This window comes from Aphelocoma coerulescens, chromosome 27 (genome assembly GCF_041296385.1).
Source record: "Aphelocoma coerulescens isolate FSJ_1873_10779 chromosome 27, UR_Acoe_1.0, whole genome shotgun sequence".
Taxonomy (NCBI): Eukaryota; Metazoa; Chordata; class Aves; order Passeriformes; family Corvidae; genus Aphelocoma; species Aphelocoma coerulescens.
The window spans coordinates 5883917-5944864 of record NC_091040.1 but is presented as its reverse complement, the minus strand read 5'-3'; the positions used below and the strand labels follow the sequence as shown (position 1 = coordinate 5944864).

Genomic DNA, 60948 nt, shown 5'->3' with positions numbered 1-60948 from the left:
CCATGGCTGGATGGGTTCTGGAGGATGTGGGGAGGACAGGGGCGAGGGGCTGAGCAGGGCAGGGGATTCCCATGGGATTCCAGGCTGGGAAGGGCAGGGCCTGCAGCTCCACTGAAGCCACCCCAGCACTGGGAAGCTCCTCCGGGGTGTTTTGGGGCTGGAAAAGCAGAAATGATTCCCAGAGACAGTGGTTTTGGGGAGGTGACAAACCCCTCTGGCCAGGCTGAGTGCCGGGGTGGCTGCTCCACCCCCAACACGGCCCCGAGCACCCCAAAAGGGGTGACCCTGCAAGCTGGGTGCCCCTCCAGCCTCTCCTCCCGACCCTGGGTGCACCCCGAGCACCCTACCAACCCCAGAAGTGCCTGGGCTTGGCAGGAGCACACAAAGGCCCTGTCAGGAAGGGCAAAAGGGGGGACAAATCCCTCCTTCTGTGTCACCCCGGTTCTGGCTCACGGGGGTCCCCGTGGGCAGGACATGTGAGGGACAGGGCCCTCGGACGCTCCGGGGATGTTCTGGTGCAGGAGGGTGGGCGGGGGGACAAAGAAGTGACAGTGACCCCTCGTTTGCCAGCGAGGGGAGGAGCGTGGCTGCTCCTGGGTGCTGAACAATGGCAATGACGCTCCCGCAGAGCCACGGGCTCGGGGACAGCGCTGGCAGCGGCCTTGGCACCGGCTGCCCCCCCGCCCTCGCAGTTGTCCCCTGCTCTTTGCAGTCGCCTGTCACCGACGGGGAGGCGCTGGCCAGGGTCGCTCCCACCTCCCCTCCACCTCCCCGCGTCCCACGGGCGCCACAGCCAGCCCAGAGCCACCTCCACACCTGGGACACTGCGCTGTGCCCGGGCGGGCGCGGGGCAGGGGGGTCCCCGCGGGCAGGAGCCGGGGCCGGGGGCGATGGGGCCGCGGGGGCTCCGGCCCCGGCAGAGCCGTGATTGGCGCGGCGGGGGACGAATGCCACGGCTGAGACGGGCCAGGCTACCTGAAGGACCCCGCATGTCCTCAGGTTTCACTCATGACCATCTGACAGCAGCAGCAGCTGCGCTGCCAACTCGCCGAGCCAAAGCCTCCAGGAGCCGAAGGAGAGGGAAATTCGGGCCCTAAAAGGTCTCTCCGTGGGAATTCGCACTCTCCACCCAACAGTAAGTACTGGGGTCAGCCCTGGGCTGCTGCCAGGGCCCCCGGGCAGGGGCTGCAGGGTCTTGGGTGTCCCCAGGTTTGTCGTTGCCACTGTGCCTGGAGTGGCACCGGCAGTGTCCGGGGCTTTGCGGTCCGAGCGCTGGAGGTGGATGGGACCAGGACAGACCCAGTTGTCTCTGGGGGTGTTTAGGGCTGGAGGCACCTGCTGGACCCCCCTGCATGGAAAACTGTCCAGGGCAGGGGAGAAAGTCCCCACAAGGCTGCAGGCAGAGTACAGGGACGAGGGTGGCAGCAGCCAGTGGGCCCGTGGTGGCCACAGAGCTGTGTCAGGGTGAGAGGGGACAGTCGGGGACGTGACGGGCAGTGGGTTCCCGAGCCACCTTCCCCGCTGCAGTAAAGGAGCCACAGGCAGGGCTCACAAGTCGCAAGGCTCCTTTCTCCTGGCTTCCCCTCCTGGAGGTCTAAATATAAACCCCGGCCTGGGCAAGCCAAGGTTGCAGGAAAGGTCTGCGGGTGCTCCCAGTGTCTCCTTTCGGGAAGGGCCCTGTCCCTGCAGAGCCCCCGTCCCCCGTGGGGCAGCGGGGAGGGACCCCGAGGGCAGAGGGGGGGGATGGGACCCCTGTGCCCTGCGGGGATGTCGGGGATGGGGTGGCAGGGAACGGGAGGCTGTTCCCACACTGGGCTGTGGGTGCACAGGCACAGCCAAAGGGTGCCAGGGTGAGCCCAGGGTGGGGTTCAGGGCTCAGATCCCCCCCATGGGAACCAGGCAGTGCCAAGGTGAGCCCAGGGTGGGGTTCAGGGCTGGATCCCCCGTGGGAATCAGGCAGTGCCAGGCTGGGGTTCAGCCCGGGATTTTGGGTGCTGTATACCCCCGGTGCCAGCCCCCATCACTCGCTGCACGGGCAGGGCCTGCTGTGCACGCCCAGAGCCGTTTTGGGGTTTATCCAGGGGCACTCAGCCCCCACTCCCCCCATTCCCCCATCCCGCACTCCCGGGCCGGTGCGGAGCTGCAGAGGGAAGTTTGCCGAGGAGCACAAGCATTTCCTGCCCTGCCCGCACGGGCACTGCTGGAGCTGTCAGGGATCCGCCTGCGGCAGGCGAGGGATGGAACTGCGGCTACGGGCGAGGAACAGCAATTCCATAAAGCCCTGGGGACAGCAGGACATCCCCGTCAGTCCCGTTATCCCGGCGAGATCCTGGGTGGGCTCATGCAGTGCTGGAGCTGCCTCCCCTGGTCCTTTCCAGGAAAAATGCCGGATTTATAATGGTTTGAGGGGGAAGGAGCCTATTTACAGGAGCTGATTAACGAGCACAAAGTCCAGCCTTGTCTCTGCTGTGCTAATATTTAAATAGCATTTTCTATTTTCTGATGCGTGCAGAAGGGTCCAGTTCAGGCAAAAGGGCTCAGTGGAGTCCCTTGGGCAGCTCCAGCTGCACTCAGGGAAGTTTGCTGGATCTGGGCTAGGAGAGCGAGCAGCAGAGCCCTGAGGAGACGCCCAGGACCGCTTCTGTTTGCAGCAGGTTGGACTCCCGAGGTTCTGTTTGCGGCAGGTTGGATTAATGAGGTGCAGGGGAGAAAGGGGGAGAAGGTGGGGGATGCTTCCGGGAGTTGTGAGGGAGAAGATCCCAATTTAGCTCCGGAGCGAGCGGAGGATGCTCAGCCACCGCGCCTGTGCCTGTCCCGCTGCCCCCCTCCTGGGATTCATAAATCCCTGGGAACATCCTGTCTTCGGGTCCCCCTTCTGCATTTCCAGGTGGAACTGAATGAGATCCCTTGGGATGTGAGGCTCAGCGTCTGGGACAGCTCCAGGTGCCCCGTGCCGGTCCTGGTGTTCAGGTGTCCGGTCCAGGGAATTGGGATCCAGAGGCTGCCGTGGGAAAAGGGGCATCCTCCGGCCCCGGGAAGCTGCAGGGCTCCCAACCTTGCAAATCCCACGGGAGCAGCAGGTCTGGGACCTGCTCCTGGTGCTGTGTTGGGGATTCCTGCGGGAGCTGCTGTCACTCCTGGCATCCCCCGGCAGTGGGGGCATCCCTGCCCCCCCCGTGCCCCCCGAGCCTGGCGGGCTTCGGGGGGCCAGCAGGTCACTCCAGCCCCACGCCATCCTCCCCTCCCCCACGCTGTCCCCTCGCTGTCCCCTCGCTGCCTTCCCGGCACGGCTCAGATCTTTTCCGAGCCTGACATGGGAGCTGCTGGCAGGGAGGAGCCGCAGCTCTGGATGACACCCGAGTGCAGGGTGGGCAGGGGGCAAGCGCAGGGTCCCCACTTTAACCCTTCCCTGGCTGCTCAAGCCTCCAGCACTGCCAACCCCCCCCCCCCCCAAAATAACCCCAAGCCGCCACCCAGGACGGTGTCCCCTTTCCAGCAACGCCCTGTCCCGCTGCCGGGACAGCAGCAGTGGGGCTGGGGTGGCATCCCCGGCTCCAGGCAGGAACGGGTCAGTGCGTGGCTGCAGGATGGTGCAACCTCCTATTTCCATCTGCGGCCGGGGAGAGTATCCCAGGATTTCACAACTCCCGGCTGTGTGTGCCACCCCCGCCCTGAGCACAGCAGGTACAGCCTCGGGACACCGAGTCCAGGGAGCTCCCGGGCAGCAGCGACCCGGGAACTGTCGGGAATTCATTCCCGCGTGGGTTTGGTGCCGGTGCAGGAGCGGAGCCGCCTCTGCAGGGCTGGATTTTTGGGGTTGGTGTCCCTGGAGGAGCTGATGTCGCCTTGGAGGTTCAGCACGGAGGATTTGGCTCTCCAAAGGATGATGGGCTGGGCCGAGTCTTTGCAAGGAGGGAGCAGCACCGGTTCTGGCAGGTGCAGAGCACCCAGAGCAGCGCAGAGCCCAGGGAAGGTGCTGCTGGAACGGGACACAGGGAGCTGTGCATCCATCCTGTGCCATGGAAATCCCCCAGAGCTGGCACAGCTGCTGGCTGTCCTCGTCCCAGAGAGCTGCCCGAGGCTGGAACGGGTTGGCTGCTGCCAGGAAAAGGCTGGAGAGCGCTGGGAGGTCTCCTCTCTGCTCGAGATGGGCAAAAAGCAGCAGAGCAGCATCGTTCCCTCAGCAGGGAATTCATTCTCTGTGTGCTTAAAACCATGGGATCAGGGAATGGCTTGGGTTGGAAGGACCTTAAAGCCCATCCCATTCCATGGGCAGGGACATCTTCCCTTTCCATCCCTTCCCGTGCCATTTAAGAGCTCAGGGTTTCCATCCCTGGAGAAATTGCGGTCCCTTAATTCCACGCTGTAACTCTGCTACAAAAACCACCTGGGAAGATACAGGAAATGTCCAGAATTTCCTTTTACACACAGATGGCTCTCAGGACACTGCTGGGGGATGCTGGAATTCCACCACCACGGTGCTTCTGGAGGCTCGCTGGGTTTTTGGGCTGCTTTAAAGGCAGAGGGAGGGTGAGCACCTGTCCCAGGCTGCTCCCAGCCCCAATGTCCAGCCTGGCCTGGGACACTGCCAGGGATCCAGGGGCAGCCCCAGCTGCTCTGGGCACCCTCTGCCAGCCCCTGCCCACCCTCCCAGGGAACAATTCCCAATATCCCATCCATCCCTGCCCTCTGGCACTGGGAAGCCATTCCCTGTGTCCTGTCCCTCCATCCCTTGTCCCCAGTCCCTCTCCAGCCCACGCAGCCACCCCAGCCCTGCTGCGCTGCTGCCCTGGGTGACCCGTGGGTGACTCGCAGTGGCCTCGGCTGGGGGCCTGTGGTGGCACCTGAGGAGCAGGAGCTGCTGCAGCACCTCAGCGTCCCCGCTCCAGCTGGGAAAAGGCTCCGAGCAGTGCTGGGCTGCCTCTGGAATAATTTCCCCAGGGCTTCCAGCAGACATCCCTTTGGCTGGGCGTGGGGTGGATTCCAGGAGCCCCGGGGTGACAGATGCGCTTGGAAACATCCCACACTCCTGCTGGCACTCTTGGCTCGGGCCACGCTGCAGGCAGAGCAACAACCCCCACCCAGAGCTGGCTGAAGAGCCACGGTGGTGGCAGGACCCAGCACTGGGGACGTGTCGCTCACGGGAGCCACGGCTGCGAGAGGGGTCTGAGCCACGCAGCCCCGAGTGCTTAAAAACCTCTGGAATTCAAAGGATGATGCTGGAAAATGAAAAATTAATTTTTTTTCTCACTTTCTCAGTCTTCTGAGCTCACCACTGTTTTAAAATAGGGTGGGAAAAGGCTTGGGGATGACTTAATTTCCTTAATGGTGTTGTTTTCTTGTGAAAATCACCTCCCTCTGCCTTTAAAGCAGCCCAAAAACCCAGCGAGCCTCCAGAAGCACCGTGGTGGTGGAATTCCAGCATCCCCCAGCAGTGTCCTGAGAGCCATCTGTGTGTAAAAGGAAATTCTGGACATTTCCTGCATCTTCCCAGGTGGTTTTTGTAGCGGAGTTACAGCGTGGAATTAAGGGACCGCAATTTCTCCAGGGATGGAAACCCTGAGCTCTTAAATGGCACGGGAAGGGATGGAAATTTGTTTGTAAAATGGTTGATTTTGTCTGGCACGACTGAGGGTGTTTATCCGAGTTCCTGAGAGAAACTCCCACAATCCTGAAAGTTCCAAAGCCCTGCCCCGCCCCTGGGAAACCGGCAGGACCCGAGGTGAATCTGCCCCACCTGCAGGATTGAAGTTCCCCACCCCCTGTGGATAAAAAAAATCCATTTCACGTCAGATTTTTTCAATCTTCTCAAGTTTTTTCCTAAAACTTGTGGGAAATAACAGTAAGAACTAAACAAATAAACACCCCATAGGGCTTTTTTGGGCTGTGGCATCCCTCGGGCCATTCCAGGAGGGTTTTCTGCAGCCCTCCGGCTTCCTGGCGCAGCTCCTGTCACCCTGCAGGCTCCTGGTGCCCTGACCACACCAAGTGGCCGGGTTTGGAGCAAATTTGTGTTTTCCTGGCAGCCTTATCCATAGAATTTGGGGGTTTAAAAAACCTATTTAATGCATGCAGGTGTGGAGAGGCGTTTTCATGGACACGCAGCAGGGTTGGGAGAGCACGACCCATGGAATGGCTCAGGGATCTTAGAACCATGGAATGGTTTGGGTCGGAAGGGACCTTAAAAACCATTTAATTCCACCCCCCTGTCATGGGCAGGGACACCTCCCACTGTCCCAGGCTGCTCCAGGCTCCATCCAGCCTGGCCTGGGACACTGCCAGGGATCCAGGGGCAGCCCCAGCTGCTCTGGGCACCCTGTGCCAGCCCCTGCCCACCCTCCCAGGGAACAATTCCCAATTCCCAATCTCCCATCCAGCCCTGCCCTCTGGCACTGGGAAGCCATTCCCTGTGTCCTGTCCCTCCAGGCCTTGTCCCCAGTCCCTCTCCAGCTCTCCTGGAGCCCCTTTAGGCCCTGCAAGGGGCTCGGAGCTCTCCCTGGAGCTTCTCTTCTCCAGGTGAGCACCCCCAGCGCTCCCAGCCTGGCTCCAGAGGGGATCCAGCCCTGGAGTAGCTCCGTGGCCTCCTCTGGACCCATCCCAGCAGCCCCACGTCCTTTGATGTCGGGGATGGATGCAGAATCCCCCCTCCCTTGCCCTGCTGCCCCGGGAACGCAGCCCAGGACCGGACTGGGAGGCGCAGCTGCTGCCGGCGGAGCGGGGATGTGCAGGGGAGGGGATGCTGTCCCTGGCAGCGCTGGGGACAACCCCGAGCTCCCAGGCTGAGCCGTGACTCAGCCCCAAACCCTGCGGGCCCAGCCGGGCCCCGCTGCCCCTCCCTGCCCCGCCCGGTGCCCGGCTGGGCACAGTCGGGGTGCCGAGGAGGGGTTTTCCTGCGGGCATCAGCCCTGGGCGCTGCTGGGGGGGCAGCGGTGCCTCGGGGAGGTTCTGGGAGCACGGGGGGGGGTGCTGCGGGGTTGAGCTGGGCCGCTTTGGGCCGGGGATGTGCCAGGCTCTGGTTCCCTGAGCGCTGAGCTCACACAGCTCCAGAGCGAGCCCAGCCCCGTGCCCGCCTGGCACCGCCTGTCCCCTTCGCCGCCCTGGTCACACGAGTGCCTTGTCCCACTAATCCCTGCCGCAGGGGCCCAGGCCGGGCTCTGCTGTTCCCGCTGAGTGAAGCTCATTTACACCTGCTCGGGGCCGTGCCGGGGTTTTCTCTCTCGGGCTCGTGTCCGGGTTGGTCTCTCCGGGGTTTTTTCCAGAGTGTCTCAAGAGGACGAACCTTGCAGGGCAGGTTTGCAGGTGAACTCACCTCCGAGCAGGGCAGGGCAGCTCCTTGAGCTGGGTTTGGACGGTCAGGGCATCCCACTGCTGTTCCGCATACCCGCGGGGCTGGGATCTCCCAGGAGCAGCCTCTGCCCTTGGGACACCCCAGATGTGCCCGTCCTCACCAACCCAGCCCTGAGTGCGCTGAGGGAAGAGCTGCATCGCTCTGGGCTGGGTCCGAGGGAAACCCCAGGGTTGCAGATGCTCCCCCAGAGCACAGGAGACTCCAGGTTTGCAGCTGATCTCCCAGGATATGCCTTAGGGAGGGAGAGGCTGGAGCCTGGGTCAGGCGGGTGGGGGCAGATCCCAACCCCCCTGTGTCCCCCAGAGCCAAGAACGTCCTTCCCCCTCTTCTCCAGCCCACAGGAGGTTATTTTCGGGGCAGGAAGGAAGAGCCTGGATGGGGTGACTCAGACAGGACCTGCCACCCTCTGTCCTGGTGATCCAGAACCCCTTACACCACACCCCGGGGAGCTCCCAAACCAACCCTGTTATTTTGGAGCCTGATTCCTTTGTGTGGCCTCAGCGCAGCAAAAGTATCAGGGGGAACTGAATTTCTCTGCAAGTACAGCCCAGGAGCTCCTGAGCCAGGAGCTGCTCCCAGTTCCCTGCTGGCAATTCCTGATGCAGGAACTGGGCGGGTGAGGTGCTCATCCAGGACGTGCCACGAGCAGTGTCCCAAGCCACAGCTCACCTGTGTCACAGCAAAAGGAGCCCTTCAGCTTAGCTGGGGGGCCAAAATTTCAAAAGCAAATAAATCAGTGCTTTGTAGAGAGATCTGAAGTGATTGATTTCCCAGCAGGAAAGCTGATGGGGCAGGGATCTTCCCTAACCAGGGACTCTTGGAGGACTCAGGTCCTGGAGAGCCTGGCCAGAGCTCCAAGGGATCTCGTGGGTGATTTGTGCCCAGGGCAGCACCTGTCACTGGGCCTGAGCTGCCTTTACCTATGGAGGCGCAAAGAGTTTGAGCTGCGTTATTTATAGGAGCTGCTAAAAATGTGCCAGGATGTGCCAGGCCAGGGGCAGGGGCTGCTCCTCCTGTCCCCGTGGCCGGGGCTGGTGCCAGGGTGGGACCCTTCCCCTGGGCTGGTGGGACCCGGCCGTGTGCCCCACACTGTGCCCGCCTGCACTGCTGTGGGACTGGGCTCACTGGGGACAGAGGGCTGCTGGGCTGCGCCCCTCACAGAGCCTGGGCTTGGCTTAGGTTCCGAATTTGGGAAGCACCCAGAAATGCTGGTGGCTTCAGGACTGTGGTGTGTGGGATCTGTACATGGTATTGGTGCTGCTCCCTGGAGCCATCCCACCCTTCCTGGGTAGCCCCAAAGGGGTCAGAGCAGGACCAGGAGCTGCAAAAGACCCCAAAAAGCAACAAAGAATTCCCATGCCAGGGACAACACTCCCTTCGAGCCTCCAAGTGTGACCTCAGGCAGTGCTGCCCCGCCGCAGCATCTCCCTTGGCGATGCCAGCCCCGCTCCTGGCGCTGCCAGGCGCTGCTCCATCGGCCTGGGAGCGGCTTGGCGGCTCCAGCCCAGCGACAGGGAGAGGGGACACGGGCAGCAGCAGCGCTGGGGCTGCTCCTCCGGCTCCCGCCGGGACAGGAATGAGCAGAGTCACGGGGCTGCGGAAACCCGAGCCCGGCGCTGATCGCTGGTGGCAGCTGAGGCAGAGCCACCTCCGCCGGCGGGGACAGCGCTGGGGGACCGGAGCGGCAGCACCGGGCGGGAGGGTCCAGGAAAACACGGACCCTGCACCGAGGGTGGGACAGCAGCGCTGTGGCACGGCCCAGGGCACGGGCTGGTCCTGCAGCTCTGCAAATCCCCATCTCCAGCGAAACTGAGGCTGCCCAGAGCAGCGAGCTCCTGTGAGTCCTCGGAGCTGCCAGAGATGAGGCAGGAAGGGCCCCCATGGGCTCCGTGGGTGCTGCTGGAGCTGCTCCCTCTGGACTCGGTGATCCCGATGGATCCATTCCAGCTGGAGGTGCTCTGTGATCCCACGCACCAGCACATTCCCGGTGGGATTTGGGGTGATACAGCCAGACACAGCCCTGTGCTTTCGGGCTTTTTTGAGCTCCCTGTCATCGAGGGGAAGGTCCCAGAGCTGCTCAAGTGGAGCAGGAACTGGGTGTGAGTCCAGAGTAACTCCATGAGAAGCAGCACTGGCGACACCTCTGTCCCCCTGCCCGGGCATTGTCCTCGCCCAGAGACACCTGGGGGCCAAAATTCCCTTTTTCTTTGCTTTGATGAGGTCCCACCTCTGGGGTTCATCCCCCCCCTCTGTGGGGGACCTGCTCCGGGCTCTGTTTTGCAGCAGTTGGGGTCACAGGTTGGGCTGGAGCCAGACTCTGCTTTGAGGTCACCTCTGCAGTGAGGTGACTCAGTTTGTGCCATTAAATAACCCCGTTCAGCAGGGACAAAACTGTCCCTAAAACAGACGGAATCAGAGAATCCTTCAGGTTGGAAAAGCCCTCTGGGATCATCAAGCCCAACCGTTCCTCCAGCACTGCCAAGGCCACCGCTGACCCCTGTCCCCAGGTGCCACATCCACATGGCTCTTAAACCCCTCCAGGGATGGGGACTCCACCCCTGCCCTGGGCAGCCTGTTCCAAAATCTGGCCAACTTTTGCATGAAGAAATTTTCCCAATCTCCAACCTAAACCTCCCCTGGCCCAGCCTGAGGCCGTTCCCTCTCCTCCTGTCCCTGTTCCCTGCGAGCAGAGCCCGACCCCCCCCGGCTGCCCCCTCCTGTCAGGGACTTGTGCAGAGCCACAAGGTCCCCCTGAGCCCCCTTTGCTCCAGCCTGAGCCCCTTTCCCAGCTCCAAATGGGAATGGGGGTCTGGGAGGAGCAGGAACACACGGGGTGCCCCGTGATCCATGTGCAATAACCTTCCCTGCGAGCTCAGTACTTCAGTCATAAACCCATTTGCTAAAACCCCCCTGAGATCCTGCCACCAAATGCCACCAAATGCCACCAAGATGTCCCCAGCTGGTATTTCAGCCCCTTGTCCCCGCAGGCTGGGCGCGGCTGGCCCAGAAGCAGAATGAGAGGATGGCCGGCCTGCCGCACATCCCGGGCCCCGAAAACCTGCGCCCCTTCACCCCGGCCTCACTGGCCGCCATCGAGCAGCGCATGGCCGAGGCCGAGGCGCTCCGGATAAAGCGGCAGCAGGTGGAGATGCCTGAGGAAGAGGAGGTCAAACCCAGCAGTGACCTGGAAGCCGGCAAGAACCTGCCCCTCATCTATGGTGACCCACCCCTGGAGCTCATCGGGACCCCCCTGGAGGACCTGGACCCTTTCTACAAGGACAAGAAGGTAAAGGGGCAGAGCTTTGCCTGTGGTAGGCCTGGCCTTAGGTGTAAGTCCCAAGCAAAAGACCCAAGCAGGACCTCCTGTGCTTTCCACTGTGCTCACCTGAGCCCATCCTGGTGATCCACCACCCCGGAGTGCTGCGGTTGCTTCTCTTCCAAAGCAGAGAGCACCTCCAAGCCTTTGGAGCTCCAAACATGCAGAAGGATCTCCCCTCTGAAGGCAGCCCTTGGTCCGTGGTGTTTTGGGGGGTGCAGAAGGACTAACCCAGCCCCTCCTCTCTTTTCTCCACAGACATTCATAGTCCTCAACAAGGGCAAGTCCATCTTCCGCTTCTCGGCCACCCCTGCCCTCTACATGCTGGGGCCCTTCCACCCCATCCGCAGAGGAGCCATCAAAGTCCTCATCCATTCATATCCTTGATCTCCGGGATGCTGCTCCACGGCCAGGTCAAACCCTGGTGCTCAGAGTCCAAACAGCCCCAGGAGAGGGACGAGAGAAGGGGTTCATGGTGGTGTGGTGAGGAAACCTCCTGGGCCCCCACCACAGCCAGGACCTGCTGTCCAGTGCTCTATTCCGAGGAGTAGGTGCTTGATGGGCACCTTGGTGGCACCAAGAGCTCGCTCTTGGTTGGAGAAGGGAGGAATCAGTTTGGATGGAGAAGGGAAGAAGCCCAAGCGGTGAAGCTTCCCAGGGAGAGGTTGAAGAGTTTTGAGGTCTGGGGAGACTTGGGAAGGAAAGGAAATGTTTATGGGTCAGGGGATCTGGTCCCACTGGGAAGTGGGTGAGCAGGGCAGCTCCAAGGAGGCTTCGGGAGAGGGAAGCAGAAGAACCAGGACAGAGAGGGAAAGGCAGGAAAGGAGCCCAAGAGCACGAGGGGCACTGCAGAGTGGGTGGGAAGTGATCCCAGCAGAGCTCTGGTGGCACTGGGGGTTCGTGGCCAGGAGGGAGGAGGAAAAGAGGGAGGTTTTGTGGCAGAGGAGTCTCAGCCTAAGAGGTAGAGCTTTCTAGAAAGAGGTTGAAGGTTTTCGAGGTCTGGAGAGACTTGGAAAGGAAGGGAAAGCTGTATCTCAAGGTGATGGAGAGGAAGGAGCACGGGGGGCAAAAAGGGAGGCAGAGCCAGCACCACGGAGCTGGGAAGGGAAGCGGAAAGGAAGGGAAGGGGCTGGGACCATGCACGGGAGCAGAGAGGAAAAGAGGGAAGTGTGAGCACAGGACTGAGGCGGGAGAGTGGCAGGAGGGGCAGGGCAGGGAGAGGGACCACAGTGGCAGCCAGGACAAGAGGAGCAGGGACATTTGGCTTCCTGACCGTGGGAAGGGGGAATCCAGGCACCATGCAGAGCATTTGTCCTTGACCAGGTTTTAAATTATTCAGCATGTTCATCATGATCACCATTTTAACCAACTGCGTGTTTATGACGCTGAGCAACCCCCCGGCGTGGTCCAAGAACGTGGAGTGAGTCCTGAGACCTCCCCCGGCCATGAGGACAGCCCAGCCTGGCAATGTCCCCCACGAGGGACAAGACCAAGGCTGAGAGAGGGGGGTGGGGATGCAGGCATCCTTCAGAGCAGGAGAGGTGTCACTGGGCGGTGCTGGTGGCCCTCAGAAGGGATGTCCACGCTCTGCACTGGGCATTGCAGAGTGAGAATGTTTCAGAGCTGCCCAAAATCTTGTGGGGTGCCCATGTCAGGGGAGCCCTGAAGAGCAGGTTGGGCTGGGCTGGGCCAGCACTGACAGTGTGGAGAGGCTGAGCTGATCCACCTGTCCAGGGACCATGGACGACCCACGGGACCGGGGAAATCCATCATTTTCTGCCGTGGTTCTGCACATTCAGATCTCAGCAGGGCTTTACAGAGAGCGTGGGGGTGGTGGGACATCAGCAGGGACAGAGGTGTTGCAGCATGGTCACCAGAGGGATTGGTACCTCGAGATGTCCCAACCCACCTTACGAGGTGAGGTGAAAACCTCTCCCAGTGCTGAAGCACCCCAAAAACCCACCAGCCCCCAAACTCAGCTCCTCAAGATATTCCCCCTGGGAGGGGTGGACAAAACCTTGGACCCGGGCGAGCGTCCCCCGAGTGACCAGTCCCGTTTCAGATACGCCTTCACTGGGATCTACACCTTCGAGTCTCTCATCAAGATCCTGTCGAGAGGCTTCTGCATCGACGACTTCACATTCCTGCGTGACCCGTGGAACTGGCTGGACTTCATGGTCATCTCCATGGCGTGAGTCCGGTGGGATGGGGAGGACAGGAGGGAAATTTGGAGGAACGAGGAGTGTTCCTGGCAGAGGCCCTGGAGCCCTTCCCTCTCCTGTCCCACAGCTACATTACCGAGTTCGTGGACCTGGGGAACATCTCCGCTCTCAGGACCTTCCGTGTCCTCCGTGCCTTGAAAACCATCACAGTGATACCAGGTGGGACTTAGAGAAGGGGCCTCCCCTCCGTGCCTTCCCCTGAGCTCAGGTATTCCCACCGTTCCCAGCAATTCCTGGTTCTTTTGGCAGCGCCAAGAGAAAACAGAGGAAATGAGGTGTTCGATAAATTTTCCACATAATTCGGCTTTTGGGTCAGGTCCTGCTGATTTTACATCTTGAAACCAGCTGCACTCACCAGGCAGCCCCTGAAGAGGCAGATGTGATGTTTTTAAGGCTCCTTGGAGATGAATTGAGGGAATTTGTGCTCCCGGTGGGTTTATGGGTTTGATAAACCAAATCACTCCATTTTTGAAGCCACAGGCTCAGTTTTGTTGGCTGTTCTGGTGCTGAGGCTGAGATATTTAATGGGTATTGGTTTAACATCACCCAAAACATCCAGACTCGTGTGAGGAGCACCTTATCAAATCCTTCTGATTTCTGATTTCCACATTTGATACCATTTCAACACCCTGCTTTCAACACCTGGTGCAAGCACACGGAAATCTGAGATTGAACTGAAAATGAAAATTCCTCGTGGTGAATAAATCCTTGTGCTGTCCCTGCAGGCTCCAGATCGTGAGGGTTCACATTTGAATGTTTTTTTCCTTCATCAAACAGGCTAAAAATTGCACTGAGCAAAACATAAACTGCTGCTTCTTTCTGGAACGACATCCCCAAGGGCTCTGCAGAAATAGCAGTGGCAAAAATAAGCTGGTTTAGAATATCTGACCTCGGTCAGGCCCTTGGTGAACAGGATTTTACCTAAATAGTTTGGGGAACGAGGAGCTGGCAGGAGGACAGGGCTAAAAATCATTTCCTTGGAGAATATCTCCATGTGAGAAAGCTCTGGGCTCAGAGAAGCTCTAAAGATCAACATTGGGATGTCCCAGCACTGCCCATCATCCATGCAGACCTTGGCTGATAGGATCCATCCTCCATGGAAAAATCCCACTGAGGATCTGTGGATGAGCCCCCTCTGGGGAGGGAACAGCGGTGTTGGGGGGAGAGATGAGTTAATGGAGATGCAGATGTCACTTTGTCACCTTCACTTGGGATTTTCCAGCTTGAAGGGATCAGGATGAAGGGTCTGGCTGGGCTCCCAACCACCCAGGGACAGCAGTTGGACCACAGAGGCTTTTCTGGAGCTGGGAGAAGTGCTCAGCATCATCCAACTGGGCCAGCAAAGAGCTTCTCCATGGTCCACTCTAAAGTGGTTCACTCCAGTGGTTTGGGACAAAAAATGCCAGATCATGGCATTTAGGGAAAAAAGAAACTCCGAAGGAATTGATGGCTGCCCAGCTGGGGTGGCTTTGGCTTGGATATCCCAAGGCTGGGATGGGGAAGTCACCGGCACCAAGGGTGACAGTTTTGGGGGGCCCAGCCACGTGTGGGGACACACCTGGGATGTGATGTGAGCACAGAGCTGGGGGCCTGAACTCGGTGATGACACCCGTCCCCACCAGAGCCAGCACCTTCTGGGGACACCACAGCCTGCTCCCCACAAGTGACAAACGAGCGCTCAGCTCAGTGGTGACGCCTCTCCCCAGGGCTGAAGACGATCGTGGGGGCTCTGATCCAGTCGGTGAAGAAGCTCTCGGATGTGATGATCCTCACGGTTTTCTGCCTGAGCGTCTTCGCCCTCATCGGCCTCCAGCTCTTCATGGGCAACCTCCGGCAGAAGTGTGTGAGGTGGCCACCCCCCAACATCACCTTCCTGGAGGATTTGGGGCTGGACAACAACACCTTGGTCAACTCAACCTTCTACGACTTCATGGATGACTTCACCAAGAACTTCACCGGGGAATTCACCGGGAACTTCACCGGGAACTTCACCAGCAACAGCACCTTTGACTTCGAGGCCTACATCAACGACGAAGGTAAAGCTCCTGCAGCCCCTTCTCCTCCAACCCCTCACCCTGGTTTGCTCCTCAGGTTCCTGCTCTTCCTGGCCACTCCATGGCTTGCTCACACGGATCTTCCTGCTAAGGCTGGTGGGTGGAACAGCCTGTGCGCCCTCACAGAAGGGACAGATGAGATCAAATCCCCCTGGGCAGGGAAAACAGGGTCCAACTGGGCAAGCTAAGCTCTTCCAGGAAGGTTTCACAACAGGAAGGTTTGGATGGACCAGTGTCTCCATCTCTCTCACTTGCTGGTGAGGGTTGATGTCCCATCAGGGTGGTCGCAGCAGGGAGACCAAACCCTTGAGTAGCAGGCGGAACTTTGGGTGGAAAACCAGAGAAAATGATGCAGGAATGACATTTTTAACCCACTTTTCACTATCTGGATCCTTCCCCAGGTACCACAGTGCCCAGTGAACCCTTTATGCAACACCACAAAAGCCACAAGCGGGGGAGGGAGGGAGAGGTGGGACCAGCACCCATGAAGTCCTCATGAAGGTCTCCAAGGTGCTCCTTTCCTACCCCTTCTTTGAAAATCTTGCCTGAAGTGTGGTGGGTTTTATGGCTGTTCTTCAGTTTTGAGTTTTTGAACTCCATGAAAATGTAAAAATCTCAGCAAATCTGCCTGGTAAAGCTGCAGGGTGTCAGGGTGCTCCACAAGGATGTTCCACATCTCGCTCAGGGCACTCAGCAGAGCTCAGAAGGCCGGGTTGGGTCTCAGTGGAGCTGCTTGGCCCATCAATCAGCTCTGCCCTTCATTACAGGAAGGTTTTGGTAGGGGGCAAGTTCAGTCCATAGGATCTGATGAGCTCTGTGCAAAGAGCAGCAGCCCAAGGCCACGAATGCAGCAGAGCAGCTGCTGGGGCCAGGCCAAAAACCTGGAATTGCACAAACAGGATATTTCCTCCCTGAGCCCCCATAGGATAAAGAAAAGCCTCATGGCCAGAAGCCAGGCAGGGCCAGGGAGGGTCCAGGAAGCTCCAGAAGCCCCCACGTGGCTCCTGGGAGGGCTGTGCTGGGTGATGTTCAGGACTGGATCCAGCTGCCCTCTGCCACATCCAGGTGTGGGTGTCTCCAGGTCCCTGGGGCAGCTGACCTGTGGTGGCACTGCTTGGCAGCTCCTGTGGCTCTGGATCTGTGCTGGAGCCGTGAGGAGGAGCTTTAAGGACCCCTGGTTCTTAAAGGACCAGGGATGGGAGCAGGAGCAGTTTCCCCATGTTCTTCTGGGACTCCTGCAGTGCCCCATGCTTGGTGCTTCCTGGGAATGCCCCGATTTCCCAGGAAAACAGGCCAGCCCTGATCCTTTGACCTCATGTTAACCCATTTTCCAGGTGGCCTGGCCCTGGCCAGATCCAAAGCTGTTTCCAGGCTTAGGAAGGACCTGGTTGGATTGATGAAACAACCCCAGGAGCTCCCTGAGACAGAACCAAGACAAACAGCAAAGTCAACAGAGTAGATACCCATGTGCCCGACATTGGGAGTCAGCAGGGTTGGGATTCAAGGGATTTCCCTGACAGGAAGTTGCACCCAGGAATTTGAAATCAATGTTTGTGCTTATTTGTTTGTTTGTTTGTTTGTTTGTTTTTATTCCTTGCTCTTTCCCCACCTGCAAAGGGAATTACTACTTCCTGGAGGGAGCCCTCGACGCGCTGCTCTGCGGGAACAGCAGCGACGCTGGGTGAGTGAGACCCCCTCCCTCTGGATCCCTGGGACGGGACAGGGAGCTGGCACAGCTCGTGGGACCCCTGGTGCTTGGGATGGGGCAGGGTTGGGGCTGGGAATATGGCTCTGCAGTCTGGGAATCCCAATGGATCAGCTCGGGGAGCATCTTGAGGGTATCACCCCAATGATTGGATCATCCCAATGGTATCAGCTTGAGGGGGTATTGATCCAGGCATCCCAACTGTATCAGCTTTGGGGCTATCAGCTGGAGCATCCTGAGGGTATCAGCTTGAGGGGGCATCAGTCAGAGCATCCCAATGGTGTCGGCTTGAGGGTATCAGTCTGGGCATCACAACTGCACCAACTTCGGGTGGAATCAGTTCAGGCATCCCAAATTCATCAGCTTCAGGGGTCTCAGTCTGAGCATCCTGCCTGTATCAGCTGTGGGGGGTAGCAGGGATCAGGTGGGGGCAGACGATATCAATCCAGGCATCCCTCCTGTCTCATCCTGGAGGGGGGGTCCCCCCGCTGCCCCCCACTCTCCAGGGACGGGTTTGGCTGTGGGGCCATGCCAGGGTCTCATCCCTGCTGCCCCACCCCCGGCAGGAAGTGCCCCGAGGGCTACGAGTGCATGAAGGCCGGGAGGAACCCCAACTACGGCTACACCAGCTACGACACCTTCAGCTGGGCCTTCCTGGCCCTCTTCCGCCTCATGACCCAGGACTACTGGGAGAACCTCTTCCAGCTGGTAGGCACCATCTTTCCATCCCTGGGCAGGCATTCCTCTTGTTTCCATGCTGCCCCTGAGGGGAAAAGTCACTGACTGGAAGCTTGTGGGACCTTGTCCTGTGGTTTGTGGATCCAGCCAGGGTCAGTGGAGATGGGGAAGGTCCCATCCACTTCCCTAACATGGGGGTGCAGTGCATTTCCCAGGGTGCTGTCAGCTCTATCATGGAAATCAGGGATTTAAAAGATTATCCAGAGCATCTCTGGCTCGAGCCGAGGGACAGGATAAGGAGGGGAAGCCAGGTCACTTGTCCAGTGACCAGGACAAGGCCATTGAGTCGTCCACCACAAAACCCCAGCTGACCCCGGCTCCAGAGGCTGTCCGGGTAAAAGGGATCCTGCACTTAAGGCTACCCCTGTCCTCTGGCAAGGTGTGCCCAGATGATCAGAGTCAGAAAAGGACCACGTTGGCCTGAAGGTGAGACCTGAGAAGGTGGGGGCTGAGGGACATCAGCCCCTCCCAGCAAAGCGAGTCAGTGATGGAATATTGGTCCCACCTCCATCGCTCCCAACCCTCAGGAACCTTGGGAACCAAGGCTGCTCTCTGCCTCCCACCCAGTGCCAGGGCCTGCAGGAAGGTCCATTGGGCAATGACCAACCCTTGGAGAAGACAGGAGCAAAATATTTCCCTCCTGCCACAACGGGGAGGGTGTCCCAGGGTGGCACCTTCTCTTGGGAGCGTCACCAAAGTGACATCGTGACATCCCTGCCACCTCTCCCCACAGACACTGCGGGCAGCAGGGAAAACCTACATGATCTTCTTCGTGGTGGTCATCTTCCTGGGCTCCTTCTACCTCATCAACCTCATCCTGGCCGTGGTGGCCATGGCTTACGCCGAGCAGAATGATGCCACCATGCTGGAGGAGCAGCAGAAGGAGGAGGAATTCCAGCAGCTCCTGGAGCAGCTGAAAAAGCAGCAAGAGGAGCAGGAAAAGCTGGTGGGTGGGAAGGGTGAGGGCCAAAATGAGGGAGGGGTCTTGGGAATAGGAGAGGCAATGGAGGCAGCAACAAGCATGGTGTAAAACCCAAAGAAAAACTCCATTTGGTCCATAGCAAGTAAAGAAAAAAAGGAGAAACTATTTTGGGCATCACATCTGAATCAAAAAACTGAGATTCTCTCATGGGTAGGGACAAAAAAAGGCTGAAAAGTCAAATTTCCACATCCAAATCTGAGCCCAGGGAGCACTGGGAGGCAGCAGAGAGGAGCAGCACAAGGATGAGGTGTTGTTTGAGAGGAGGAAGAGGCGAGGGACATAAAAGGCCTCAGAACTCCCAATGGATCTCCTGCAGCACTGCAGGAGGCCTGGCAGGAGCCCAGCTCGGTGTCACCAGGGCACGAGGGAGGCATCCAGGGAAGGTGGGGCAGCTGCAGCACAGCTCAACGTGTCAGCAAACCCTGGGCTTTGAGACACAACCAAGGGCTCGAGACACCCTGAGCCTCACCAGGGAGGCCCTGGTGTCCTTACGGGAGCCAAGGAAACCTGGAATGGTGGAAGTGTCCATGCTCATTGCAGGAGGGTTGGAAATTAATGGTCTTCCAGGTCCCTTCCAACCCAAAGCACTCTAAGATTCCAAAAACACCAGGTGGGAAGGGACCTCCAGGATCATCTGTTCCAACCCTGCTTGGCCAAAGCACGACCTGGACGAGAGATGTCCCACTGTGGTCCCAGGATGTTACCTTCGTCCCTTTCCCGTCCTTGGGAATGTTTTTCAGTACAACATTCCCATAAAAACATGGCCAAGAGCCTCTGGTGCTGCAGCCCAGCCGTTTTCCATCTCTCATCACCATTTTGGTCCATAGCAACATCCGCAGGAGACACCCCTGGAAATCTCTCTGTCTTGGGCAGGACAGCACCTCCCTCACGTGTAGAGACACAAATCAGTGTTTGACTCTCTCCAGAGACTCTTATCTCTCAGTTCTTATCTGTCCAGAGCCACAACACCCCCTGGGAAGTGGCTGCTTCTTCTCTGGCTGCTGCTGTTTGCAGGAAGGGTCTGAGCCAGCCCTGCCCGAGGGTTGGGGATTCTGGGGCTGGGGTCAGGCTGGTGCTGAGGCCCCTTCCCCGAGCCCTGGTTGGCGGTGCCCAAAGGCTTTATTAAGGGATGTTCTCCTTTGGAGTCACACAGAGAAATGGAAAACACCGAGGGAATGAGGCTGAGAGTGAGGGCAAAGCACCCATAAGAAATGGGTGCTTGGATCTATTTAATATCCCACGGTGAAAGGTGGAAAATGTCCTGGATTTCGGCAATGTGCTGTGAGACAGAGAATTTCCCACTCCTCTGTGGCGTCCTCAGTGCTACCAGAGGGTGTAATAAACTCCAAATTTTAATAGCACTGTTGGAAAGAAAAAGACCAAAAAAAAAAAAGATAAATAATTGTACATGCAATGGAAATGTGATAATACAACATTTTGGGGGAAAAATTAGATTTTGATCCAAACATTCTCAAATTCAGTGCAAGCCCAAAACTCCTGGAGGCCACATTTCAGCAAGAGCCTTGAGGATTTTGCTTGTTGGCCATTTTGGATGAGAGTTCATTGCAAAGGGCAGAGTTTCCTGCTTGAAGAACCAAGGTTTGCTCAGTTTTGGCCTTAGGAATTCCCATCCCTGAGCAAATCCCAACAGATCTAACTCAGCTGTGGAGCGCTCAGTGCAGGGGGGAAAGGGAGAGGGAGAGGGAGAGGGAGAGGGAGAGGGAGAGGGAAAGGGAGAGGGAAAGGGAAAGGGAAAGGGAAAGGGAAAGGGAAAGGGAAAGGGAGAGGGAAAGGGAAAGGGAAAGGGAAAGGGAAAGGGAAAGGGAAAGGGAAAGGGAAAGGGAAAGGGAAAGGGAAAGGGAAAGGGAAAGAGAGGAAAAGGGAGAGGAAAAGGGAGAGGAAAAGGCTTGGAAATCCCAGGATGGTTTGGGTTGGAAGGGACCTGAAAGCCCATCCAGTCCCACCCCTGCCATGGGACACCTCCCACTTCCCCAGGTTGCTCCAAGCCTCATCCATCCAACACATCCAGGGATGGAAGGAACTCTCCCACCCCCTGGAGCCCTCAGCCACTGTGGGATGCCCCCGTGGCTGTGGGCACAGGGGTGACAGGGCCGGGGTTGTGCAGTTGCAGGAGCGCACGTCCAGCAGCGATTCCCTGCCCAGCAGCGTGGCCGGGAAGGGGCACGACTCGGACCTCAACAGTGACCAGGACAAGGCCAAGGACTGCAACGGGCAGGTGGTGCCCAAGATCACCCTGCAGAGATCCGACACCGTGATCGATGTAGGTGCCAGCTCTGTCCCTGCCATCCCCGAGGGTGCCCTCCCTCACTGACCACCTGACGGGACAGTCTTGTGCCCACCTCGCTGTGGGTTGGGTCCTACAAGCCTTTTTGGGGTCCCCACCTTGCACCCGGAGGTGTCTCCAGACCATTCCCTGTTTTCTGCCTGCTCTGTCTTTCAGAGCATGGAATAAAACTCTGCATCCCTCCCTCTTCTCCTTCCAGTTCAACCCCACCTATGAGCCGGAGAAGTCGGACCTCAATCACCTCGCTGTGGGCAACCAAGAAGGGCCAGGGCTGGAGAAGAGGGTGGGAAGTGCCATCAGTGTCATCTCCAACGCTGTGGAAGGTACGTCCCCCTGGCTGAGGGTCCTGGTCAGTGCTGGAGGGCCTGGGCTGGGGACAGTGGCCATCCCAAATTCCCAGCCCCACACAAGGGATGACTCCAGCCCCGGCGTCTCCATACAGGGTCAGTGATGCTCATGCAAGGCTTTTCATCCCAGCTCACTGGGATGATGCCTGGCGGCAACAATCCAATACCTCACACAGATTAATGGGATGGCAGCTGATTAGAGGAGTCTCCAGAGCCAACTGGGAACTCTTGAGCAGCTTCCCAAGAGCTGCTGGGTCAGCTTCAGCAGAAAGCACCATGAACTCAGCAGTTCATGCCCCCTGTCCCCCCTGAGAATGGGCATGAAACCCTCTGGTCACCCCAGAGCAGTTCCCTTGGGTGTCCTGGCAATCTCAGGGTGGCAGGGACACCTCAAATCCTGCCCAGGGGCTGAGAGCAGGATTGGATCCACAGTTCTTTGCCTGATCTGCCTTTCCATCCCCCTCCAGTTTGGAGGGCAATGTCTGCATCCTCTCTGTGCCTGGGCACGGGAAGGCTCCTCCTTTTAGCCCCCATATTTTTTGGGTGCCACAATACAAGAAAGACCTAAAACTTCTAAAAAGTGTCCAAAGGAGGGCTGAGAAGATGATTAAGGATCTGGAGGAGCCACATGAGGATCAGCTGAGGTCACTTGGTTTGTTCAGCTGGAGAAGAGGAGCCTGAGGTCAGACCTCAGCTCCTCCCAAGGAGCAGCTCCAATCTCTGCTCCCTGGGACAGGGACAGCACCCAGGGAGCGGCTGGAGCTGTTCCAGGGGGGTTTGGGATGGAGATCAGGGAAAGGTTCTTCCCCCAGAGGGTGCTGGGCACTGCCCAGGCTCCCCAGGGAATGGTCCCGGCCCCGAGGCTGCCAGAGCTGCAGGAGCGCTGGGACAGCGCTGCCAGGGATGCCCAGGGTGGGGTTGTTGGGGTGTCTGTGCAGGGCCAAGAACTGGATCAATGATCCCTGTGGATCTCTTCCAGCTCAGGATATTCCACGATATTAAAATCATAGATCGTCCAGAGCTGGTCCAGGACCTCAGGAGAACTTCTGAGGGTCAGCACTTGCCCACCCAGGTGAGGACAAGATAATCCCACACTTTTCCTTTCCCACCCTCAGAGCTGGAAGAAGCTCACCAGAAATGCCCACCCTGGTGGTACAAATTCGCCCACACATTCCTGGTCTGGAATTGCTGCCTTCCGTGGGTGAAGCTGAAGGAGTTTGTCAAGCTGGTGGTGATGGACCCCTTCGTGGACCTGGGCATCACCATCTGCATCGTGCTCAACACCCTCTTCATGGCCATGGAGCACTATCCCATGACGGAGGAGTTCGAGAACGTGCTGACCGTGGGGAACCTGGTAGGGAGCTCCATCCTTCCCCTTTCGAGCCTGGCAGCCCCACCACCCGTCCTGGAGGGCAGAACCCTGCACAGGGCTGGGCTGTGCGACGGCCCCGACCAAGGGCATTGATGTGGGATTGGGATCCATCCTTCTCTGCTCCCCTCCTGCTGCAGTCCCTGCCCGGCTTGGCACATCCTGAGCCACCCTCTGCTTCACACCCCTGCTGCCAGCCCTGGGTGACACCACGGTGTCCCTGAAATGTTGGGAGGCCACGGGGCAGAGCGGAGGGTGCTCCGGATTGTGGGAACAAACAGGTGCCCACTGAGCAGGAAGCAACAACGCAGCATCAAAATTAACAATAACCAGGGATTTTCCCAGTGGAATGGCTGCAAACTCGGCTGTCCTGATTTTATAGGTGCATTTAGTGGCTGCTCCTGCTCGGAGAGCTGGTGACAAACGGCTCTGAGCTGGATGGACCTGCTGAATGGATCCTGGCAGCGGTGGGAAATGCCCCAAGGAATGGGAGAGCTCCCCTCTCCTCTGCTGCCGCTTTGCTCTGCCCCAGCACCTGCCGGGCACTGGCAGCGCAGCCCTGGAGTGACAGACGCCGCTGCCCGGGCGGGCGGGACCGGCTCTGGTTTCATTCAGGAAATACAAGGGGATTAATGGGCCGGTGCTCAAGGCACGGCCGGGCTGAGGCGGCTCCAGCCCTTCCTTGGAGCCAGGAGCGGATTCCGGCTGCGTGTGCGCCCCGGGGAATGATCTGCTGGGGAAGGGCCAGGTGGGGATGGGAGCAGGAGGAGGAGATCCCACCGAGCCAGGATTCCCGCACATCGCCCGCCTGTGCCACCGCAGGGTGTACAGGACAAGGGTAGGGGTCAGCCAGGAGCAGCAGGACAGGGACACTGTGGGCTGGCATGCTGGGGACACGAGGGGACAATCCCCGGGGATACTGGAGCAGGACAGGGGACACTTGTGGGCTGGCATGCTGGGGACACGTGGGCACCGTACCCTGGGATGCAGGAGCAGCAGCCTCCCTGCTCAGCAAGGGACAGCCCTGTGTGTCCCCACACCATCCCCAGCCAGGGCAAATCTGCCCCCAGGCTCTCTGCATGTGCTGTGCCGTGGAATTGCAGCGGAGATGGCGATTGTCACCTGGCTGGGCCCTCTCTGCAGTGACACGACACTGCAGGCGCTGTTGCGGTCCTGGAAAGCAGCAGTGTGCAAAATCCAGCTCAGCTGTCACAGGGTTCAGGGGGGGACAGGGGCGTCCCAGTAGCAGCCCAGTTCCCAGTGCTGGGCATCTGTGACTTCCCAGTCATTCCAAAGGCGTCTCTTTACCAAGGAAATTTTATTTTTAATTTCCAGCTGCCAACACTCGCCTTTGTGTCCCTCCAGAGAAATCAGCCACCAGTACTCCCAGTCTGGCTTCAGACTCCTTCACACTGGGTAGCATCTGGGGAGCTCGCTCCCAACTGGGACTGGCCCTAATGGGGTGAAATGCTTTGGGAATACACCAAAAAAGAGGGAGGCTGCCCACCCCACCCCCCAGCTCAGCCCTGGTTTACAAACAAGTGACCAAGGGTGCTGCTTCCCACAGGTCTTCACAGGGATCTTCACGGCAGAGATGGTCCTGAAGCTCATTGCTCTGGATCCCTACGAGTATTTCCAGCAGGGCTGGAACATCTTCGACAGCTTCATCGTCACTCTGAGCCTGGTGGAGCTGGGCTTGGCCAACGTGCAGGGGCTCTCCGTGCTCCGCTCCTTCCGCCTGGTGCGTGCCAGGGGACACCTGGGGGGTGACAGGGTGGGGGTGGCTTCTTCAGCCTCCTTCATGGTGGAGGCCCAGCTTGGGAGGGACCATCTCGGCCCCTGTTAAAGAAAACAAACACTGAGTCAAGTTAAATATTTAGGGCAGTCGGAGTCAGAGCAGTTGGGGGTTTAACCCCTCCTGCCTCGATCAAACAGCCCCGGGAGGGTCAAATGGCAGTGTCACAGCCTTGCTGGCACCTGGTGGCAAAGACACTGCCAGCCACCTCCCTTCTCTCCTTGCCCCCTGCAGCTGAGGGTTTTCAAGCTGGCCAAGTCCTGGCCCACCCTCAACATGCTCATCAAGATCATCGGCAACTCCGTGGGTGCCCTGGGCAACCTCACGCTGGTCCTGGCCATCATCGTCTTCATCTTCGCTGTGGTGGGGATGCAGCTCTTCGGCAAGAGCTACATCGAGTGCGTGTGCAAGATCTCGGTGGATTGCACCCTGCCCCGCTGGCACATGAACGACTTCTTCCACTCCTTCCTCATCGTCTTCCGCATCCTCTGCGGGGAGTGGATCGAGACCATGTGGGACTGCATGGAGGTGGCCGGCCAGACCATGTGCCTCATCGTCTTCATGATGGTCATGGTCATCGGGAACCTTGTGGTGAGCCTGGGGGCTGGGGGACCCTCGCTGGGGGAGGGACAGAGGGGCTGTGTGGTGGTGACTGCTCTGTCCAGCTCAGCTTTTCCACAGGGCTGTGCCCGTGGGCAGGGTATGGTTGGAGCTGGATGGGAGCACAGGGATTCTCCTCACTCCACAGGCCCTTGGGATGGGCTGTGCCAGCCCTGTGTGAAACAGAGGGGGAAATGATTCCTGAGGGACCTTCAGCTGAAACCAGACCAGGAACTGGGGGGAAACTGAGGCACGGAAAACAACGGGCTTTAGGCAGAGGCGGGAGCAACTCTGGGATAAAACAGAGCTCAGCTTCAAGCTGCCCTGTGTCCTCCACTTGGCTTTTCCAGCTTTCCTGCTCCACTTCCCACTTTCCTGATGAGGGATGGAGGCAGAGCTCCATCTATCCCTTCATCCATCCCTCCATCCATCCCTCCATCCATCCATCCATCCCTCCATCCCTCCATCCCTCCATCCCTCCCTCATCCATCCCTTCATCCCTCCCTCCCTCCATCCATCCCTCCATCCCCCCATCCATCCCTCCATCCCTCCATCCCCCCATCCATCCATCCATCCATCCATCCATCCATCCATCCATCCATCCATCCCTCCATCCATCCATCCATCCATCCATCCATCCATCCATCCATCCATCCATCCATCCCTCCCTCCATCCATCCATCCATCCATCCATCCCTCCATCCATCCATCCCTCCATCCATCCATCCATCCCTCCATCCCTCCATCCCTCCATCCCTCCCTCATCCATCCCTTCATCCCTCCCTCCCTCCATCCATCCCTCCATCCCCCCATCCATCCCTCCATCCCTCCATCCCCCCATCCATCCATCCATCCATCCATCCATCCATCCATCCATCCATCCATCCATCCATCCATCCCTCCCTCCATCCATCCATCCATCCCTCCCACCCTTTGCTCCAGCTGCTTTTGGGAGCAGCCCCCCCGCAGGCTCCTGCAGGTCCCCAACCCCCCCAGTCCTCACCGTGCTCCGGGTGGCCTCTGGTGATGCCCAACCTCCTTCCCTGTGACTGTGGGACCCCCTGCTCCCCTCACCCTCGTCCTGCCCCCGCCCTCCCCGCTCCCCTGGCTGCCTGTGCTGCCTGAGCCGCAGGTTCGCGGGTTCCAGGCGAGCGTGAAATCCTTTCTAAACTTGGTAACCCCTTCGCTGGCAGCTCTGGAGCTTGTTTTGCAGCCTGCGTGGGCCCTGCTCTCCCTTCTTGAGGAGCAGGACAGGGGAGGGAAGCGCCGGCTCGCTCCTATTACTTGCCGGGGTTGTGTAATCCCTTTGGAATTTGCTTTGAAAACCTATCTGCCCCCGAGAGCTGCTGACCCCTGTCCCCAGGGAGGCTGTGAAAGGAGCCCGGGGAGAAACCCAGAGCAGCCCCCGTCTCGGGTCAGCTTGGAGTGTCCCACTTTGAGGGCAGAAAGTTGGGATTTGGGTGCTGCTTGGCGCCCCTGGCTCGTGCCGGGGATTTGGGGCTCTGAAGGGGAGCCCCTGGCTGCAGACCTTGCCCCAGGTCTGTGCTGGCTGGTGCTGGGCAGGTGAGAGGAGCAGCCCCGTGTCCCCCCGGGCTGCCCATCTCCCACCGGTCAGCAGCAGTTTGTGATCCACCTTTCCAGGCTGGGTCAGGCTGAAAATCACCCGTGAGGAGTGTAAGGAGCAGGAGCCTCTCCAGAACCATCTGCAGGGAGTGCAGGAGTTTGGACTGGGAACCCCAGCTGGGGGTCCCTGCAGAGCCCTCCCTAAAGGGGCTCTGGGAACTTTCCCTCTTCTGGAGCTCATTTTGGGAGTGGCCCAGTCCATCCACCTCTCCAGGAGACTGCTCTGGAGAAGACACGGGGGCAGCAATTTCAGCTGGTGGGGTCAGAAACAGCCCTCCCAGAGGTGCTGGTGTCACCCAGAGGTGCTGGTGTCCCCCTCCCAGAGGTGCCGGTGCCCCAGAGGTGCCAGTGTCACCCTCCCAGAGGTGCAGGTGTCCCAGAGGTGCAGGTGTCCCCATCCCTGAGGTGCCAGTGTCCCAGAGGTGCCGGTGTCACCCAGAGGTGCAGGTGTCCCCCTCCCAGAGGTGCCAACATCCCCCCCCAGAGGTGCAGGTGTCCCCATTCCAGAGGTGCAGGTGTCCCAGAGGTGCTGGTGTCACCCAGAGGTGCAGGTTTTCCCTCCCAGAGGTGCCAATGTCACCCAGAGGTGCAGGTGTCCCTGTCCCAGAGGTGCCAACATCCCCTCCCAGAGGTGTGGGTGTCCCCATCCCTGAGCTGCACCCCAGTCCTCAGGGCAGCTCTGCAGCTCCTGCACGGGCTCCATTTACAGCCCAGCAGAGAAACACCGAGCGCAAACACGGCCAGAGCCCTCTCTGCCCTCCTCCTCCTCCTCTCTGCCAGGCTCTCCTGGCCGCGCCTCAGGTATTTCCGAGTCCTGGAGCCGGTCCCAGAGGCTCCCGAGTGTCCCCGTGCAGGGAGGTGTGCGTTTCTCCGCGCTTCCCCTGCGCAGGAAGGTGACCCATCCTTTGCTGTTGATGACACTTTGAGCATTTCCTTTGAGGTTATTCAGGGAAAAGGGAGGAAGTCAGTCGGGTGACAAGGTAACAGAGTCCTGTCCAACAAAGCCAGAGCCAGCGGCACCCATGCACTGTAAGTGGTGCTTAACTGGGGCATTCAACTGCTGGGCCCGCAGGGATTTATTTAAAGACGCGGTTTAAGGCACATGGCATGAGCCATGTGAAAACAGCGGTGTCCTTGGATAGCAGCTAATTCCCGTCTCAGATGCGCTGCTGGCACCGCACAGCTCAGCACAAACACCGACAGCTGTGGGCTGGCTCTGTCCCTGCTCCGCTCCGCGGGGGTGCCTGTCCCACTCCTCGGCTCCCGAGCTGCTCCAGGTTTCTGGCAGGCAGCAACCCCAGCTGTGCCTGGCGAGGCTGTGGAGGGGTCCAGTCACGTTTCGGGATGGTGAAGTAGAAGGGGAAGCACAAGAGCCCATGCTTGGGGTTACACAGAGCATTTACTGGCTCGTGCTGAGGTGAAACATCACTCTGATGGAGCAGAGCAGTTTCTGGGAGACAGGGATCAGGTCACAGCGGGGGCTGAGGCTCCTCCGTGGCTCCAGGGTGTTGGAGACCCTCAGGAGCTTGCTGAGCACCGGAGCTACCAAAGGCAGGGAAGAGGAGAGGACGAGCTGCAGCTGAGAGGACAAGCAGGAGATTTCATCCTGGGGGGAGAAGGGACAGAAACACAGAATCATGAAATCCCAGACTGCTTCAGGGTGGAAGGGACTTAAAGCCCACCCAGATCCACCCCCTGCCATGGGCAGGGACACCTTCCACTATCCCAGTTTTCTCCAAGCCCTGTCCAGCCTGGCCTTGGACACTGCCAGGGATCCAGGGGCAGCCACAAGAGCTGAGCTGCGGCCCTGGGGGTGGTGGACCCAGCACCAGAGGCTTGGGGAATCCCCCACGGGATTCCTGGAGCTCCAAGAGACCAAAGGAAGGGACACACTCGTGGATCCACAGCAGAGCTTGGAAGGAGCTGAAACCATGACTGGCATCACTTGCAGAGGGATCTGCAGGACCATGGGAGCCCAGGGTGAGGTTGAGGGTGTCAGAGCCCAGGGGGTTTGAGGAGGAGCATGGCCATGTCCTCCAAGAACTGGGACTGGCACCTCTGCAGTGCCCAGAGCTGCTGAGGGCAGGGCAGAGCCCGTGAGACACTCAGTGAAGGGGTTTCTCCACAGCCACGAGTGATCCCTGCAGCTCCAGAGGGAGATCCTGAGGCTCAGGACCTGCTGGACCTCAGGGCTGGCGTTCTCTTCGTCCCCCCAGGTACTAAACCTGTTCCTGGCTCTGCTGCTGAGCTCCTTCAGCGCCGACAGCCTGGCGGCGTCAGACGACGACGGGGAGATGAACAACCTGCAGATCGCCATCGGCCGCATCACCCGCGGCATCGCCTTCGCCAAGGCCACGCTGCTCGCGCTGCTCCGCCGGCTCTGGAAGGGCAAGAAGGTGGCACCAGAGGAAGAGCAGGACCCCAGTAAAAGGGACAACTCCGTGCTCAACCACGTGGACACGGCCCCGGAGCCCAAGTCGGGGTACCTGGATGGCATCACAGGGAAGGAGCACATCTTCATGGATGAGCTGGACCACATGAACTTCATCAACAACCCCAACCTGACGGTGCAGGTCCCCATCGCCTCTGAGGAGTCCGACCTCTACGAGGAGACCAGCACCCAGTCCGACACCGAGGACACCACCAAGGTAAGGAAGGTGGAGGGAAGGGAAGGGTTTCACCCTAAAACTGGGACTGCCCCACTCTTGCTGCGCTGCCCAAGGAATGATGTTGGTTTGGGTCACTTTTCACTTCCTCACAGGGCCAAACTTGGGGCTTTCCAAGCTGGCATTTCCCAGTGTAAGCTGGAGTGGGAGGGGAGGGTCCGAGCAGGGCTTCAGCTGTTTTGGGTCAGACTGTGGGGTTATTGCCAGTGCCAGAGGGCCCCACAGCACCACAGGGGCGGTGCAAGGGTCAGAGTGCTCAGTTTGGGGTTAAAGATGTTGCAGAGGAATCCGATGCCAGGAAATCTGCTGATGGCACTATCATCGGATCCACTGCTAAGCCTCGGAAAGCATCGTCCTGGGGGGCCTGAACCAGATGGAGGAGCTTAGCAGGGGTGAACACGAAGCGAGGGACGTGGGATCCAAAGCTGAGACAGCTGAGCCCAGTCTCCAGGGGACTGCTGGGGTCCACTGGGAGGGTGGCAGGGGCACAAGAAACTTGGGAAGACCCAAGTGGACACAGAAGGGTGATGGTGTGGTGGGAAATTACTGCTCACTCCAAGGTCCTGGGGACACAGGGGGCAGCTGGAGGTGCTGAGGGGGACAGGATCAGCCTGGGAAGGGGGTTTGTACGGACAATAGGACAGCTCTGAGCAGGGATTTGTCATGACCGCATGGCAAACGTGTGCCCAGGAGCTGAGGGAACTCTGGGAAGCTCTGTCCCAACCAGCCCTGCCAGCTCCAGGGGACATCTGGTGCTGCTGAACACCTGGATGGGGCTGCACAGGGAGCCTTTTCCAGGCTGGAAAAGGAAGCAGAGCTCCCAGAACTGCAGAGCCTCTCCCCTCCCTCCCATCTGCGGGCTCCTCACAGCTCAGCACAGCGACAGGGACCCAGCTTGGAACAGCGTGGGGCAAGCAGAGGAGACAACCCCGACTATTTTGTGTTATCTGGGAAAGGAGGGGGTTTTCAGTGTTTGGGGCGCACGAGGGGCACAGGAGGAAAGGTGGGGCTGGCCGTCGTCACTGCGAATTCACTGCCAAGCCCTACAGGGGGGACAAACGTGCGTGGAGCACCTTGCTCAAGGGAACGGGCCGGGGGGATTGCTGCTCTCAGCTCCCTCAGTGTTGCCACCAGGAGGGCTGAGTGTTGGCATTTTCCCCCAAATTTTTCCTACCACAACCCCAGTCCCACAGCAGCAGTGCCCAGCACAGAGGGTACGCTGCAGAGGTGATGCCGATGCCAACCTGGCCACAATGGCAGGGGGGACCACACACCCTGCCTGCTCCATGGGGTCCCCAGGGACCTCAGCTCCCTGCCACCACAAAGTGCTTCCCAGCAGGTGGGAAAACCTTGGTGTGCAGCCATTGGCCCTGTCCTGGCACAGCTCTGGGCTGGGTTTAGCTGATGGCACCGGCTCCGAAACACTGCATGGAAAAACTCTGAGAGCCATCCCCGGCACATGCAGGGGGCAAAGAGCACCCCTCAACCAGTAAATACCAGTTCAGCCCATTGGGGCTGTCAGGTTTGGTGCCTAAATTCAGTCAAAGATGACTCAGGTGGGAGCCAAGGGCGTGCATTAAAAACAGGGGCACTGCCCAGGCAGGGGAAACGATGGGCTGCGATTTGTCATGGAATAACAAATTGGTCTCAAAGACCATCCAATTCCAATCCCCTGCCCTGGCAGGGACACCTCCCACTGTCCCAGGCTGCTCCCAGCCCCAATGTCCAGCCTGGCCTGGGACACTGCCAGGGATCCAGGGGCAGCCCCAGCTGCTCTGGGCACCCTGTGCCAGCCCCTGCCCACCCTCCCAGGGAACAATTCCTTCCCCATATCCCATCCATCCCTGCCCTCTGGCACTGGGATCCATTCCCTGTGTCCTGTCCCTCCATGACTTGTCCCCAGTCCCTCTCCAGCAGCCCCTTTAGGCCCTGCAAGGGGCTCTGAGCTCTCCCAGACCCTTCCCTTCTCCAGGCTGAACACCCCCCGCTCTCCCAGCCTGTATATATAAGGTGAAATGACAATTAGCAGCCAGGTGCTAATTGCTGGGAGCCCGGCGCTGTTCCGGGGGGAGTCGGTACCAGCTGGGTGTATTCACACGCCGGGAATCAGCTCCAGATGGAGCCAGAGCCCCGCGCAGCGCCCGCTCCGGGGACACTCCCGCCGTGACCATCCCAAATCCCGGGGCTTCTCCGCACGGGCTGCTCAGACAACGCTGGGAAATCCTCTCCGCTTCCAGATCAGCTCCTTTCCAAGGAAAAGCTCTTCTTCGGGGAAATGACAGCGGCAGGATCATCGCAGCTCCAATTTCGCAATCTGGCGGTGCATTTCTGTTTTGCAGCTCAAAGCAGCGAGGAGGCGCCAGCCCGGTCTGCGGCTCCGCAGAATCAGTGCCGGGGCTCAGGGCTCTTCCAGGGGCTTTTCCCCTGGGGATCCCACCCTGGAGGGCAGCGTGATGTGTCCCGGGATGTGGTGCAGCACAGGGGTGTTGTCAGTGGGGCTGAGGGAGCTGGAAAGGAGCTCAGGCTGGAGCAAAGGAGGCTCAGGGGGGACCTTGTGGCTCTGCACAAGTCCCTGACAGGAGGGGGCAGCCGGGGGGGTCGGGCTCTGCTGCCAGGGAACAGGGACAGGAGGAGAGGGAACGGCCTCAGGCTGGGCCAGGGGAGGTTTAGGTTGGAGATTAAGGAAAATTTCTTCACTGAAAGGAGTGTCCAGCCCTGGCACAGCTGCCCAGGGCAGGGGTGGAGTCCCCATCCCTGGAGGGGTTTAAGCGCCGTGTGGATGTGGCACCTGGGGACAGGGGTCAGTGGTGGCCTCGGCAGTGCTGGACTCGATGGTCTCAGAAGGCTTTTCCAGCCTGAACAATTCCATGATTCTCAGTGCTGTGGATTGTGGGGTCCTGGGGTGAGTCAGGACGTGCAGCACCAAGGATGGGAAAGCCCTGGATTGGGGGAAAGCCCCAGCCGGGCTGGAGAGGCTGTACCGGGTGTGTAATGGAAATTGCCCTCCAAACCTGCTGGTTCCAGGAGTGGGATGGCTCAGGAGCCCCCAGGGATGGGTTTTATCCCTGTCCCCACCCAAGAGAACCTGCCCCGAGTTCCACCCACAGAACTCCTGGATTCCACGAGCCGTCCAAGGCCCTTTTGGACCTTCCCCCACATCTCCAGGGCAGTTGCACTGGTTTATCCCCACCCTGACCCTTTGTAAGGCTTGTCCTGGAGGCAGGTGGCTCCTGTGTGTCCTTCCCTGGGGTCACAGCTTGCCTGGCTCCGTGCTGAGACTCCCAAATCCTCCTGCCCCTCCCGTCCGGCCTCGACTGAGGGTGGTCCCCGTGGCCCTTGGGAGCCACCAGCTGACAGCTGGTGCCACCCCTGCTGCTGTGTCCTCTCCTGCATGTCCCCAAAGGTCCCCAAAGCAACATCTTCTCTCGGAGATGCGGCTGTGGCCCCTGAAGCAACAGGCAGTGACGGTGCCTCAGTTTACCCCCAGGGCTTTTCCCTGGTTTTTGGAGGCTGGAGCAGCTCCTTTAAGCACTACCAAAAGCAGGAGCAGCCTGGGGGGAGGATTATCTCCTTCCAGTGTAAGCCAACACCTTCCTGTGCTGGAAATACCCACCCTGGATCCTCTGGTTCCTGCTGCTCCAAGGTAGGAGAGGCAGGGCTGGGGAATCTGCTGGTTCCTCTAGTGCTGCACAAGGGCTTCTCGGAATGCAAAAAAAAAAAAAACAGAGGAAAAAGAATCCCAGGGGATTTGCCAAGGTTTTCTCTTGTTATCAGCCCCTCTGGGCCTTGCTGAGTGGTGTCTGGGAAGGCAGCAAGCGGAGCTGTGGAGCAGGATGGAGCTGGAGAGGTATTTGGGATGCAGGTTTTGAACTTGGGTGAACCTCGGGCTGAGGGCCCTTTGGCATGAGCCGAGCCAGAGGGAGGAGAGAGGAGAGGCTGCTTGGGTTTCTGCACCAAAGGGGGGCTGGCAGAGCAATTCCTGGATGGGGACACACAGAGGAGGAGGAGGTGAGAAAATCAGCCTGAGGTGGTGGCACGGGTGGATGCGAGATGGAGGAAGGCTGGGATCAGGGGACCTTCTGTTCCTCTGAACCTGGGTGAAAAGCAAAGCTCAGGTACCACCAATCCTCCAGGGTTTGCAGCCCTGGATGACTCAACAGCTTCTGGGCTGTGTGTCCATGGAGGGGGACTCGGAGCATCCTCCAAACAAGGAGGTCCCAGCACCCACCTGGTCCTGCCTGGGCTCTCTGGGGCAGGAGGAGCATGGCTGGAGGCAGCCAAAGCCCCGGAGCCCGGCCTGAATTCCTGTCCCTCTGCAGAACCCCCTGTCCAGTGACAACGCCTCGTCCGTGTGCAGCACAGTGGATTACAAACCCCCCGCGCCCGAGGAGGAGGAGGTGGCCGAGGCAGCCGAGGAGAGCAACGAGCCCGAGGAGTGTTTCACCGAAGGTGAGGGCAGAGCAGGGCTGGAGACCCTGCGGGCAGGGGGAGATGGGGGTGGAGAGGGGAAAAGGGCGTGGAGGGGCCACTGCCAGCCCAGTCTTGCAGCACAAGGACCCCCAGGCTCCCCGAGCTCAGCCAGAACTCCAAATCCTCCTGTACCACCACGGAGATGTCCCCATGGAGCTCCCCTCGTGCACCCACCTAAGCCCAGCAGGATCCTGGTCCAACCTCCGCCAGGGAGGGTTTAAAATGCCAATAAAACTGGGAATAGCAGGACCACGCTGGCCAGGAGTGACCCCCAGCCCCTGTGTCCCCAGGCTGTGTGAAGAGGTTCCCCTGCCTCTACGTGGACATCACCAGTGAGAAGGGGAAGATTTGGTGGAACCTCAGGAAGACCTGCTTCCGCATCGTGGAGCACGACTGGTTCGAGACCTTCATTGTCTTCATGATCCTCCTCAGCAGTGGGGCACTGGTAGGTGCCACCTTTCCCCCTGTCCCAAGGGCTCTGCAGCAGCTCCCCAGCCTGGGGGAGCCCAGGGAGGTGACAGAGCCCAGGCTCTGGGCATCTCCTGTGCCGAGTGACCCAGCTGTGGGCAGATGTTTGACTTCAAACCCCATCTGGCTCAGGTCTGACCAAGGTACAGCCTTGTGCGGGGATCTAAACATCCTCCAGGAGTCCTGGTACGCCCTGGTCACCCCTCCCCAGCATCCCTGGACCATCATCCATGGGCTGTGGTCCATGGGCTCGAGGGGATGCCACTGCCTACAGCCCCCACTCCTGCTCTTATGCCAACTATGAACCACCTGAACCATTTATTCATCATCGTGTGGGTCCTCATTTCACCACCACCAGCACCAGCTACCAGGAGGTGCTTGACGAGCAGTTCATGGGTTTTATTTTGCTGCTCAGCACCTCCATCAGCGCCTGGTGCCCCCTCTCTGAACCCGGGTGTTCCGTTAAATCAGCCTAATTCATCATCTGTGGGTTGGCCTGGTGCTCTTCTCTGAGTGTTTGGGCTGGATTTAACCCGGGAAACACCAACTTCTCTTCAGGTTTGGAGGTGAAGAGAGAGGGAAGGAGAACAGAGGGACTGAGAGGGTTTTCAGACACACTTTACATGTCTGCAGCTCGCTCTGAGGTGGTTTGGGGATGTCTGAGGTTGTAGCTGGTGCAGGAATTGAAAGCTGAGCTACGCCAGCTGTGCAACACCTGATCACCACGCCCCTACCTCGGACTGCTTACCCAACACAGGGGTGTAGCACTCACCCAGACTCCTCAGGGCATTTTCAAACCTCCCAAAGCATCCCAAGGTGTGGGTTGGTGTCCTGGGGTTTGAGCTGAGACACCCAGGAACTGGCTGCAGCCGGACTTCGGCTTCAGTGAAGCTTCGCTTTGGGTCCAACCCCACAAAGCCAACAGGGACTTGCAAACAGGAGTTGGACCCCACGTTGATCAGGTCCATGAATAAATGCCAGCCATCCTTAGGCTCCCAGCTTCACGAGCCCTGGGAAAGCAGGGGGATGCCAGCGGGGGTGTGCCCTGGGATGCCACAGGTCCTGTGGAAGGATGACTGTCCCGTAGCTCCGTGGGGTTCCGTGGAAGGATGACTGTCCCGTAGCTCTGTGGGGTCCTGTGGAAGGATGACTGTCCCGTAGCTCCGTGGGGTCCCGTGGAAGGATGACTGTCACGTAGCTCCGTGCCCCTTGCAGGCTTTCGAGGACATCTACATCGAGCAGCACAAGGTGATCCGCACCATCCTGGAATACGCAGACAAGGTCTTCTCCTACGTCTTCGTCATCGAGATGCTGCTCAAGTGGGTGGCCTACGGCTTCAAGGTGTACTTCACCAATGCCTGGTGCTGGCTGGATTTCCTCATTGTGGATGTATGTGATGAGCAGGGCCAAGCCAAGGGGATTGGGGGTGTTGGGGGCTGTTGTAAACGAACCCAGATTGTATTCTGGAGGATAAAGGGGTGGCTGTGGAATGAGAGCTTAGAACATTACTTAAAATAATGGTCCTGACAGGAAGGACCACTTCATTCCTGGTTGCAGGAACCTTTCAAACCTGTCTGTTTTATACCCAAGCCAAGAACAGCCCCTGCTGTTCCACCAGAAAAGTAAAGCTGTGAAGGGACACAGGGTCTCCCAAGTGCTCCATGACAGAGCAATCTGTCCTTCCTGTCCTTTCTGTGTCCACATCAATTCCACCCTCACACTCAAGAGGTGTCACCCTGTCCCTGGATCCCTGGAAGTGTCCAAGGCCAGGCTGGACAGGGCTTGGAGCACCCTGGGATAGTGGAAGGTGTCCCTGCCAATGGCAGGGGTGGAACTGAATGGTCTTTAAGGTCCCTTCCAACCCAAACCACTCTGCGATTCTGTGACTCTTGAGGTGTCTGGTCACCAGGGACCCCAAGGACTTGATGTCTGTGTCCTGGGGCTAGAGGATGACGGCCAGCCTGAGGGACTCAGGAGAGAGGGAAGGGCAGGAGCTGCAGTTGTGTTTCCAGCTGAGGTGCTGCTGATCACTTGGGCTGCTCCTTCCAGGTGTCCCTCATCAGCCTGACAGCAAACTGGCTGGGATATTCCGAGCTGGGAGCCATCAAATCCCTGCGGACACTGAGGGCTCTGCGACCCCTGCGTGCCCTGTCCCGGTTTGAGGGCATGAGGGTAAGTGTGTCCCCATGTGCTGCTGGCCCTGACAGGGACTTGACAGCCTTCAGCGGTCCCCTACACCAGGGACATCCCAGTTGGTTTTCAGGGGCCTCCAGATCGGTGGGATCAATGCTAAGGTCCCTTTGGTCCAGTCTGACCCCGCTTGGTGCTGCTGGGGAGGGCAAGGTTGGGGCACGGGAACATGAAGGCCCCATCCAGGTCCCCCAAGGTGTTTTCTCCCCTTGCAGGTGGTGGTGAACGCCCTGCTGGGCGCCATCCCCTCCATCATGAACGTCCTGCTGGTCTGCCTCATCTTCTGGCTGATCTTCAGCATCATGGGGGTGAACCTGTTCGCGGGGAAGTACTACAGGTGTGTCAACACCACCACGGGTGAGCTCTTCGACATCGACGTGGTCAACAACAAGAGCGACTGCATGGCCCTGCTCTACACCAACGAGGTCAGATGGGTCAACGTCAAGGTCAACTTCGACAACGTGGGCTTGGGATACCTGTCCCTGCTGCAGGTGGTACGTCACAACATCGGGTGTCACCGTCCAAGACACGTGGAGCCCTGCAGGGCAGTGGCATGAGCATCAGGGCTGACGTGGGATGGGGTTTCTTAGCTGCTTCTTAGCTCCAAAGCTGTTTTTTAACACCAAAAAAAACCCTTAGGAAGGGGTTTTCTCCTAGCCAAGGAGGAAAAGAGACAGGGTAGAAGATGGGAGGGGAAGGCGTCACCAGGGAACTGCTACAGGTGGGTGCAGACAGCACCAAGGCCGGCACGGCAGAGCAGCCTCTGCACAGCACAGGGCGCAGGAGTCAGGAGGGGAGGCTCTGTCACCCCTGCACCCCTTTGGAAAGTTCAGTCTGCTCCAGCCGTAGGTTGTGGGACTTTGCGTGGGGCGGGTGACGACTGGAAAAAGGGCACACATGTCCCCTGTGGGCAGCTGGGTTCCACTGAACTCCCCACAGCTGGGCCGGGCAGCAAAGGGGAACTGCTCACCACAGCTTTAATAAAAATATAGGTGTGAGCTCCGTTATGGGGCGGGCTGGGGCTACTCCCATCAGATCCAGGGGAACTGGTGGCTGCAGCATCGGAAAATAACCCCAGCTGATAACCCTGCTTCTAAATTCAGCTTCCTCTTCAGCCTTGTTGTTCCATCAGATTCAGGAAACAAGATGTGCAGACCTTTTGTTTAACAAATCAGCAGCAAAAGGCTGTGAAGGACCCTGTAAAAGATTTGGTGTAGTCCCCTGCCCCGCTGGGATGGGGATCCAGCAGAACCAGAGCCAGGATATGGAAGTCAGGGCTATGGAGGTGGCACAGTTTGGGACTGGAGAGGAGGCAGCCGGCCCTGGCACAGCTCTGCCTTTGGGAAAATGACTTTGAAGTCAAGAGGAGAAGGGAGAGAAGAATCAATTTCATCTTTTGGTTTGCAGTGGTGTTTTGGGAAGTCGCTGGTAGCGTCAGCCCCAGAACGGCCCATGAATATTCACATAAGAATTTCCATATTTCTGGGATGTTTTTCTTGTGGGTTCAACCCATGTCCCTCTCCTGCCATTCCCACAGAGAAGCGGGAGTGCTCAGAGCTAAACCCCACACACCCCCATCACCTTCCCTTTCTTCCCAGCCCCAAACACCTCCCAGAAAATCCATTCTTCTCCACTGCCATAGAATCACAGAATCCTTTATGCTGGAAAAGACTCCAAGTCCGACCGTTCCTCTTCCCACAGGCAACCTTCAAAGGCTGGATGGACATCATGTACGCAGCCGTGGACTCACGCGAGGTGAGGGGACACGCAGGGACACGTTGCCGATTCCAGGAGTTGGATTCCCCTTGGCAGACTGGGATTGGAGTCCCAGAACTGGGGCTGGGACGGATCCTTGGCTACAGCATCACCTCTGGCTCTGCCCTGTGGTGCTGGCGGCTGCCTGCATCCCACCCATGACCTCAGCCAGGCCGTGGGCTACAGGGTGGAGAAACCCCCAAAATGTATCAGATCATGGAATCTCAGGACAGTTTGTGTTGGAAGTGACCCTAAAAACCATCCAGTGCCACCCCCTGCCGTGGGCAGTGACACCTTCCACTCTCCCAGGGTGCTCCAAGCTCTGTCCAACCTGGCCTCGGACATTTGGGCAGCCACCACGTCCCCCTGCTGAGGTGCACGGCCTCAAAAAGGGCAGCCATGTGTCCCTGCGCCACCCATGTCATTGTCACCTGCGTCCAGGCCCCACACTGGGCTCCCACCCCGCCCCACAGCTGGGGCTGAGCCTGCTCTGCTCGGCTTCAGTTCCAGGGGCCAAAATCCCTGTTCTGCCCCCACTGCTCCAACCTGGAGGGCTCATCCTTCTTTCTGCTGTGACCTGATGTCCTCCATGACCCCTCCAGCTGTGAACGCTCATCCCATCCTGGAGAAAGTGCTTGGCATGCCTTGAGCAGTAATGGGTTATGAGAAGAGAGCAGCCAGCGTTCAACCTCTGGGTTCAGTGAGTTGTTAAAAAAGCCCAGGTGTTTGAAGAGTCTTGTGCAAAGGCTGTTCCTACTTTGATCCATCCCCAAAAGTGTCCCCACAGCAGGAGGGGTTTCCTACTGTTCTCCAATCCCACTGGGGGGTCACCCCACACACCCACAGGCCTGAAGGGTTGTTTTCATTGCCTTTTTTTAGCATCCTTTCATTGCCCTCTGAAAATCCCTCAGGCCTCTGCCCCACCTGGGACAAAGCTGGTTTGGGAGAAAATCCTCCCTGTTCTGCCAAGAGCTTTCCTCAAAATGGGGGAAGTCAATGGGATCACCTTGGGATGTCTCTGGTCAAACAGAGAGCAGGATTAAGGGGTGCTCCTTGGGATGAGGAGCATTGTCCAGGGTTGTGTCACCCCACTGTGCTGGACATCATGTACGCGGCCATGGACTCACCCTTTTCCTTTCCCCTCTCAGATAAATTTCAGTTGTTGATTCATAATCAGCTGATTAGAAACTCATTTGCTCATTAATATCGCTGCAAAGGACGTCCTTTCCCATTCCCCTACCCGTGCTGTGGGATCAGGGGCCAGGATGTCCTTGGCCCTCAACCAGTGTCACATGGATGTCCCTTCCCGTGGCTGCTCTCACTGGGAACACGCGGCCAAAAGTTTTGGAGCAGCCACCCCCTGGCTCTCTCCAAACACCACAAGCTCTTGTCTGGGGGCTTGGGGACAACCTCTGGGGACAGAATCAGTCTCACTTTTCCCGTCTCTCCTGGCCAGATTGAAGAGCAGCCACAGTACGAGATCAACCTCTACATGTACATCTACTTCGTCATCTTCATCATCTTCGGTGCCTTCTTCACCCTGAACCTCTTCATCGGCGTCATCATCGACAACTTCAACCAGCAGAAGAAAAAGATGAGTATTTCCTGGCCCCTGAGGTGCTGCTCTAGGCTGGAGGGGGCCAGCACAGTGGTGGGGTGATGGGGCCAGGGCCACCATGCCCTGGATTAGGATGGATCCCAGGATTCTTATCCATTAGTGGCTTCCTGCACTGGACAAACGGCATGTGGGGCTTTGTGTCCTGGTCATAGCAGTTACAGAGGACTTAATTTATGTGTGCACAGGGAGGAAGCAAAGGGAGGCTGTGTTTTCTCTTGCCTAGGCCATCACTTTTATTTTCTTTTCCCACCCCGGGATCATTTTTCTGTGCACTACGTTGAGACTCAACTTCTGCTTCCAAGCCAGCAGCTCAGGACTGACACCCCAGGGCAGGGAGCAGGTGGAGGGTGGGCAGAGCTGAGCACACTGGTGGTGCTGAGCGAGGTCTGCAGGACACAGAGAGGACACCTTGCTCCCAGCAGGGTCTCTGAGGGGCTGGAGATACTTGGTGGGAAGGGACGTGCTCAGAGACGCTTGGTGGGAAGAGAATTCCCGAGACTAACAGCAGTGATTCCCTTTATACTTTGGAGGCAAAGACATCTTCATGACGGAAGAGCAGAAGAAATACTACAACGCCATGAAGAAGCTGGGATCCAAGAAACCCCAGAAGCCCATCCCCAGGCCATCGGTACGTTGGGTTCATCCTCCTGGAGCGGAGCACGCGGGGAACACTGCAAGCCACCAGCTGTCCCAAAGGGAACAAGAAGGGTCCAGGGAAGACCATTTGCCCCATTGTGACTCTTCAGACAGGAACCGGCCAAGAGCTGGGGCTTCACAAGAGCCACCTCCCTTGGGTCTGCTCTTTAGCCCTGGGTCTGCTGGCAAGGGCAGTGATGGGATTTCTTTTGCAGGAATTTGGGTTTTTTCCTAGTTTGGCTCCCAGCTCCTCTCTGGAAGGGAGTTGGGCTCTAGGAAAGCTCAGCTTTCAACCCCCCAGAAGGGACCCTGGTCCAGCCAAAACACTCTCAGCTGTGATTTGGGTTTTGTAGCCCTGCACAAGTGAGGTCCTTCCCATGTGTTAATTTGTGCCCTATCAGCTGTGGGTATAATTAGCAAGGACTGCGCCCTGTGCCCACTCCTTCTGGCTGTGGCATTCCCAGGGGTGCTCCATCCTGAGAGGTGCTGGGAATCCTCCCCCCATAACTTTTGGGGCTGTGCTGGCCACAACCCTGAGGTTTCCCACACTTGCAAATATGGTTCCTTCTCTTTCTGTTGTGTTTTTGTTTTGCTGTGTCTGTCGTGTGTTCCCACCTCCTCTCTGGTGCTCCATCGTCACCCTCGTGTCCCTCATGGCAGAACAAATTCCAAGGGAAGGTGTTCGACTTCGTTACCAAGCAAGTGTTTGACATCACCATCATGATCCTGATTTGCCTGAACATGGTGACCATGATGGTGGAAACAGATGACCAGAGCGAGCTCAAAACCTCTGTCCTCTACAAGATAAACCTGGTCTTCATCGTCATCTTCACCGGGGAGTGCGTGCTCAAGATGTTCGCCCTGCGCTACTACTACTTCACTGTGGGCTGGAACATCTTCGACTTCGTGGTGGTCATCCTGTCCATCCTGGGTGAGTCCCGCTGCTCCCACCACTCCCTCAGAGATCCCACTGGACAATGAAGAGTGGCAATGGTCTCACCAATCCACAGCCACCAAGCTGTCACTGGACCCTGTTTGCACCGGCCCTTTGAGCAGGGCCAAGCCCCCAGGACCCTGAGACATGACAGATGTGAGGCCACCCCAGGCCAGGGTGAGGGGCTGGGGATCTCTCTGCTCCTTCTTGGTGTTATTTCCCTTGGTGTTTCCTTTCTCTGAAACAGAGCAGCCAGAGTTTAACCCTTGGGCCTGTGCTCGGAGGTTATTTTTTAATGTTTTCCCTGTCACTGGAGGAGCCATCAGAGGTGGCCTCACCTCCCTGTGTCTGCCCAGACAGAGCAGAGCAGCTCCCCCTCACCTCCCACTGGTGACACAGCAAACTCACCTGTCCTTCATCCCTCCGCAGGTATTGTCCTCTCAGACATCATCGAGAAGTATTTTGTGTCCCCCACCCTCTTCAGGGTCATCCGGCTGGCGAGGATCGGCCGCGTGCTGCGGCTGATCCGAGGAGCCAAAGGCATCCGGACGCTCCTCTTTGCCCTGATGATGTCCCTGCCCGCCCTGTTCAACATCGGCCTCCTGCTCTTCCTTGTCATGTTCATCTACTCCATCTTCGGAATGTCCAACTTTGCCTACGTCAAGAAGGAGTCAGGGATCGATGACATCTTCAACTTCGAAACCTTCGGGAACAGCATGATCTGCCTCTTCCAGATCACCACGTCAGCGGGGTGGGATGGGCTCCTCAACCCCATCCTCAACAGCGGCCCCCCGGACTGCGACCCCGAGCTGGAGAACCCCGGGAGTTCGGTGAGAGGAGACTGTGGGAACCCCTCCATCGGCATCTTCTTCTTCTGTAGCTACATCATCATCTCCTTCCTCATCGTGGTGAACATGTACATCGCCATCATCCTGGAGAACTTCAACGTGGCCACGGAGGAGAGCAGCGAGCCCCTCTGCGAAGATGATTTTGAAATGTTTTATGAAACTTGGGAGAAGTTTGACCCGGACGCCACCCAGTTCATCGCCTACAGCACCTTGTCTGACTTTGTGGACACCTTGCAGGAGCCACTCAGAATTCCCAAGCCCAACAAGATCAAACTCGTCACCATGGATCTACCAATGGTTGCTGGGGACAAAATCCACTGCCTAGACATCCTCTTCGCCCTGACTAAGGAAGTGCTGGGAGACTCGGGAGAGATGGATGCCTTGAAGGCCACCATGGAGGAGAAGTTCATGGCTGCCAACCCCTCGAAGGTTTCCTATGAACCCATCACCACCACCCTGAAGAGGAAACACGAGGAGGTCTGTGCTACCAAGATCCAGAGGGCTTTCCGGAGGTACCTCCTGAGGCGCTCAGTGAAGCAGGCGTCCTACATGTACAGGCACAGCCAGGACGCCCTGGGCGAGGACGCGCCCGAGAAGGAAGGGCTGATCGCCACCAAAATGCAGGAGATCTATGGGAACACTGGGACAGACGTGGAGACAGCCCCTGCCTTGGGCCTCGAGCCCATTCCCAGCTCAGAGACGCGCCAGGATGCTCCTGAGGAAGCACGAGCTTGGGATAAGGAACGCGTGGTGAAAGAGTCGCTGGTGTAGCACAAGGAGATTCCACCTCTGGCCCAGCCCAAAGAGGCTTCATCTGTGTCTCCTGTTCAGAGCTCTTCCATGCACAGATCTTTAGATCTTAGATATTGAGCTAATTTCAGATATTTCAAGCAACCACCTTGACTTTCATAGCAGGATCTCCTCCTGATCCTGGGTTTTACAGCCCACTGCACTTGCAAAGAGTTTAATTCTTTTTCTTATGAGAACTCAAATGTGAAATCTGCTGTCAGTGAAAGAGAAACAAGTTAGTTTTGAAATGATCTCATCACGGTAACGATGTTTTTCAGACACGAACAGAAGAATATGGTTGTCCTTTCACTTAAAGTAATTATTTATTAATGTTATTTCACAGTTAAGAGATTTTCCTGTATTTTATTCTTCCAGAGTGCAGCCAAGCAACCAGTGAGAGATGAGCCAAGTGAAATAATATTAAGAATAATTACAGAAAACACAAGGTTTTGTGAACAAAAATCTTCAAAGTCTTAAAGTAGCACCTTTCTTTTGAACCTCTGAATAAGCTTGATGATTATTTTTTGTTACATACAAGAGAAAGTGCAATTATGTCTTAAAAATTGGTTTGCAAAGCCAAAGCAAAGCATCTGCAGATTTGTTCTCAGGGTTAAATATCAGGTTTTCAAGGTCTCTGAATATGCATTGAAACCAGAAATCATTCAGGTCTCTGCAGGACGAATGTAAACACTATTTATAGTCAGGTTTTACTCTGTTTTCCCATTTCCATGCAGGGTTTGTGGCAGGAAAGCAAAGGTAGGGTTTGGAAAACATCCTCCAAGAATCCCCAGTCCCAGGGACAAAACTCTCCAGGGTTTTTTTTTTTCTAGCCCTGTTGCAAGAGGAATCGTCCCACTGGAGGGCTCTTGGTTGGCGTTCCCAATGTCCTCTTTGTTAGTATTAATTAATGAGATGGACCCCAAAGGATCAGAGCAGATGTTTGAACAATCCTTTCCGCGAGCTGCTTTAGGGGTGCCCTAAATCCCACCCAAGCCCCAGGTGGCTCCATGTAATAAACGACCCCATTGGGGTGTGAATCCCAAAATCCTCAGGCAGAGCATCTTTCCCTAGGCTGGGGCTGTGGAGAGGCCCCTGTGGCACGTTCGGGATGGGCCAGGCAGGTCCTCACCAAGAAACCTCCAGGCAGAGGAGCATCTTCCTGGGGGAAAAGGGACTTGCTGTTCTTCACACAGGTGAGCGAAAGGAAAGTAAATCAAGGAAAAGTGTCCTGGCAGAGCCGTGGCTGCCCTTGGATCCCTGGAAGTGTCCAAGGCCAGGCTGGATGGGGCTTGGAGCAGCCTGGGACAGTGGAAGGTGTCTCTGCCTTTGGCAGGGGGTGGAATGGATGAGCTTTAAGGTCCTTCCAACCCAGCCCATTCTGGGATTCTGTGAAAAACATGCAAAAGGCCCCAAGTTCACCTCTGACCAACTTCTGCCTTCAAAAGGGAAACCCCCCCACTCTTGAGATCAAAACAAACGAACCAAAACCTCTTCCAGTTCAAACAAGGGCTGTTCCTGAAGCCAAAGGCTCCGTCTTTTTGTACTCTGATGATTCTCTTCTCTTCCCGGGCTGCTTTGGGCGCTGCTGTCACGGATGCCCCGTGGCCAGGCTGGCCAGGAGCGGTGCTGAGCTTGGCTCGGAGCCATGAGCCACCAGCCAGGTGGCAGAGCTGGGGATGCTCGGCTCGTCCCGTGCCCTTGTGCTCTCATTTCCATGTTGGTGCTCCCTGGAGCAGGAGCTGGAGCTGCTGTCGCTGGCGTTTCCGTGGGAAGCATCCCTGGCACGGCACTCCCTGCCCGGATCATGGTTCACAATCGATGCTGCTTCTACGTTTGTGTCGTCGGGGATGGGGAAATGCCCCAGAGCAGGGTTTGTGTGAGCTAAAGCTGTTTTTCTTTGTACATTTCTTACAATAAACAACTGTAAATGATCTGTTATTATGATACCGGGTGTGCTGGGGGCGGGGGGAGAAATGTTTTCCCTGCACTGGGAGGGGTGAACACCCCTTCCCTTTGCTCCCTGTGCTTGGCCTTGGACCTGCCAACCTCAGCAGGGCCTGGGGGTCTCATCCTGCACAGGAGGCCCCCAGGGCTGTGCCCTGGGACCTCCAACCCAGCTCCCAAAGCTTCTGCTCTGCTCATGTTCCCATCCCCTGGAGCCCTCGGTGCTCGTGGACTCCAGGAGCCATAGGAGATGCTGCTGTGGGCTCCCCCAAGGACAGAGGAGGGTTTGGAGGAGGTTCAATTCCCCCGAGCTGCCCCACACCAGGCTCCAACCCCACCCCAGCAGCCACGTGGGAGCAGGTGAGCATCACTGGCAGAGGACAGGGTGGGTGAAGCAGGTTCTGCGTCAGCGAGGAGCTGCCCCGGGGCCCCGCTGACGTCCCCAGGGGCCACGGCTCGGCCTCGCCACTGTTTTTGCTGCTGCTGGAACAGCTCGTCCCAGGTCTGGCGTAATCCAGGTGCAGAGCAGCCTGTGCCACGCAGGGGCCGCAGGGGCAGGGGCAGAGCCCACCCGCCTGGGCACTGTGAAACCCAAACCCCAATGCATAGGGATGGGCTGGGGACGGTGGGGAAGGCGCTGCTGCTGGCTGTGGCTCTGCTCTGGGAGCTGTGGAGCCACAGTGGCCCAGGGGAAGAGGCGTGGGGACATGGGACACTCCCCGTGGGTCCCCCTACACCCCACGTCATGGGTGCTGTAAGCACAGGGGTCTTAGGGGACACCGAGCCCCTCTGAGCCTTTCAAGGATGCCAAGGAGCCCACGGGCAGCTCAGGGGGTGATTTGGCCGCTGTCACTGCAAACCCTCTTCAGTCTGTGCCCCGCTCCTGGTTTTACCTCACAGGGCACCTCCAGCATCCCAGCTCCCATCTGCAGCCCCAGAGCCTGATAAAAACCCCTGCAAAGCCTGGGACAGTGCCCAAGCACGTGGGCATCCCTTCCCTTTGCCCTGCTGGGATACCAGGGCCAGGCTCTGCTCCTCCAGCCAGACCCAGGGGTGATGGCAGCAGGGATCCTGTGCAGCACCAGGAGAAGGCACCTCTCCCATCATCTTTCCCTCATGGAGCCGTTTTTTCTCTGGAAATCTTTATTTGTCTGGCTTCCTGTCCCTTTGCATGCAAAGTCAGGCTGGGGCTGGTTCCCGGCACCCATCACATGCTCAGAACTGGCAAAAAACCCACCCAGCTTGCAGAAGATGAAGGTTTGGGGAGGCCCCGGGCAGTGGCACCGGGCTCTGGGGACCAACATGACTGGCAGAAGTACCCAAAGGTGTTTTTCACTGGAGTTACAGTTCAGTGCTCACCCCCAGCTGGTAACGAGCCCAGCCAGGGGGGCAGGGCATGGGGGAAACTGTTTCTGCACCAGAGCTCACCTTGGGGGGCTCCTTATGCTTCCCTGGGGCCTGGCTGGCTCAAAGGTTTCATGGAGAAGGCTCTTGGAAGTGGCAAATGGGGCATGGAGCAGAGGTGGCCATGGCTGGCACTCAAGGCTGGCACACTTTCGGCCATTTATCCCTCTCGTCTTCTCCCTGGAAGCGCTCAGAACACGTGTGGATGTGGCACTTGAGGCCCTGGGTTAGTGGTGATCATGGTGGTGCTGCTGGGCTGGCGATCCTAAAGGCCTTTTCAAACCATAATGATTTTGTGATTGACTCACACTTCTGTGATTTTAGATTTCTGGACTCCCTGGGCTGCAGGGAGGGGAGCTGGGGGACCCATCCCGCTGCACCCCACGACAAGCAACCCCACAAACATCCCCTATTCTTATCCCATCCCTGCTGCAACCCTTGGCTACTGGGCCAGCAGCAATCCCTGCCCATCGCCTTCAGGCCAAACACCCTGGGGGGGAACTGTGGAGCTGGGGGGACACCCTGGGGTCACCCCCATCCTGTCCCCACAGGGATGTGGCCAGGCAGCACCAATCCCATCCCCTGGGCACATCCCGTGCTCAGCCCAGCTTTGGCATCCCCTGCTCTGCAGATGGGCTCACCCCCAGCTCCGCTGCAGATCCACACCGGTCCCGGCCACCTCCAGGGAATGTTGGCACCACGGGGAGCACAGCCTGGGGACACGAGGGTGGACAGAGCCCAGGGATGTGAGCGTGGATAGTGCCCAGGGACATGAGGGTGGACAGTGCCCAGGGATGTGAGCGTGGATAGTGCCCAGGGACATGAGGGTGGACAGTGCCCAGGGATGTGAGCGTGGACAGTGCCCAGGGACATGGGGATGGAATAAGCCCAGGGACACAGGCTGGACAGTGCCCAAGCACATGGGGATGGACGGTGCCTTGGGACAAGAGGATGGACAGTGCCCAGGGACCCGGGGCTGGACAGTGCCCGGGGACAGGAGAATGGACAGTGCCCAGGAACAGGAGGATGGACAGTGCCCGGGGACAGGAGGATGGACAGTGCCCGGGGACCCGGGGCTGGACAGTGTCCGGGGACAGGAGGATGGACAGTGCCCGGGGACAGGAGGATGGACAGTGCCCGAGGACAGGAGGATGGACTGTGCCCGGGAACCCGGGGCTGGACAGTGCCCAGGAACAGGAGGATGGACAGTGCCCGGGGACAGGAGGATGGACTGTGCCCGGGAACCCGAGGATGGACAGTGCCCGGGGACCCGGGGCTGGACAGTGCCCGCGGACAGGAGGATGGACAGTGCCCGAGGACAGGAGGATGGACTGTGCCCGGGAACCCGGGGCTGGACAGTGCCCAGGAACAGGAGGATGGACAGTGCCCGGGGACAGGAGGATGGACTGTGCCCGGGAACCCGGGACTGGACAGTGCCCAGGAACAGGAGGATGGACAGTGCCCGGGGACAGGAGGATGGACAGTGCCCGGGAACCCGGGGCTGGATGGTGCCCAGCCCTCAGGCACGGCCGCCCCAGCGTCTGCACCGCATTCAAAACCAGCCCCGAGGGAAAGTCCCCGGCGGGGAGGATTTACATGAGCAGGAAAGGGGCCGTGCACAGAGCAGCAGCTCTGCCATTTTTAGGCACTGGGGCCAGGGCAGTGGGAGCAGCAGCGGTTTCAGCAGAAGCAAAGCGTGGATGTTTCCCTGCCCCGGGCACTGAAATATGGCTGATGTGGGCACGAGGCTCTGGCTGCTGCCGGTGACCCTCGGGCTGCTGGCTCTGCTCACAGGTAGGCACCAAACGGGGTTTGCAAGGAGCCAGGACAATGCCCCGGGCTGTGTCCCCTGCTCGGGGGCTTCCCCCAGCTCTGCCTCTCGGGGCATTAATTTTAAGCTTTGTGCTGGTCTCTCTCAGCCCTGCTCTGTGCTGGGAGCCTCCCGGGGAGCCCAGCAGGGCACGCAGGGCTCGGAGCCCAGTGCCTGCCCTGGGTCTGGGTTTTGCTTCCCTCGGGGTGCGCAGACGGGACCCGTTCTGGGGCAGGCAGGTGGCTTTGGCCGAGCGGCTGCAGCGCCAGCGTGGCTGGGGCTGCAGGTGGCAGGAAAGAAGAGTTGTTGAGGTTTTTTTAACCATTTATTGCTCTCAGAGGCCTGGGGATGGGGCTGGCACATCGCTGAGGCCATGGCCAAGCCACATCTCTGCTCTGTGGGGTTCAGTGCCCACAAGCGGAGGAGAAATGGGAGGAAAAAGGCTTTTAGGGTGATTTGTGGGGTCTGTGTGAACATCCCTGCGCTGTTCCCCTTGGAGAAGCAGCAGCAAAACCCAGGACATGGCTCCCGTCCCCTTCCAGCTCCTCTTGCCTGGTGCAGGGACAGCCACGAGAACCTGCAGCAGATCCCGCCCCCGGAGGGAAACGTGTGCCCACGGGACAAAGGGCATTTAAAGGGTTTCTGTGGTGGCCACAGAAGTCCAGCATGGATTAGAGGCTGCAGGGTTTGAACTTGGCTCTCATGACGACTTCGGGGGAGGACGGGGCAAGTTCAGCCCACCTGTGGCTGCAGTGGAACTCCTGACTTGGAGGGGTGTGAGGGACCAGCCTGGTCCTCCTTTGGAAACACCAAGAGAACCTGGAGAGCAAAGCCTTGGCTGCTGGCACTGCGGGTGACAGGGACACACACCCCATGCACAGCCAGGACAAAGGGCATCTCCCATCCTGGAAAAAAATGGAACGGGGCTGGAGGGGAGGATTTGCCTGCAGAGGTGTCAGTGCCGAAGGTGAACAGGGCAGCAGGGACCTGGAAGCGGCTCTGGGGAAATGAGAGGAGCCCCTGTCCAAGCCAGGAAGTCCCAGGGAACTGCAGGAGGGTGGCACAGCCACAGGCTGGGGAATTGAACCTTTCTTCTTCTTCTTCTTCTTCTTCTTCTTCTTCTTCTTCTTCTTCTTCTTCTGTTCCTTCTTCTCCTCCTGGGGAGGGGGAGGTTTGCTGGGGAGGTTTGGTGAATCTCCATTGAGAGGAGGGAGCTGGGCGCTCAAGCGGGGCAGTAAACAGGGCTGGGGCTTCCTGCCCAGCTGCAGCAAGAGGAACCAGGCCCAGGGGCACTGGAGCTGCAGGCAGGGCACCCGTGGGTGCTGGGGGGGTTCCCACCTCACCCCGCTTCCTGCACTGCACGTCCCACAGCACCAACCCACAGCCCTTGTCCCGGGGGGCTGCGTGGCCCCAGGATCTGTGAGCCCCTGGCCATTGCAGGGCTCCGAGCCCAGGAAATGCCAGCAGGGAAGGGTTTCTGGTTGGTTCAGAGAGTGGAAATGCAGAGCTGGGAGTATCTGGAGCCTTCCTGAGAGGCAGCAGCCTCAGGGACATTATAGAGAGCAGGTTTCCCTGGGGTATAAACCAGGAAACAACCTGGAAAACTTTCAGGAGACAGGATGGAAACAGAAGGGTTTGTACCCAAATCTGCGCTGCCCCGGGCCCTCTGAGCAGGGCTCCGTTGCTGCTCCTCAGAGCTCCACCCCATGTGGAGTGGGCACGAAGGGCCCAGGGCACATCCGTCCCCCCGGGGACACCCTCGTGGGCTCCTGGCCACAATCTCAGGGCCCTTCTCCTGTCTTGCAGGTGGGACCTCAGCAGAGAAGGACAACACCAGGAACAACACAGGTACCCTCAGACCTGCTGGGCTCTTCCCCTACCTGTGTCCCCCAGGGTCCCTCCTGTCCCCACAGAGCCGCTGTCCCCCCACCCACAGGCCTTGCCCTGCACAGAGGCCATTCCCAGGCTGTGACATCCCCAACCCTGCACCTTCCTCTCCCTCTGCAAGGCCGGCTCTGTTTTGTCTTTCCTGAGCACCCACGGGTTTTCCCTTTGCATGGGTCCCAAGCTGGGACCAGCACTGGGCTTGTGCCACAGCATTTGTGCCATTGTCCTTGTGCCACCCATGGTGCTCTAAGGGTGACCTCTGCAACCCAAACGGGCTCTCAAAGTCACCACCCTGGGACTAAAACACGGCCAAAAAAATACAAAATAGAGCAAAAGGCAAAAAAAAAAAAAAGTGGAAGCAAGAGAGAAACCAGCTGGGATTCCACCAGCTGTAATTTTGGAGCTGGGATTAACTAAATGTGCCCAGAGAGGGGTGGAAGCAGGACAGAAGTACTGGAGCGAAGCTACTCCCACAGAAAATTGGAGTTTCCATTAAAAGCAGACTTCCACCAAAAGCCTCAGATTTTATAGAATCCTGGAATATCCTGATTGGAAGGGACCCCCAGGATCAGCCAGTCCCACCCTGGCCCTGCACAGACACCCCAACAACCCCACCCTGGGCATCCCTGGCAGCGCTGTCCCAGCGCTCCTGCAGCTCTGGCAGCCTCGGGGCCGGGACCATTCCCTGGAGAGCCCGGGATGAGGATAATTCACCAAAACCAAGCTGGATGCTCAAAAGCAGCATGGAAATGGGAAGCTCTTTGTTTGGGAGGTGCTGGGGGGGCTCTCATGGGGGTGGCCGCAGTGACAGCCCTGTCCCCTGCAGGTGACAGGTGTCCCCCGGTGCACCAGAACCCGCGGTACGTGGCCATCAGGAAGAACATGCCCGTCCACTTCATCTGCTACTCCCAGGAGCCCCAGACCATGAAGTGGTACAAGACAGCAGAGGACAGGAATGACTTCTCTGTGCTGGATCAGAGCACGTCCAGCTACAGCATCGAGAGGACGAACAGCTCCATCAACCTCACCCTCTTCAGGGCTACCTACGAGGACAACGGGATCTACGTGTGTGACAGGAAGGACCTGGAGAAGAAGGAGGAGCTGCACTCGTGTGGGACAGAGCTCCGGGTCATGGGTGAGTGGCAGCTCCCTGTCCTCCTGCACGCCAGGAGATGCTTTTTCTCCTCCTCTCCCATTTTCCCCTCCATATGAACCCCACATGGTGCTCCCACATCCCCACCCCTCCCTGTGCTGGTGGGACCATCTCAGACCCAGCTGTGGGTGCTCCATGGGACTACAGAGGTTCTGTTCCTCACTGCTGGCCCCAAGGAGCAGGAGAACCTCCCTGGGTCTGCCCTGGCATGTCCATCCTGCAAAAACACCCCCCAGGGACACGTTCCTCCAACAAATCAGGTTTGTCCTGCTCCTGGTGACTGCTGGGTGCTGTCCAAGGTGTCCCACCCCAGAGCTGATCCCCGATGCCAATGCTGGGGGCAGCTGTAGGGCTCTGGTCTCTCCCAGTGCAGAGGACAGGTCACGCTGGTCCCCAGATCCCCCCTTGGTGACACACTCTGGCCGTGGCGAGCTCATCCCTCTCCCTGCAGCCTGGCACAGAGGTGACACCTGGGCTCTCCCTGTGCTGTCACTGCCAGGTACCAGCAGCATCAAGCAGGTCCAGAACAGGAACACGCTGAAAGATGCCATCATCATCATCCAGTCCATCCTGCTCATCATCTTCATCAGCATCCCCATCCTCATCTTCCTAGATAAGGTCAGTGGCAGTGCCTGCAGCAGAGGGGATGTCCCCAGCGGCGCTCACAGCAGTGTCCCACAGTGCATCCCCGGCACACCAGTCCTGGGCATGGGATGGGGTTGGAGTTGTGGGAGGGAATGTTCATGTCTGAAGTGGGGAAAAAACCATCTCAGACGCTGTGTGGGACTCCATGGATTTGCCTGTGGAAGCGGTGGGACCTGGCCTGGGGGACCAAGGCTGGGGACAGGGGATCCTGGTGGGCACTGACACCAACCTGTGACTGTCCTGTCCGTAGGGTGAAGAGAAGAAAAGCCCGGAGGAGGACCACACCTATGAGGTAATTAATGACAGCAGGACCTCCCTAACGTCACCGCGAGCCTTGGCACAGGGGTGGTGCCCTTGCTGGGTGTCTGCTGGGGCCCCCTCCTTGGGAGGAGGATCTGGGCACCTTCCTCCCGAGTTACCCATCAGCTGTGATGAGCTGCCCCAAGGAGCACCCCGTGCACATCCAACATCCAACCTCTCCATGCCCTCTCCCTGTCGGAAGCTGCTCCAGCCTCAAGGGGAACAGCCTGGGAGGGTCCCCACCTGGGTGTCCCAAGGGATGTGCTGTGGCTGAAGCCTCCTCCTGTGTCTCACCCTCCTTGTGGTTGCTGCAGGGGCTGGAGGTGGAGCAGATGGCCACCTACGAGGACATCACTCCTTTCCGGGATGTGAAGGCCAAGTGGACAGTGGGGGAGCACCCAGGTGAAGAGTGAGGGGTCCTGCGCCCTCCGCCAGGCCCTGCCGGCACCCTGCCAGCCCCCGTGGGGACGGATCCCCCGGAGCACGGCTCTGCCTGGATCCCTGGCTGCTGTCCCAGGCTGCCAACACCTGCACAGCCCAGCTCAGGGCTGGGACGCTGCTGCCCTGGGGCGCTCACGTGTCCGGGCTGTGTACCCGAGGCTGCCCCGCCCCGGCTGTCGCTGTCCCTGCCCCGCTGACCAACCCCTAAACCTCTGTAGCAATTAGTGATCCCCCCTGGTCCCACAGCCTGGGCAGCCCCACGCCCAGCACTGAGCTCCAGCCTGGTCAATGCCATGGAAGGACTGGGAATGAGGGGTCTCCTCCAAGCCCACCACCCCGGGAAGGACAGGACCAGGCACTGCAAGGACGCTGCCAGCAGCACCGTGTGGGTGTTGTGAGAAGCGGATTTGGGGCCACTCTTCAGCTGTCAAAGCCACGGATGTGTCCACAGGCCCAGCTGGCAGAGGTGGAGGTGGAGGATCCTCCAAAAGCACCTCTTTTTCTCCAAAGACTACGGAAAAGCTGGGGAGAAAGGTCTCGCCCAAAGGCTCGCTGCTCCCCAGGCAAGAGCTGGCCCCTGTCACAAGGTCACCCCATGGTGAGGGACACTGTGGCCTCAGAACATCGGGGAAAGTTGGAAATTGTGGGACACAAACCTCCAACTGCTTTCGAAGCCCTAATAAAGGTAATGGGTAAATCCTCATCCTGCTCCATCCTGCCGTGCCCCTTCCAGGGGTGTCCCATAACCCTGGTGCTGATTTCTTGGGAATGACAAGCAGCTTTTAGTGGGTCCAGCTCAGCTAGAAACCAAACTTTACCCCTTCAAACTTCCCCCTGAGGGTGGGCAGGGATGGAAAACCAAGAGCAGACGTGAGGCTCCCGGGGGGAACCTCCACAGTCCCAAAACATCAGCTTGGGATGAGACAATCACCAGGATCCAAAGCAGGAGAATGAGGCCCAGGGCCAGCAGCTCCACTCTCAGCTACATCTGGTCTCGAAGGAGAAGCTCAAAAACATCTGGAGACTGGGTTTGTAATTAAATTATCTTGGCATGGCAGCAGCAGCTGAGGGTGGTGGGCTTGGGGCCAGCTGGGCACCCAAACCAGGGCTGGGGGGGCACAGTGGGGTTGGGGGCTTGGCTGCACAAGGGTGACAAGGTCATTGTGGCTAAACTGTCCCCTCTCAGAGAGCCCAAGGCCTCTGTGCCCTGATGATTCACGACATTTTGGGCTCCAAGCAGCTCCTGCAACTGCTCTGCCCCCCAAAAACAGCCAGAGAAGGGTAAAATTCCAAGCAAAAAGGGCTTTTCAGAAGTAACAGGATGGTTCTTGTTTACCAGTAAAGCACCTTGGTGGAAAACTGGGATTCAGTTTAAACTGCACAAAACCAGCATTTTAAAATTGAGTTTTACTAGTTCAATAAAACTACCCCAAATTAGTTCTGCCACATATATATATAAGTAATTTAGGCATATTTTACTTATAAAATTGGTTAATTAAAAAAAGGAGCATTCACAGAGAGAGAACTGGCTGTTCCTGGTTTCCACGTTTGCCAAGATTTTAAGACTAGCAGAGCTCATCCCTGCATTCCTTGTTTTCAGTTTCCAAATGGAAGAGGGAAGTTTCTTCTGGCCTTCCCAGCTCCCAACAGACTCTTCAGATCTGTGTAAACAGCTCACTCAAGTGACTGAACAGAATGATACAAAAAATAGAGAAAATTCGCTGTTTGCACCTGGTGAGGAACCCCTGGTGTCAAAAGCAGTTTTGGTGAACCCAGTCCTGCTTTGCTGCTCCCTCAGCCCAGGACTTTGGCTTTCTTTAAAATGCCAGAAGTAAATAAATATTTCTGTAGTGTTGTTGGTTTATTTGAAATGCTTGGAGTAGTTTCTAAGGAGCCTGGAGATGGGGCTTGGTCTCATTCTATACTGAGAGTGGCCTGTGTTTAAAACACATTTAATGTAAATAAATATATCAGGATTTACAGTCCAGGCTCTGTATTTTGTCCTGATTCCTGTCACAGAATCATGGGATTACTCAGGTTGGAAAAGCCCTCTAAGATCATTGTGTCCCCCAGCACTGCCGAGGCCACCACTGACCATGTCCCCAGGTGCCACATCCACACGGCTTTTAAATCCCCCCGGGGATGGGGACTCCACCCCTGCCCTGGGCAGCTGTGCCAGGGCTGGACACTCCTTTCAGGGAAGGAATTTTCCCTCATATCCAACCCAAACCTCCCCTGGCCCAGCTGCTTCCTCTTGTCCTTGGGAGAAGAGACCGCCCCCCCCCCTCCCCGCCTCGGCTGCAACCTCCTTGCAGGGAATTGTCGGGAGGGAAAATCCCCGTTTTCCATCGGGGTGCTCAGGCAGACAGGCAGGGTTGCAGTCCTGGGGAACTGAACCTGGCGGTTCAGCCTCATCTTTCCACATGAGTTCAGTGAAACCCGGCAGTTCCAGCTCCGGTAAATAACCCCCGTAAAGCTGAAATGGAATTTCCCCTCGGAGCAGTGAGTTAGGAGAGATAACCCCCAACACCCTGAACCCTCTGCAGAGCCGGGCTGGGGGCCAGCAGCAGCTCCTGGGTCGGGACTCCCCCCGGCTGGGGATCACCAGGATGCCGGGAGCACACGGTGCCTCCAGGAAAAGCTGTTTCTCTTGTTTAAATGCGCTGGGAAAGGTGGGTGGACACGGGACCATCCTGAAGAGAACTGAGGGTTTTTTTCCTCTTCCAAGGAATGTGGAAATCACGGCGTGTGGCGCTGCTTTAGATGGGATGCTCTGGGTTGGAAATGCAGGAATTGGAGAGCCAGAAGATGGCCCGGCTGAGGTTTGGGAGCCGCTTATGCAACCGCGGCTGTGCCCGCGGCTCTGCGCGCCCGGCGCTCATCACGCGCTGCCCGCGCCGCTTCTGCCTCATTGACTGCCCAGACAGCGCCGGGGACAAACCCAGCCTCGGGGAGCCCGGCCCGGATCAGCCCGGCCCCTCCGCGCTGGCTGCGGCACAAATCATGTGGATTTAGCACCGCTGTCACCGCCGGAGCTGCGCAGGACACGCAGGAGCTGCGGTGACACAGCACCGCCACCCAGGGCTGGGCTGCGAGCTGCGGCTCGGCTCGTCCCTGACCAGTGCTGGCAGATCTAAACACGACCTGGAGTAGAAAACACAAAAACACGCCCAGATGTTGCCGCTCTGGGGTGACGGGACACCTGATAGCCGCAGGACCCGCTGTTCCCTCTGCTGCCGGCACTGACATTTCCCTGTGACACCACCGCGTCTCCAGCAGCAACACCCGGGGGCTTCTCGGGACAGCCCCACTCTCCCTCATGTTTATGGAGCTGCTCTCCACCCTCGGCTCCAGCAGCTCCAGCCGCTCCGGGGGTGATGCTGCTGCTTGGAAACCGGAGCCACACACAGCAAACGCGGGGCCTGGGGGAGCCAAATGACCTCCCGACACGGGACAGTCCCTGAACACCAGACGAAGGCCAAAGCAGTGGCGAGGGGGGGGGGGGGGGGTTTATGGGGAGTAAAACTCCTTTAAGTACCCCCTAGAGCCGCCCATCCCAGGTTCTGTCTTGTTTTTCTCAAAAGCAGGGATGGGTGGGCTGTATCCTCTCTCATCCAAGGTCAGCTTGGACGGGGCTGGGAGCAGCCTGGGACAGTGGGAGGTGTCCCTGCCCATGGCAGGGGTGGCACTGGATGGGCTTTAAGGTCATTTCCAACCCAAACCACTCTGTGATTCTCTGGTTCTCTTCCCCATGTCCTCTTCCCCATCCTTCCTATCTCCTTTCCACACCATCCCCCTCCTTAATCCCACGGTATTTCACGTTTGCATCTCAGGCAGCAGCAGGAAGATGCTCGTGACCAGGTTTTCCCACAGCCTTGTCGAGCTGAGGATCAGAGAAAGCTCCCCGAGCTCTGGATTTGCACTGGGCAGGTTGGAACCCAAAGCAGCCCCAGGGCAGGACGGCTCCTTGTCACACCTGTGACAAACCAGCTCCACTAAAGTGTTGGCTGAACTTCTGAGATTTTGGGAGAAATTGGAAGCAATTCCTTGGCAGAAAGGGGATTCATCTGACAACATCCAGCCAGCTCTATCCCCACGAACAACAGAGAGGAAAACATCACAGAATTATGGAATCCTTTAGGTTGGAAAAGGTTTCTGAGATCATCAGTCCAACCATTCCCAACACTGCCGAGGCCACCACTGACCCATGTCCCCAGGTGCCACATCCACACAGCTTTTAAATCCCTTCAGGGATGGGGACTCCACCACTGCCCTGGGCAGCTGTGCCAGGGCTGGACACCCTTTCAGGAAGAACTTCTCCTTAATATCCAACCCAAACCTCTCCTGGTGCCACTTGCCACTTGCTTTGAGCCAGAAATGTCCTGAGCTGTCAGCCCCGTGAACTGCCAAGGCTGCAGAGCCAGGCAGCAACATCAGGAGGACACAACCAATTCCACCATGATCTGATCTGGGATGGGTCTTGCCACGATGAGGAAACTTTTAATTGCAATAAACAGGAGAATATGGCGAAATCATGGAGCACTGGTCTCATCCCGAGGCAAACAAAGCTCCCCAAGTTGCACATCTGTGAAAGTGCCTGTGATGAGGTAGCACCACCGTGAGCACTTGTGCATTTATGCAGGGAGAAAGTGCAGAGCTGTTGTTGTGAGTATGGACACACAGATCCATTTTAAACAGATCCATTTTAAACAGACCCCCTGCTATATAAGGGGGGCTCCACAGTTTCCTTCACCAGGTGAAAGGAGGAAACACTCACAACCAAGCCACATCTGAGCAACTCACCAGCAGAAATGGCTCCAGGTATTTTTTATTTCCATTTTAAGGGATTCCCAGTGCTGGGTGTGGAAGGTGACAGGAGATGATGATGACGGGCTGGTTCTGTGGTGGGCTGCACACACTCCTTGCCATCCCTAAATTAAAATATGGCAACTTCTAAATCCATGAAAAAGAAAACATTTCCCTCCAGTGTGACTTTAATCCATGAATTAATCTTTAACCTAAAGTTGGTAAAGGAGAGTGTGCAGAGCTTGAAGATCAAGCCCCAGTTATAATAGTTATTATTACAAATAATAGTGTTATTATAAATATTGGCAGAGATAATAAAACTCATATTCCAAGCTTCAGACAGGGATGAGGATGATGTCTAATGCTTATGTCCAAGTCCTACAGGCTCCAGGGCATTCCCCCTCCTAAGGCTCTTTGTTTGAGATGAGCTTTGTGGTCTGTGTGAACACAGGGGGACACTTGTGTTGCATGTCACGGGCTGAAAACCTTGAGGCTTGACCAAGATCCCCAAATCCTAAAGGTGTGACCCAGGGATCAAAAGCAGCTGGTCACAGCACAGGTGATGCCACCAGCTCTTGTCCCAGAGAGAGAAGGGACAAGGCCTAGGGGAAAACATGAATGTGTCAAGGAAAACCACAGGGACACCCCTTGGTTTTCACAGAGCAACCACAATTCCAGCCAGGAAGATGCTGCTGGTCACACTGGGAGCAGCCCCAGCCCCGAGAGCAGGTCCAGTGAAAGGGTCTCCCTCGATTTTGGGGAGGGGGGAGCTCACCCACAGTGTCCAACAGGGCACCAGGGAAGGTCAGCATGGATCCAGCACGGGCAGAACAGGCTGGGAATGAATCCCCAGGTGCCACCTTCTCCTCAGAACAGTCCCCAGGGACTCCCAACACCTTCCTCTCCACTTTGCAGGGTCCTGGCTCTCTCCTCTGGCCATTGCCGTGATCACCCTGGGCCTGCAGTGGCCACAGCCAGCTGCCACCTTCCCGGCCATGCCCCTGTCCAGCCTGTTTGCCAACGCTGTGCTGAGGGCTCAGCACCTTCACCTCCTGGCTGCCGAGACCTACAAGGAGTTTGTGAGTGCTGTGGCCTCGGGCCACCTCCTCTGTTTGCCTGATGGCTCCAGGACTGTGGAATCCCAGAGAATTCCCAGCTGTTGGTGGTGTCTTTGCCACCTCTCAGGGAGGAGAAAGAATCTTAACAGGATGGGGCAGGTTGTGTCCCAGCAGCCTGGACACTGTCACCTCTCTGTCCCCCCTCTGACTCCTCCTTGGGGCCATTCCCACCTGCATCCAGACCCTGCACAGGGGCAGCTGGGAGGTGGCACAGATATTTTGCAGGACTTCCCTGTGTTGGTCACCTCTGTCCCTGGGGGGGTCTGAGAGCTTAAAGCCACCAAGTGTCTGCTGCTGCCCAAGAGCTGGCACGGGCTGTCCCTTTAGCACAGGCTGTCCCTGGGGATCATCTCCTCCTTGGGAGAGCCTGTCCCAGGTGTGTTCTGTGCCCAGCACCTTGCCCTGGGCAGAGGGGGACCTTCAGGGCAGCCGTTGTGCCAACACACAAACTCCTGTTTCCCAGTTCTCCACCCTGGCCAGAGGCACCTCTTGTCTCCCATTTATTCCTTGCAAAGAGGAATGGTGCAGGAATTCAGCTTGGGAATTCTCTGTGCTCTTCTCCAGTCCATGGGCAGCAGACTGAGTGTATCTGGGATGTCTCCACAGGAACGCAGCTACATCCCAGAGGACCAAAGGCACACCAACAAAAACTCCCAGGTAGCCTATTGCTACTCAGAAACCATCCCTGCTCCCACGGGGAAGGAGGATGCCCAGCAGAAATCGGTGAGTTCTGACCTGGGGCAGGCACAGTCCTGTTTGAAGAGTCCCCACTGCAGGATCAGAGGGCTTCCACCCTCTGTGAGACCTTCAGTGTTTCTGCCCTCCTCTCTCTTCTTTGCTATTTAAACCCTGCAGACTCCTCTGGGCTATGCCACAGATCATATTCCCAGCTGCAGGATGGGAACACTGCTGTCTGCACAGGACATGGGGCTGGGGGTGCCCTCAGCCTGCAAACTGAAGCTGCAGGAGCAGTGTCCCCCTCTGGGTCACTCCAGGCTGCTTCAGAAGGAGCAGGACACTCGACCAAACACCACACCTACTCACCTTTGACCCCTTCCTGCCTCAATTTCAGGACATGGAGCTTCTCCGGTTTTCCCTGGTTCTCATCCAGTCCTGGCTGACCCCGGTGCAGTACCTGAGCAAAGTGTTCACAAACAACCTGGTTTTTGGCACCTCAGACAGGGTGTATGAAAAGCTAAAGGACCTGGAAGAAGGGATCCAAGCTCTGATGAGGGTAAGTCCCAGCATGACTGCGGAATAACAGAGATCTCCCAGGCATGGGGCACCCTCAGGGATCCACACACCATGAGAAATCTCCCCGCCTTCCACAGGGCATCCTTTGGACCTGGCTTCCCTTTAGATAACGAGATCACGACCCCCCAGTGCACAGGTCCCATCACTGGGGAGGGCAGGACACAGGACAGGTGTCACCAGCACTGCCACAGCCCCTCAGGGAGCAGAACCCACCAGGAATTGCAACCTTATCAGTCCAAAGTCTTTCCAAACCCAGCACCAAAGAATTCCCAGTTGCTGGAATCCACCGGACAAACAGCAGCTCAATGTTTGTTTCATCTCCAGGCAAAGTACTTTGAAACGGGGCAAATTTTGCAAGGTTTGCAACCTCACAACATTTTACAAACACGTTTTTGTGCAGGGAAGGACTTGCTCTGATGTTTCCCCCTTCCACTAATACAACACCCAGGGAGCTGAGGGCTGGAGGGCGATCTCTCCAAGGAAGATCTTGTCAGAGAATCCCAGAATGGTTTGGGTGGGAAGGGACCTTAAAACCCACCCAGCCCCACCCCTGCCCTGGCAGGGACACCTCCCACTGTCCCAGGCTGCTCCCAGCCCCAATGTCCAGCCTGGCCTGGGACACTGCCAGGGATCCAGGGGCAGCCCCAGCTGCTCTGGGAACCTGTGCCAGGGCCTGCCCACCCTCACAGGGAGGAATTTCTTCCTGAGACTTAACCTGAATCTCCCCTCCTTTAGTTTAAAACCATTCCCCCTTGTCTAGCCACAATCTGCCCTTGTAAATCCGCCCCTCTCTCCTCTTTCAGCCCCTTTAAGGTCTTCTTAATTTTGGGTTTGTTGTTTTAAATTAAATTGCCCATTATCTGCCAGGACACCCTTCAGTTATGCTTATTCTCTAAGTTTATCTGCCAACATCACCCTGAAGGTGAACTGTGAGAAATGAGCCTGGACAATATTTTTATCATCACCTAGCAGTTCAATAACCCTGCAAGTGAGGCCCTGTGAGCAAACACAGACCTTCTGTGCTGGAGAAAGCAGCCAAAGGAATCAGGACCACTGCAGATTTTGCTCTCCATTCCATGTGTGCTTGGGCACTGGGAAGCCACATGCAGAAATGACACAAATCTTCCTATTTCATCCATTTATGACACTTTTCACTCCACCAAAACCATTCTGTTGCTGCGCACAGCAGGGCGAGAGGCTGATTCAAGCTCTCCAGATGGAGATGTGGGGCTGGCTCAGAGCTTTGGGAAAGTGGGGGAAGAGAGAATCATGTGTGCACTTGCCCATCTCCTTGGCTGGAGGGGCTGCAGAGACACCCTGCGATCTTGCCTTTATTCCAGCCCCTCCCGGACACTCCTCCCTCCCCGCAGCCCCGCGTGTGTCCCTGGCACACCCAGCGCAGCATCAC

The 60948-nt window shown here is 57.9% G+C and overlaps 3 protein-coding genes across 3 annotated transcripts in view; all 3 read left to right on the top strand.

Moving 5' to 3' along the window:
* The first annotated feature begins 2607 nt into the window (after positions 1 to 2607).
* SCN4A (sodium voltage-gated channel alpha subunit 4) lies at positions 2608 to 44691 on the top strand. Its single transcript, XM_068996277.1, has 27 exons — positions 2608 to 2684; positions 10336 to 10634; positions 10923 to 11043; positions 11997 to 12084; positions 12727 to 12855; positions 12954 to 13045; positions 14593 to 14922; positions 16558 to 16621; positions 17212 to 17353; positions 18117 to 18329; positions 20491 to 20646; positions 20870 to 20993; positions 22133 to 22371; positions 23722 to 23802; positions 23954 to 24127; positions 24416 to 24772; positions 28621 to 29052; positions 33390 to 33519; positions 33831 to 33985; positions 35224 to 35397; positions 36058 to 36180; positions 36414 to 36692; positions 37900 to 37953; positions 39410 to 39547; positions 40095 to 40199; positions 40868 to 41138; positions 41571 to 44691. Exons 2-27 carry the CDS (start codon positions 10371 to 10373, stop codon positions 42758 to 42760), a joined length of 5625 nt encoding a protein of 1874 aa, XP_068852378.1. The 5' UTR covers positions 2608 to 2684; positions 10336 to 10370; the 3' UTR covers positions 42761 to 44691.
* A 3150-nt stretch (positions 44692 to 47841) lies between these two features.
* Positions 47842 to 53034, top strand: CD79B (CD79b molecule). The gene is made up of 6 exons (XM_068996541.1): positions 47842 to 47920; positions 49743 to 49784; positions 50650 to 50958; positions 51476 to 51594; positions 51872 to 51913; positions 52236 to 53034. The coding sequence occupies exons 1-6, from the start codon at positions 47854 to 47856 to the stop codon at positions 52332 to 52334; spliced, it is 678 nt and encodes a 225-aa protein (XP_068852642.1). The 5' UTR covers positions 47842 to 47853; the 3' UTR covers positions 52335 to 53034.
* A 4139-nt stretch (positions 53035 to 57173) lies between these two features.
* LOC138099327 (somatotropin-like) overlaps positions 57174 to 60948 on the top strand; it is a 4140-nt gene continuing 365 nt past the window's right edge. The window contains exons 1-4 of the mRNA XM_068996496.1: positions 57174 to 57183; positions 58084 to 58247; positions 58893 to 59009; positions 59359 to 59520. Of these exons, the coding sequence (XP_068852597.1) occupies positions 57174 to 57183; positions 58084 to 58247; positions 58893 to 59009; positions 59359 to 59520 (453 nt within the window). The remainder of the gene's footprint in view (positions 57184 to 58083; positions 58248 to 58892; positions 59010 to 59358; positions 59521 to 60948) is intronic.

Coding starts and splice junctions, on each gene's coding strand:
- SCN4A (XM_068996277.1), top strand. CDS start 10,371: ATGGCCGGCCTGCCGCACATCCCGGGCCCCGAAAACCTGCGCCCCTTC. Junction 20,647..20,869: donor GATCCGACACCGTGATCGAT/GTAGGTGCCAGC, acceptor TTCTCCTTCCAG/TTCAACCCCACCTATGAGCC. Junction 39,548..40,094: donor TCAACCAGCAGAAGAAAAAG/ATGAGTATTTCC, acceptor TTCCCTTTATAC/TTTGGAGGCAAAGACATCTT.
- CD79B (XM_068996541.1), top strand. CDS start 47,854: ATGGCTGATGTGGGCACGAGGCTCTGGCTGCTGCCGGTGACCCTCGGG. Junction 47,921..49,742: donor GCTGCTGGCTCTGCTCACAG/GTAGGCACCAAA, acceptor CCTGTCTTGCAG/GTGGGACCTCAGCAGAGAAG. Junction 49,785..50,649: donor CAACACCAGGAACAACACAG/GTACCCTCAGAC, acceptor TGTCCCCTGCAG/GTGACAGGTGTCCCCCGGTG.